The sequence below is a fragment of the Juglans regia genome, chromosome 5 (genome assembly GCF_001411555.2).
Source record: "Juglans regia cultivar Chandler chromosome 5, Walnut 2.0, whole genome shotgun sequence".
NCBI lineage: Eukaryota > Viridiplantae > Streptophyta > Magnoliopsida > Fagales > Juglandaceae > Juglans > Juglans regia.
Window position 1 is genome coordinate 6951337 of NC_049905.1, and position 71521 is coordinate 7022857.

The window sequence follows — 71521 nt, forward strand, 5'->3', positions numbered from 1 at the left end:
ATCTAGACTTTCGTTGGACTGCGCCTAGCAAATTAGGCCCATTATCTTGAGAATGGTAAATAATGACTGCAAGGAGTTTGAATTGTGACACATTTTATTTGGAATTATTAAGATTGCATATGGACGTTAAGTTGAGTTGAATTGAATTTTTTATAAATAGTAAGTTGAGATGGTAAAGTGAGTTTTATTGAATCCATTTAAAATGAGTTTAAATATATTTAAATGTTAAGATAAATTTATATGTATTTATAGAAAGTTGAAAAAAATTATAGATCTCACATGTAAAGAAGTATTAAATTAAAAAAAATTATAAATTCCATGTGTAAAGATCTAGACTTTCATTGTACTGTGCCTAGCAACTTAGGCCCCTTAACTTAAGAATGGTAAATAATGAGTGAAGGAGTTTCAATTGTGACACATTTTGTTTGGAATTATTAAGGTTGTGATTGGACGTTGAACTGAATTGAGTTAAATTCTTTATGAATAGTAGTGAATTGAGATTATAGAGTGAGTTTTGTAGAATCCACCTAAGATAAGTTTAAATATATTTAGATGTTAAAATAAGTTTAGATGTATTTATGGAAAGTTGAAAAATGTTGTGGGTCTCACGTGTAAAGAAATATTAAATTGAAAAAGATTATAAATCTCACGTATAAAGAGATTTTGAGTTGAGATGAATTTAATAATTTGAAAGTTAAGTGTTTGGATTTAACTTAAAATTTAACTGAACTAAATTAAACTCATATGAATTTAACAACCAAATGGAGCCTAAGAGGTATCTGGTTATATTTGAAGACAAACAGAAGTGAAGGCTTGAATCCATGAATCACATAGACCATATAAGAATAACAGCTTGATAAGCATGGAAAACAAAAGAACCAAAAGATCAGAGGAAGAAAGAATAGGATTGTAATATATCTGTACGTGGTAATAGCAGACATTAGATCGATGGAAAAACTCGACCAATACAGTTTTACAGAAGCAGAAAACCATTTTCTTACACAAACTCAAACCGCATAAGAAGCCTTACTGAGTTGTATTTCTCTCCTCTACGGTTAAAAAGGGGGACTGCACGGATCCCTGGCCTTAATTCCCACACTGGCAAACAAGTTTGGCCGCCGAAATCACCCTTTCCTGACATGTCATACTCATGCACTACAACTCTAAGCAAGGCCAGTTCAGGAACAGTCAATGGAAATGTAAACTCTTGATCCCAAACTGGAGTCCAGTCGTCCTCTATTTTCTTTGTTTCCTTCATTATGGTATCAGCTGGGACTCCTGCTATGCCAACCTGCGGTAGAAATCGAGGGATAAATCTACACAAGAACTTAGAAAAACAAAATCCTCAGGACGCTCATATATTATTGTGCAATGTGCATGCTTGGCTGTTAACTGCAAGTTGCAGAGTAAGGGGGGACCAGGCTTTGCTGGCATAATGTTTGTCATGGTCAGAAACACTGATATACATCCCACAAAATATGAGAGGTTGTCCCTTGGGTGATAAAGCAGTAGGTTGTTTGAAGACAACAGGAACTAGGAAGCATGAGATGAATATCTTATGATGCAGCTAATGCACACAAACTTACCTTGGTGTAAAAATCTGGGGGTGAAAACTGATCGAAGTGTGTTTGCTTAAAATCCAAATGCCATCCATCTCCCATATATACTTTCACCTGTGGGGGATGATGAGTCTTGAGAAAAAAGGAAGAAGTTATCAAGAAAGTGCAGAACTGACTTTAGTCTAACAGGAGCCCACCTTCAAAGTCGTCTTCACTTGCAAATTTGCTTTAGGATCAAACACTTCATTGTTGGGGCCTACTTTCATTAGAAGATCAGGCTTTCTCACATAACCACAACCCCCATTGGATCTAAACATCCCATGCATCAACCATAGATATTTGCCATATCCCTGCAATTGTAGTTGATTAATGACATGACAACTAGTCTACACTGATACTCAGGTAACAAGAATACTGAAGAAGAATTTTGTCCCCCTTACACTAATCTTACTTGTTTGCTCTAATGCAACTCTGCTGACCAGAAAACATTTGACAACAGGGGAATTGAGGAAAACCTTTACCAAAGCACTAGATGTCTCAATGACCTTAAAATTTTAGATTTGAATACAACGACATCAAAAGGAACAGAAAATCTCAAAAAGGAATACCAGTTCAAGAAAATACTCAAATGTCTAGATCTCAATCTAATCACAGGCAATCTTTTGATATTTCTAATATGCTCATTATAGGATAGCACAGATTAGCAAGCAAAGAAGTGAGGAATGAAACAAAAATTGAACACCTCGAGACATTGAAAGAAAAGTAAACAAGTAATGTGATGTGTGCAATTAGAGAAAGATGAACAATAAACCAAACCTGCATATTAAATGCTACCATTTGAGCCCCATGCGTCCAACCAATTAATGGGTTGTAGTTGGAGGAGTTAAATCGAGTACCCTTGGGGTACACTCTCAGGAAATTGCTCTGGGTAAATCTAAATATCCAGGGCAATTACTAGCATCAATTTATAAAAACTTCGTAGAAACAACCAAAAAAAGAAAATATGAGAGAATTGTTTTGACAGCTTATCCTAGAAATTTGTTTAGTACCTAACAACATCTGTTCCATTAGATGAAACAGCCTTTTCAAGTGCTTGTTCACTCAAACTAAGGCGTCTAACTTTGTTGAGTTCAACTTTTAACGCCTCCTTTAGACCACCCTTTGGTTTTCCAGCGTGAATAGCAATTAGACACTTGTAAGGACATGGACCTGGTGGACGTGAATCATGATCAGAGTCATCATGATCCTCATCATCCTGATTGTGCTGACTTGAATCACTATCACTCTGCAATTGAATTGAGCAAGATTTATATAACAAAAAACCTCGAAGGCAGGAAACCAGATAGGAATGAAGTTCTTATGTGGTGAATTTTCTTTCTCAGCGCACCGTATCATCATCTTGTTCATCAGAATCCTTTCCCTTGAGTGACTTCTCCTTCTTTTCCTTGCTACTCTTAGCTTGAAGAAACTCCTTTGGAGGTTTGGTTGAGATAATAAACCGATACTTCAATTCTTCTGGTGAATGGAGCTCTTTTAAACATTCAGATTCGGGATAAAACAACATATCTTCAAATGTTTGAGTGATCAACTAAAAAATAAACAATGCAACTGTTAGACTAAACTCCAAAAAAGAAAGGTGGGTCCTAACTAATAGAAGGAACTGAAAATACCTGGGCTACTTTAGCCTGAAGATCTGCTGTAAGGTGGTCCTCAAGAGTTATTATGACAGGGTATGGTGACGAAGAAAAGGCATGCTCTTTAATGGATTTCAGGCATTCAATAAGTTCCACCGGAGTTGTCAGGGTCCTACATTTATGGGCGCACACTTTTAAACAAATTAGAAGTGTTATTTGAAAGCATTATAGAAAAGAAAAACAAAGATCCATGAAAAGGAATGATAAATGCAGTTCGCTCAAATTTCCAATAACTACAGTTTACTAATTGATTCTCTTCAAGGTAACAAGTATTTACAACCCATTTCCAAAAAACATAGAAGATTCCCATTAATGCACATGGGCTCCTGAGTCCACTCAAACCCCTTTCAATGAAAATAAGGCAGTCACCTTCCATTTGAAGGTTGACAAGTTACGCCTTTCTGAATCTTTGATCACAAGAAAAAGTATCCCTACATCTACTTTCAAGGCTTCCCCCAAGCTGAAATGCCAGGGGATTATAACCTTCAACCACCACAGAGGCTTTAAAAGACTTAAGGCAGTCACTTTCCATTTGAACGTTGACAAGTTACCCCTTTCTGAATCCTTTAATCACAAGAAAAGTATCCCTACATCTACTTTCAAGGCTTCCCCCAAGCTGAAATGCCAGGGGATTATAATCTTCAACCACCACAGAGGCTTTAAAAGACTGTCTGCACTTTAATTGGCTTAGACTGCTGAAAGAGCAAGCCGTGAAAATTGAAATTGGAAAAAACCATGTCAAATTGAATCTCCAATGATAATGGACATCCAAAGATACAAAAAGAACCTTAAATTTTCAAACACACCAATGATATAGAGCAACTGTGGGAGAATTACAGTGACTTTAAGGAAACTCTCAAACTGCAAGAGAGATAATCAACTCCCACTATCTAATATATTCAGAGTTAGATGTGATTTTCATACCATCCATGATAAACATGAACACCATCTTCTGCATCATTATTCGGCCAAAGATCAAGCTCTACTACTCGTACACCTCTCTTCAGTGCCTTTATAATTGGAAGAACACTGCAGTCACTATTGAGTTGGTTACCAGTCAGATATGAATTATGACCAGTATAGATGAAATAATTAGACACTGGAGCTGTCATATCCTGGTGAACCTGAAACGAAAAATGAATATATATTTGGTGTCGAACAGCAATGGACTCGATAATAAATTGAACTTGCTCTTGGTCTCCTAGTAAATAACAAGACTAAAATCTTAAATGAATGAAGCTTCTTTAGATGTCAAATTTGCAACTAACTTCATCAAGAGAAGTAAATCTTAAAAATATCAAATCTGCTTTTCTAATTATTAACTGGCTCTAGTCGATGTCTTATTACACATTCAACGACGAAAATTGACTACACACTAAACAACTAATTTAGACCCAATTTCGAAATTGGCCTAACTGAACTCTTCTAATGTCTCTCGAGCTCTTACACCAACAGTTCCCTCCTATTTCGTTGCTGAGAAAACACAGAAACTGCTGCACTTTCGTTCAAAATAATAAAAAATAAAAAGGTTAGATTTCTGTTTTACCAAAATGGAAAACTCCACTAACCCACATGATCACATGATTACACTGATCTCATTTGGAGCAAACAAACTAAACGTCAAAATCCATGTCCTTGTTCCTCGACATCTCCGACCAAAGCTCCCAATCAAACCCCACAGGAAACAAAAGCAGACAAAATAAGAAGTACCTCATCTCCAATAGGCGGATTAAGCTCCATTGAGAACAAGTAATGGTGAAAATCATCAAGGCTGAGAGTGTGTTTCCTGGTGTACTTGGAAATATGGTGCCGCTTCTGCAAGACCTGCTCCACAACCCGTACCGCGTCTGAGATCGACGCGCCGGTCTCGCCCTGAACCTCCACCAAGAATCGGTGCAGCTGCTCCTCCGTCATGTAGTTCCCACCCTCCGCGTACTTATTGAAAGCTTCCTTCACGTCCGGTGGTGGCTCCGACTCCTTGATCTTAAACTTCCTTGTAAAGCACACGCACATCCTATACGTCCCCATATTTCAGGAAATGAAATCTCTGCCGCGTCCCTCTCAGAAACTCAAAGGCTTTGGATACTTTGCTGGGTGGATCAAAGTCAAAGCTTGAGATACGCAGACAAAGAGGGAGAATGTAAAGGGTCAGGGTGTGAGATAGTGGGAGAAAGTTCTCTTATCTGGGTGGTGTGTATATATAAAGAAAGAAAGACCTTTAGGGTCAAATGAAGTTGGTTCAGCTCCCTCTGCGTTGCTGGTACTTTGGGTTTTTCAGTTTAATCCTTCGACGTTTCATCTCATTGATCTTTCACACTTCAAGCTTTTTCTTCAACGCTTTAGTTTGGAAGTGCCTTACGGCTTACACAAACCCATACACAGACACAGTCCACTCTGTCACTCGCGCTAGATAACGAGGACGATCTATGTTGCAGCTCAGCGACATTGAAGGAGTCAATCTTCGGGCGATCTCAAACTCATCTTTATCTCATTTTATGATAATTACAAAATTCATAAATTTTAATATAAAATATAATTCTCAAATTTTAACATAAAATATAATAAATAATTTAATTTTTTTAAATTTTAAAATAATAATAATATTAAAAATTTATATTTTAATTATATTTAATTTAACTTTCATCTCAACTCAATTCAATTTAATATTCAAATATAATCTTAATTAACTTATTTTGACGTGAATAGAAAAATTAAACATAAAAAAATATTAAAAAATATAAATTTATAAATTAATATAATTTAATACAATACGTTAAATTATAAAATTATTTTTAATATAAAATAAATTAACAGATCACGTAAAATCACTTTTATATAAACTGCCTGTAAAAATTCTCATGTGAATATGTTATTGTCGGCTTCCTCGCAAAGATTTAAAAAGAAATACAAATATTTTTAAGAAACTAGTCAAGTAATTTGGAGAGAGGGAAATATATTTGCAGTGTTATGGTTTTATGCATTTTTTAAAATATAATTAGATAAATTTAGACTTTACATTAAAAAAATTATTTTTTAATAATAAACTATATTTTTTTAAATAGAATACACAAAATTTACAGATGTTAAAATTATATCTAGTATTATTTTTTTAAAAGCACCATTAATATTTCCTATATTTACGAATTAAAAATAGAGATAAACACATAAAATTAGTGTTTAATGATATTTAAAAATTCATTTAAACAATTATAAATTATGTTAGATTTATTTTATATATATATATCCATTTCTATTTCATTTAAGTCTTAAAATTTGATAAAAACTTTAATTCTGATAAAAGAAAAATCAGAGAAAGCTCTAGAGGATGTGGATTAGCATAAAGAAGTCCAACTTTAAGGCTAATTTTGCATCAGAACTATATATGGAAGTGACACTATTTTAACGGTTGATTTTTTTTCTTTTTCTTTTTTATGAAGAAACCCCTGACAAAGTTGAAAATGACATGTCACTACAGCTCCCATCCAATTAATAATTTGCTATTGCTTATGTGGCCTCTCTTGCATCTATATTTGACTACAATTCTTGTGCTTGTCTTTTTTTTTGCTTTTGGAGAATACGTGGGGGTATGGTATCTAAATCATTCATGTTGCTTTCGAAGCGTAACATAATGTGTAAAACCAATAATACCCTTACAATATCAAATAATTTGCTAAGATCTCTTATCTCAACACGAATATCGCACGAAAAAAACAGATGTAAACAATACTTGTATTCATATACTATGTAATGTTGGTATTGACATTTGGTAATTTGATGAATATTATTGACCACAAAAACAAAGGAGTAAGAAAGATCGTTTGTCCCTACAATGCAATTAATGCAACACTTAATTGCTTGGCAGATACTAGTGGCAGAGTAAGAGAAATTATATTTACAGTCTTAAGCCTAGTTTAGGTATTTAGTTATTCTCATAGAAGAAAATTTTTATTTGCAGTCTTCAAGTGGGAACTGCATATGCAGGCGCATTATTAAATGAGAGAAAACATCATTTTAGAATGGATAATTTTATAATTTTAAAAAATTTTAAAGTTAAAATAGCCTAGACTTACATTGCAATCCCCAAATGGGAATTGTACCTAACATTGCTCTTTTGAGAATATTTTACTATTATTTATTATTTTATTATTCATTATTCATATACTTTTTATTACTATTTAATATTCAATTATTACTTTTTTACTAATATTCATAAAATATCTAAGATTATCTCACTATCCAAACACAATCTTAGATTATATAAATTTTGTATACTTTTAAAAAAAATAGATAAATATGAATTCACATTAAAAAAAATTATATTCTAATAATAAACCTTACTTTTAAAAAAATATATACGAAATGTATATAGTATAAAACTGTATCAAATATTAAACAAGAAATTGCATTGCATCGGGCTTGTAGATGGCAGATGCAGCACGAGATTCACGTGGAGTACTTTACCAAACAAAACAAAAAATGCATTAAAAGGATACCACCGTCACCACGCAAGTCTTTTATTACACTATTTAAAGCTCCACATGGGATCTTCCCTCCTTGAATGTTTTTTTTTTTTTTAATGAGTAATATTATATATAAGAGTATGTAAAGATTGTATAATAATTTTAAAAACAAATGAAGTATATTATTAAAAAATTATTATTATTTTATGTAAGTCCAGTATTTATTCACTTTTTTAAAATAATTATATAATTTTTTTTTTTTTAAAGAAAAGTTAGGGTCACTTGTACATTAGTGACCCCTCTCTTATTAATAACACTCACTTGTGGCGGAGGAAAACCGTGGTTACAAAGACAAGCATCTGGGGTACAAACAAAAAACCCAGCATGCAGGAAAAACCTAACCGGAAAAAACTAACAAAAACAACAAAATAAACGACAAACAACAAAAACTCGAAACTAACTAAAACGCAAAGACGGTAAACCTGAGTAATCCATACGGATAAGACCCCGCAATGCACGGGGAGTCTCCGTTAATTGCGAAACTGCTAAGTCGTTTCCAGAAGCTCCCTTTTTGGCTAACCAATCAGCGACTTTATTTCCCTCTCTAAAAACATGGTTTATCGAGTAGGTCATGGAGTCTATAATGTCGATTATTTCCTCCCAGAAATCCTCCAGATACCACACCCCACATCTCTTGCTCTTCCACCAGGATATAACTTTCATATAATCAAGCTCAATATGCACAAAATTAAGAGATAAAGATTTACAAACCTGGAGCCCATGAAGAAGAGATAGAAGTTCTGCCCGATTATTAGAACCTATGCCAATGAATGAGGAAAAAGCATGAATAAGTTTTCCATGATTATTTCTAATGATCCCACCTATCCTTGAGGCACCAGGGTTACCCAAACTGCTGCCATCTGTTTTAAGCTTGACCCATCCCGTCGAAGGACGATTCCAGGTGATAGTTTTGCAACGCCGAATTGGGATAAGAACAGCCTGGACATTCAAACTTTTCAATACCTGCAAATCAAAACTGGAAATGTGAGAACTAGCATGCATATCACGGCATATAAGACTAATCCACCGACGAACAGAATGAATAATTTCTGAGACAGGTTCAAAGCGACCCTCCATACGCGCCAAACAGCGCCTCCGCCATAGTCTCCAAGTTATAATCACCGGAAGAATTCCCAAAATAATACCAACTTGAGACGAATTATTAGCTCGACGAAACCACATTTTCACTGTATCTTTCCAATTTTGACCTATCGGGATCCCAAGATAAGCCCCAAAATAACGCCAAGTATAACTAGCAATATCACCTGCAAAAAGAACATGATTTTGGTCCTCAAAGTGACCATTAGCACAACAATCACAACGAGAGGTAATAGGGATGCCAATACGACGAAGATGATGATCGACACTAAGGGCCATATACCAAGCTTTCCACATGTGAGACAACATTTTAAGGGGGAGACTCTTATGCCAAATCCAGGAATGACCCTCAATAATATCACTTCTAATGCAGATACAATCCCAAGCCGACTTAGTAGAAAACATACCATTATCATTTTTAGTCCAAATCAGAACATCCATACCAGGCTTCGCTTTGCAAAGATCCTCTAAAATTTCATCAATTTGATCCGGCCCCACTAACTGACGAATAAAATCGACATCCCAAACATTATTTAATTGACAATCCTTCACGAGAAGATTGGGATGTCCCACAATATTCATATCATTGCTTAAAGGACCTCTGTCTCTCCATTTATCATACCAGAAAAAAATCTTACCATCTTTAAGACGCCATTTAGAATTCTCCAAGATCAAAGGAAGAGATTTAGCAATCATTTTCCAAAACCTAGTACCCTTAGTAGGATCAACCAGGGTCCAAAGTTTTAGACCCACATATTTACTCTTAAAAAAATTAGCCCATAAAGAATTACTTTGAATAAGATTCCAAGCAAATCTGGCATGAAGGGCTTTCTGCATATCATCGAGGTTTCTAAGCGCCAAACCTCCTTCCTCCACAGGACGGCAGATAGAATTCCAGGCCACCCATTTTTTCTTACCTTTGCCATTATGCTCCCCCCAACAGAAAGTACTCATCATCCGGTGAATATTTTTAATAGTAGCTTGAGGGACATGAAGGACATCAAAGAGATGAAGAGCCATACTAGAAATAACGTGACAAAGTAAGGTAAGACGGCCACCCGTTGACAGAAATCTCATCTTCCACCCCGAAATTTTCTTTTGGATATTAGCCAGCATATCTTCCAAATGAACCTGTTTGAGACGACCCGAAATAATAGGCACTCCAAGATATTTGAAAGGAAAAGATCCTTCTGAAAATCCAGTCTTCCGTAATAATAAGTTTTTGCGACCAGCAGAGATTTTTTGGGAGCAGAAAATGGCAGATTTAGAGTGATTGATACACTGACCCGACCAGCTCTCATATTTATGGAGCACAGATAAGATCTCCCTAATAGCTTGGGAGCTACCATTAGAAAAAATAACAACATCATCAGTATACATAAGATGAGAGATTCTGGGCGTACCTCGGGCCTGGGAGAATTGACCAAATTTTTTGACCTCCACACTTTGCTTGATCAATCTAGAGAGAATCTCTTGAAGTATAATAAATAGATAAGGAGAAAGAGGGTCACCCTGACGTAAACCTCGGCCAGCTTTGAAAAATCCTTTAATAGTGCCATTCATCATAATAGAATACCAAGGAGTCGAGATGCATGTTCTGATAAGATCACAAAAATTAGAAGAAAAACCAAAACAACGAAGTACCTCCAGAAGAAACAACCAATCCACTCGATCATAAGCTTTAGCCATATCTAATTTAATCATGATATTACCACCATGGGCCTTTTTATTAATGGAGTGAATCATTTCCTGAGTAATGGTAATATTATCAAAGATACTTCTCCCTGGAATGAAAGCTCCTTGTTCCCACGAAATCATTCTTGAGAGGAGACCTGTCAGCCGATTAACAATAATTTTGGAACATATTTTATAGAACACCGAGCAAAGGCTGATTGGCCTAAATTTATCAAACCCAGAGGGAGTATCAACCTTTGGAATTAAGACCAGAAAAGAAGCAGTGAAAAATCTTGGAAGATATTTAGAATTAAAAAATTCAGAAATGGCTTCCAAGACATCTTCTTTCACAATATCCCAACAACTTTTGAAAAAGCCCGAGCTAAAACCATCAGGTCCCGGAGAACTGTTAGAAGGAATAGAAGAAAGAGCAGAAGACACTTCCTTCATAGAAGGCATCCCACACAACATCAAATTGTCAGAATCAGAAATAATAGGAGAAATAAGAGTTGATAAATCAGGTAACAAACTAATCTGGGATCCCTCCAAAAAAGAAGAAAAATAATCCACAGCACCCTGATGAATACTCTCCGGCGAGTTAAAGACCATACCATTCGATGATCTCATGTACATCACTTTTTTACGCCGTTTATTAGCAAGGCAAGCATGAAAAATTTTAGTATTCCGGTCTCCTTCCATATGCCATTTTAACTTGGCCATTTGAGCCAATCTAGTATCTTCACGACGGAGCCAATTATCCAAATCCGCAGAGGCAACAATAAGATCCCGCTCTGTAGAATCATCCCAATTTTGCTAAAGTTTCTTTTCCAACTCCTCAATTTGCTTCTCAAGGGATATAATATGCATTTTAGTATGACCGAAATTCTGTTTATTCCATTCACGCAAGGCGACCTTAGTAATCTTCAATTTAAAAGCCAATTTAGAGAGCCCATGGCCATCAAAAGTAGCAGACCAAGCCTGCTTGACGCACGACAAGAATTGAGGATGATCCACCCACATTTGTTGAAAGCGAAAAGGCGAAGGGCCATAAGAAGAAGGATCCAACTTGAACTCAATAACCGTGGGGGCGTGATCAGAAGTTGTTCTAGGCAAGTAAGAGCAAACCACATTCGGGAAATACGAAAGCAAGGAAAAATCCATAAGAACACGATCCAGCTTAGCCCAAGACCTAGCAAGACCAGACTGCCCATTACACCAAGAAAAAATACTGCCTTTAGAATTCATCTCAACCAATCCACCTTGGTGGATCCAATCATTGAAGTCCGCCATCGCCGCATTAGATCTAGGAGATCCACCCCTTCTCTCCGAATTATTCTGAATAATATTAAAAGTCCCCAGCAAACAGACAATGAGCCGGTCCCATAGCTTGGGAGCTAAGGTCCTCCCACATAATTTTTCTCTCTTACATACTACACTTAGCATAGATGATAGTTAATAAAAACTGAAAAGACCCAGTGTTGACCCGAAGTGAAACAAACTGCAAGTTGGATCTCACCACTTGAATATCAAGAGAATTAGCCCAAAAAATCCAGATTTTACCACCAACATCCACATTAGAAGAAAAGGAATCAAATTGAAGATAATGCTGCAACCTTATGGCTTTGTCCACATTTTGAAACGGTTCAAGAACCGCAACCAGTTGAGGTTTGAACTTGGAAACTAAATTCTTTAATCTTCGACGAGAGGTACCAATGCCACGGACGTTCCAAACAATTATAGAATTATTCATAAAGATAAAGTAGAGGGGCGGGTGATGACCCGAGTGGGGCTTCTAACTTTCTCAAATTTTTTTTTCTTATATTTTTTCTTTACCTGTTTATCTTCAGACTCCGAATGGTACTCCTTATAAAGAGGTAACACATCTGGAGGGATATCAGGGTCCGGCTCAGAGACAATATCTTCAGGATAATTGTCAATATTTTCCTTGCTACTTTTAGTAGGTAAATTCAGTTCATTATCCTCAATCGTAATGAAGGCAGGTTCCTCTAGTATCAGAGTAGGAAGCGATTCAACATTAAAGGAGAAAATATCATTTTGGTTCAGAAGGTTACCTGCAGCCTCCGAAAGCACTATCACTTCTCTAATACAATGAGTATTGAGTTCCATATTCTTCCCCAGATCAGAGTGAATTTCCAAGCTGTTCCCAGGCTATTCCAGACTGACATTCGGTAGCGCACCAGCGGACTCAGTTTCAGGAGAACTAGGAACTGGAATCTCACCGTCCCGTTTATTATCAGTACTTGACCACCAGAAACATATTCACCAGTCATACGTTCCTTATCGTGAATCTCATGTTGAGTTTTAAATGCATCCTCACACGGCGCCACAGGTTCATCAGCCTCTGTTTCGGGAAGGAAAAACAGAGGATTATTTATTTCACCATCCTCTTTCTGAGATGAAGTGTTTCCACCCGATCCATCCTTTTCTTTGTTCCGTCCCCGGTTTCGATCCTTCTGCTTGGGTTTACCTGCTCGACAGGTCTTAAAGTTATGTCCCTGCACTCTGCACTTACCACAATACGCCGGCAACGTCTCAAAAATAATCTCTTGTTTTCTGCTCGTAGCCAGACCAGGAGTGCCAATCCAGAAGTACGAAATCGGCTCCTTAGCAGCATCCATCTCCAAGCAAAGCCGAGCTCCATCAGTTCGGGTCGCACAACGCGTGGAATTATCCCTGCGTATGAATCTACCAAGCGGAGCGGTGAAGATCCGAAGGAACTATTCTTGATAAAAGTTGGGGGGTAATCCGGGAAGGAGGATCCACATCGGAACATTAGAAGGTTCATGTTCCTCATTAAAATCAGGAGACCAGTGGAACGCACGATAAGCCACTCCATTCACTTCACACGATTCACGGGACAGGGCTTTCACAAAGTCTGCTTCCGTAGCCAATCTGATGAAGACGTTTCGGGGCAATTTCATAGAGGAAACCACCGGGATAGAAGACAGACCCCATCGACTGGCAATGAACGCATGAATCGCATCCAGAGAGGGACGTTGGCGGAGGAACTTGATCACAATCGAGAAGCGGAAAGGTTCCGCGGATCTGTTGATTTCTTCCTTTGAGAATTGAAAAAATATTTCTCCGTCCATTACTTTTGGAACACGATGGGCAACTGAGATTTCAGGGAGTGGTTGCGGCGCCGCAACAGCCATTTCGGCGAAGGATGGACGGCCAGAAGAATGGCCATCCACGGCTGCCATGCAGCCACAACAAACCAGAAGACGGAACCCTAGCAGAGCACGTAAAGGGCAATAGCGTCAATAGCGTCGAATTTTTTGTTATATAATGTTTGAACACTCACGATTATAATTACCATTTCTCTTATTTTATTCATTGATTTCAAGATCAAATGCACTTTGGACAACCACAGCAAAAATTACTCAATCATAAGTAATCATGGATTAAAAACTTGGAAAATGCTTGGCGCCAGACCTTTTTTCGATTTTTTTATATTTTTTATTTAATGATTAAAGAATAATTTTTTAATGATATTATAAATTTTAAAAAAATATATATTTGAGAATATAAAAAAATTAAAAAAAAAAAAAAACCAAATGAACTTATCGAGAGACTCTCTCGAACTACGCCCTCTGTGGGTGTAACACTGTCCTTAAAACTTATACAATTTTGTTACACCAAAGCTAATCAGCACACTATTTAAATTTAAAGTGGAACTATTATAATTTAAAAAAATAAATAATAAATAATTTTTTAATATTATTGATGTGGAAAATTTTTACATCAACGATGTATTGAAGATAAATTATATTTGTAATCATAGAGTGCGCGAGTGCGCAAGCGTCATCCATTCTTTTTGGAAAAACTAGGAAAATATGGGATCTATATGAAAAAACTAATTTTTTAATAATGGACTCCACTCTTTTTCAAAAAGAGTGCGTAGCGCTTACATAACACATGACTGTATCTAGCATTACTCTATACTGAATATGTTAAAAACAATGTTTCTAAATAGATTTTACCTTCTAAATAGCATGAATGTTTAAATTATTATTTTGTGGAGTTAATGAATATATATTGATGTTGTGATACTACTTTAGAGGAAAATGTTATCTATATTTACAATTTTACTATCATATCCACTTGTACTAATGTGTCAACTACTGAAAATGGTGAAAACTTTAAAATTCAAGATTGAAAATTCAAACTAAAAAAGAAAATACTAATAAAATAGAACTACCACTCAATAAATATAATATTGTGCGTAAAATTATATGTACATGTAGCACATTAGGGCTTTAATCAAGCCGAGTCGAGCCGGTCTTTGGATTGCTAAACTTGACACGACTTAAAAAACTCGAGCTCGAGATTTTTATCCAATATTTGTTCGAGTTCGGCTCGGTAAGCTAAGTTTTCAACTCGAGCTCAATCTCAATCCAGCAATGAGTTCGAGTCGAGCCGAGCTAGAGTTATTTATTTTTTAATTTTTGATAAAATTTAATAATTAAGAAATTACATACAAAAAATCTAAATTTAATGAACTTTTCACGACTAACAAGTAACAAGTAGACTCTTTTTTGAATTAGAGAATTGTAAAAACTAATAAATAATTAATATGTAACTAGTTTGTATTTATCCATAATAACCATATATTATATGCCTACATACATTACCAATACATATAGATAATATGATAATATATATCAACATTTCATATATGATTTCTATATACTAATATTAAATCTTATGCATTCGTAATGTCATTCCGTATGTATAATATGCATAGCTGCGTAAAACATTACTCTTTTATCTTGGGGCATTCTCATATAGTTCCCAATACTCCCCAAATCTCTAAATTTGAGGGAATCAAAGTTCCTTGTTTTAAGGTATAAGTTTAGGATGTGAATAGTGACTCCCTATATTTGGAGAGTCACTATTAATCCCCTAAATTAGTTTTTATATATATTTTATAGGGAATAGTTAAAGATGTAGAAATAAAGTAGTAGAAATAATAATAAAGAAATAATAGAAAAATATTATTTTAATGGAATAGAGAAAGAATAGGGAATGTGATGTATGAGGTTTTTTAAAGATGAGTAAAATTTAGAAGAAAATTATAGGAAGTATGATTTTTAGCTAAAATTTAGGAAAAATTATAGGAAATCGGATGTGAATGCTCTTAGATTATTATTGCATTGAATTTTACCCTATCTTTCATGAGAGTAGAGGCTCTGTTTGTTTTCAGAGATGAGTTAAGATGGTCTGTGAATAGTAGAATAAAATATTATTAGAATATTATTTTTTAATATTATTATTGTTTTAGGATTGAAATATTTAAATTTTTTATTATATTTTGTGTGAAATTTTAGAAAAATTATAATGATGAAATGAGATTAAATGAGTTGATGTGAATTTTAAATTCAAACGAGGCCTCAATCGGGCCAACCACACGTTCGGTTCAATTTATAACCAATGATAATAAGGGCCCAAGAGATAAAAGCCCATAAAGTAGTCAGTCCTAGAAAGATGTTGAGGGTGTAAATTGCGTCTCCTTTCAGTTCATGGAGTTTAGTTTTCTGCGAAGTTGGATGTGTATCTCTGTATTCGGCCATTTTCCTTTCTTTTGGGCCGAATGAAACTTGGATGGAGGCGGAGGAGCAAGGCAGTTTGGGAACAAAGGGGCAGGGCTTTGTGAAGCACAAGTCTGCAATTTTGCTAGCATCTTCGCTTCGGATGTTAAAAAAACAAAAATGGCTGGCTCCGGATTCGGACATAATTGAAAATTGAAAACCATTTTTCCGACGGTGATTCTGAACAATTTTTAATGGTCGATACATTTTTTTATGTCGGGGAATCCTGAATGGTAAATCTCGATCTCATGTACTGCACTTTCAAAAATTTTTCTACACGAAACTGATTAAATCGCTAACTTTTCACCGGAAGGCTCCCATAAACCTCGATCCTTATAGCCCAGATCAAGGCATTCACGACTTGGGCGGGCCTATTTTTAATGGTTGATACATAATCGAATGCTATTGCTTACATAATTTTTATGATAGTATCCCATTTTTTCGATGGCTATTTTACATAATTTAGGTAATATGGCTGGTCTGGCCAAAGCATTTCTCTTTTTTATTTAAAGAAAGAGGAAGATATCTCATTTTTTATGGACACGTAATTTCTATCAGTAGATGGTATGTTGAATAACATAGCATCATCCTCTAATTAGACAAGACTTCCAATACACCAAGCCATCTATACCATGAGGAAGGGCAGGGCGAGGCAGATTAGTCATGACATCTAATTAGCTTTGGATTAATCATGACATTGATGACACAGACCAACTCTATGCATATTAAAAACTTGGTCATTGTCGTCAAAAGCCAAGAAAAAAAGAAAAACAAAGATCTCATCCGAGCCTACCATGCCAGTCCCCCCCACCCCCATGACGATTTTCATCATCATGACTCTTTCACTTCCTAGCGTCATGAGTTTTCCTCAAAAAAGTATTCAAAAGCAATCCCCACCAAAATGAAAAGATGACCAAATTCCACAACATGGTATTTCCAACCAGAATTACATGAAAATAAAACAACATCAGAGCAAAAACTAGTACAAATGGGCATTGAAATTGTGAGACTTTTCCAGAGAAACCTTTATACTTCTCGTCCTTATTACCTATTGTTTTTTGTTTTTTGTTTTCTTTTCTACTCGGACCTGTTTGCGTACCTCTCCACCTTTGCATCATTGAGATTAATCCCCACCATAGCCTCGCCCAAGCCGCAGCTCACATCAGCCAGCACATCTGGGTCGCTGTAATGAGTCACCGCCTGCACGATGGCCCGGGCTCGCCTCGCCGGGTCCCCGCTCTTGAACACCCCGGAGCCCACGAACACGCCGTCGCAGCCCAGCTGCATCATCAGTGCGGCGTCGGCTGGGGTCGCCACCCCGCCCGCTGCGAATTGAACAACGGGCAGCCTCCCGAGTTGCTTGGTCTGCATCACCAGGTCGTACGGCGCGGCGATCTTCTTGGCGAATGTAAAGACCTCGTCGTCGTCCATGTTCCTCAGCACCCTGATGTCGCCCATTACCGAGCGCACGTGCCTGACTGCCTCGATAATGTTTCCGGTTCCGGCCTCACCCTTCGTGCGAATCATCGCCGCGCCCTCTCGGATCCTCCGTAAGGCCTCGCCGAGGTTCCGGCAGCCACACACGAAGGGGATGCGGAAGTTGTGCTTGTTGATGTGGTTTTCCTCGTCCGCCAGTGTCAACACCTCGGACTCGTCCACATAGTCAATCCCAATAGCCTCCAGGATCTGGGCCTCCACGAAATGCCCGATGCGAGCCTTGGCCATAACCGGGATAGTCACAGCCTGCTTAATCTCCTTGATCAACTGTGGGTCGCTCATGCGAGCCACCCCACCCTGGGCTCTGATATCCGCCGGAACACGCTCCAGTGCCATGACTGCGCAAGCGCCGGCCTCCTCGGCAATCCGAGCCTGCTCAGCGTTCACAACGTCCATGATGACCCCGCCGCGGAGCATTTGGGCCAGACCCACCTTGACAGAGAAGGGAGATGATTTCTTCGCCGTCTCGTATATTGCTCCATTACCGTAAACGGTGACAACTCCGGTGTCAGCCATGCGGATGAATAGAAAGAAAGAAATTAGTATGTGGAGGGAAAGAGGATTGAAAGAATGAGGCGGTGAGAAGAGAGAAGGTGGGTTTTGTAGAGGAAGGGCTCAGAGGAGGAGGAGGAGGGAGGCTAGGGATTTTTTGAGCTTTTATTTAACTTTTATTTATGTATGGTTAAGGAATAATAGTGCTTTTATGGTATGGAAGGAAAGACGTGTCTGACACTTACTCCTTTGCTTTCTTTTTTTGTCTTTTATTTTCAGCAGATGTGGAAAATGTTTTGACTGAACGGAGAAGGTCTGGATCATTCCCGTCATTTTCTGTTTAGATTTAATTCGAACTAAACTTTATCAAATATACATAATTTAGGTTGCAATCAGATTTTTTATAAGATATTAAGTGAATAATAGTTAAGAATTAATAAAAAAATATTTAATAATAATAATAATTATTAATAAATAATTATTAATAAAATAATAAATAATAATAAACTATTTTCAGAATACTCGAATATCCAAACTAAGCTAATTGATTCTTTATTGGATAAGTTAAGTGCTCCTTTGGATATTTGTATTTTAAAATTTTATAAATAATAGAGAAATAATTTGAATTAAAATATTTTATTAAATTTTTGAAAAATAAAAAATAAAATGTTGAATAAAAATATTATAAAATTAAAATTTTATTTAAATATAATTTTTTAATATTACTTTTTTTTATAAAGTTTGAAAAATTGTATTGATTTTTGTGTTTAGATAATAATTATGTAATGATTAAATAAAAAATTTTAATATTTAAAATTGAAAAATATTTTATATTTAAATAATATTTGAAAAAATAAAATTATAACAAATATTAATAATTCTATGTCTCATCTCTACATCCTAACATCCCATAAATTTCACTAAAAAAATCCAAGTATATTATAATATAAGGAGGGATGGTTTGAATATAGCCGAACAAATGCAATACAAAAAGTCTTAACAAAAGCTAAACTAATAACATTACCACCATCTCAGAGTCAGAGTGAGTCTAGCAAACTAATTGACACAAGAAGTTATCCGAGAGTTCCCATGTCTTTGCCATGTTAGTGTCTACAAGATACTTTGAGTTAGCATCTGTATACCTTTGGTTTAATTGATTATGAAGACCACAACCACAGAAACTTGGTACGAATTGGAGTACGTAAAATAAGGGATATAGGTTGGATTAATGTTATACACTACACTCTCATCTCATTACGTGAGATGATAAAGAATAATCCAATAATGATAAAGATGTCATATCTTATGTAGTGAGATAAAAGAAAGATGATAGTGTCGTGTGTAAAATTTTTCTCTAAGTCGTGTTATCCATTCTTTAGAGTTTAGTGCAAGGCGGAGCACCAAAAAGAAAGGAAGAAAAGAACAGAACAGAAGGAGAAAGACAATTTGCCATGTGAACAAGAAAAGCTTAGAAAATTCTATGTGCGAAGGAAGTCGGAAGCAGAGAGGAAAGCCGCTCGTTTCAGATTTCCCGATTGGCTTGTGCAACTTTCAACCCAATAGGTGCTCAGCAAGAAATGAAAAAGAAAAATCAACCCACTAGGCTGAGACTTATTTTCTGTTTGACCACTGAGAATCGTTCCTTGTGTGTATTTTCCACTTCCATCGTCTCCTAAACCATTTTGTTCTCTTTTTCTTTTCCTTCTAACTAATAATTGTTTATTGATGAACAAGTAGATGCATTAAATATCAAGTAGTATACATTATATAATATACAAAAAGAGGAATGAGGCCCAACAGTCATGAATCATTCCATAGTGAAAATGGAATTGAATTGGGACCACAAGAGTGGTCTTGATCCCATAACTTTTTGGCTTTGAATTATCATGCATTATCAAGAAATTAGAAGGTCGTTTCTACAAAGAATCTTCACTCCATCTTTGCTAACAAAAGTATATCTGAACTTCATTTTATTTACCAAAAAACAGGGAAGATGGCCTTGATTCTATGAAATTTGGACCTGGAGAGGTTGGATTTGGACCTACAACTATAAGAGACTACAAAATTTAATTTTCCTTCATGATCAGAATGCCAGCCTTCCTAGTTTGAACGTCTCTGTGCTTTCACCTTCTCCACGTCTTCCACATCCTTGATAATTTTCTTTTTCTGTTGTATCAAGCTCTTGATGAGATTACTATTGGCAGGCTGAAGGGTGCATGGTGGTTCTTTTGAAGGCAAGACAGTTGATTGTTCCAGGGATTCCCTCTGCTTGGCATCCGCAATGCAAATCAGGGACTCCGGACACAGTTCTTGAGCAGAAGATGGTGGGACTGGCCTGAACTGCTGCAGCTTTGAGTACTCCGTAATTAGGTGAAACATGTAATCATAGACCCTATCCATACTTATGGTTTCCATCAATTTCTGCCCTTCTTTTCCTATTGCCTTAGCCTGATCAGCCATGTTTATATACATATACCAAACAATTATGAAGCATTAGAAACCTCTGTGTCATTAACCTTCAAATCTCAAGTTATTAGCAGAAATAATAGGAATAGAACATAAATACGTACGCCAAGCTAAACTAACTAATGAAAAAATATTAATAATATGCAATTTGAGTTCAGACAGCACTTGAGTTGCTATAGGATCGTTACTTTTTCATTCAATAAACCTAACAGGAGTTGCATTTTCTACCTACAAAAATATAGAAGTTTTTTCTTAAGATACAAGCAGCACTAACAACTTCTACTATACAATAACTACTACTACTAGTATTGCTATTAATACCGTCAACCTACTGGGAAATATGAGCTGGAATCCAAATAAAATCAGAAATATACATAAGCAACCTCCCAGAACACTCAGATATGGCGAAACCATCTGTTATGGAAGCAAATAAGAACATAATAGAATATTTTGCAAAAACATACCTCAGATGGGTGTTTATTACCCCAATCAACAGCATGCTTTAATGAGGGGCATAAATCATTTAGAGAGACAGGCCAATAGTTTTTCTTGGGAATGAGACCACGACTGAAGAAATCTTCATAATCAGGTGATATTATTAGTGCAAGAGAACCACATGATAGAATGTACTTCAAGCTCACGGACCAAGCGTAGCCTTCCGCATAAATTTTATACCTGCAGAAGAAGGGAAAGGGAAAAGGGGAACATAAATGATCGGCTGCAAGATGATACACATCCTATCGGAGTAAAATTTGACAACAGAACAGATTATCCTAAGCGAGCACCCCCAAGGACAATCCTAGCCTAACCCTTAACACCCCAAATGAGGAATTTCTTTAATGGAAAAAACTCCATGGAGCTTAGGATGAAGCTAGTCAAGTTCCAAGCATCACTAAGCCGTTCTGTGATAAACATAATCCATCCAACATAGGGATGGTTAGTGTTCTTTGCGAGTTTATAGTGGCTTTCAAAATGTATAAGGCTTGGTGGCTCATCATCAAGATGTCAATCTTGGTCATGTACGATGTTCATAGAGAAAAACAAGTATTTTGAAAGCCATCCTTCATAATTCACCAGACCATTGTGTCTGGCTTTGTTATTTCCTGTTAGAATAAGTTATACAAAGAGCTCTATTTTCTTCAACCACCTAGATCAGTCTATGCACGTGTGACTTTACTACGAGAAGTACTTACTGGTAATTACACTGATTTGATAGTTTGGATTGCTCGTAACCAATTCGTGCTTCTTCTTCCCAATCCTGAAATGCATAGCAACAAGACAACATCAAGAAAATAAAATAAAATAAAACTTCTAGGTACTTAGTCCATCACATCTCCAAGTTTTAACACGAAAAGATCAGCATGGTAACTCCAACTCCACCTGACGCATGATTTGCACTCCCCACATCGTAGAGTGATTACAATTCTGTAATTCTACACGGACAGGAGACCCGACATCAGGATTTCCTTTCCAATATGCTAGGGGCGACTTCTTCGACCAACTTGTACGTTGAGAACCTTGTTTAATGTCTCGGAACTCCTCATCCCAGGGCCTTAAATTTGTCTCTGGCCTGTACAAGAACTATTCCCATGTAACACATTCATAGCAAATCCAATCACGCCCACATATTAAGGCCGTAATTTTAAAATGGATAAGGCAACGATAGTAAGAGGATTCATAGGCTCGGGGCGTAACAAGAAAATTAAACTAGTGGGCATACATGTTTCATATTTTGACGTTGAAGAATAAATAAAAACAGCAGGAATAATGTAAATGAGTTAAACCAAAATAATAAAAGAAGCAAAAATTAATCCTTTTCCATTTTCTTTCAAATACTTACCAACCCCAGAAAGACCAATCAGGAAACGGGATGTCGTAGTGATCCTCATTGGTGCAATAACGAAACAGCGGCAGCGGCATGGATTTGTGCTCAGTCATGTTGATACGAGGCTTATCCATGCAATCAAACATCATATCGACATCAGGTACCATCCCAGGATACCTCTTGAGTAGCTGCAACAACCCCCATATCGTAAACATCATTCGGCTCTGCACGCAAGTATAATACAAATCCACGTACAGCTTCCCCGAAACGATCACGATTCGGAAAGCCGCAAATTTCTGGGACTCCGCCAAATGGGCCGAAGAAATCCCCGTCCGAGCCCATGGTTCGAGATCGTGGTGGATCCACCGAAAGAAAGCCGGGCATTTCTTGCTCGGTTGAGAGGGATGAGTCCGGTTTCGTCGTTCGGGGATGGTGTTGGTGTTGGTGTTGGTGTCGGTGTCGGTGCCCGAGTGGCAAGCAAGGTAAGAGCAGTGGATGATTTTGTAAGCTCGGGCTTGCCGAGATTGTTCGCTGAAGGTCTTGGGTGGGAAGAGGTGCCACGGCGTGGGCTCTAAATTGTGGCCCGCGACGGTTTTCGTTTGGGAAGCGAAGTCGTCCACCTATTTGATCAAGTCACAGGACCATGAATCGGAATAAGCAAATATAAAACAAAAAGTACAGAACGTGTTTAATGAAATGCCGCGAAGATAAAAAAGAAAAGAAAAGAAAGTGACCTTATAGAGGAGAAGTGCGGTGATGGAGAAGGCGGCCAAGGCAATGACGCAAGGGAGGAGATGGGAGGGCTTGCGAGCTTTGTTCTTCGGAGACAATCCCATGGCTACGGCTGAGATACCATCTGCATTTGCGTCTCCTCATCTCTTTCTATAATGTTTCCATCATTCAAACTTGCATACCTCGATCTCCTCCGGAAATGCGGGGTGGTTTGGATTCACAACTGAATTCACAACTGAATTCAGCTTATCTAACTCATCTCTTTTTATTATTATAAACTTTTAAATTCTTACATAAAATATAATAAATAATTTATTTTTAAAATTTAAAATAATAATCATATTAAAAAATAATATTATAATAATATTTTATAAATTTTAAAACATTCTCCAATCCAATCGAGTCAAGTTTGACTAAATACTCAACTCAATTATAACTCTAGTTTCAAGCCAAGTTCTAGCTGAATTTTCTATAAATCAAGTTGAGCTCGAGCTGAACATTAGAGCTCCACTCTCATATTAGCCGAGCTCGAGTTGAAACTATTTAATATTTGAGCCGAGTTTGAACAATTTCAACTCAAATCAACCCAATTCGACTCAAATACAATCTTACTTAGAGATTTGGGATTGGAAATTATAGATCCTTACTATCTAATGCCGTAAAGTTGTAACAAGAAGATTTGTTTCATATGTGTTTAGGCGCCTCATTCAGATGATATTATGAAATGTAGGTTGGAAAAGGATAAATGTGTCTTTTTGGTTCAATCTGTTTAGAAGAACATTTCAGGTGGGACCACATCATCATTATAAAACCACATCGATCTAATGATCTCTCATCTAATACCAGATAATTGCAACTGCAAGAGCTACTTATGGAAAAAAAATCCTGGTCAAATGATGACAGGTAGACAGAAAACAAGGAGATAATAGTCAATAAACCAATAGAGGAAAGGGTACATGAAGCTTCTCAATCACTTGAAACAGCTTCTGTTTATGAACACTTGTCATGCAAATGGTCACATATCTTGAATCAAAGCAAAGGTACAATGCTGCATATAGAAAGCCATAACTGAAAAGTGTATGAGAATATTTGCAGCTTGACAAAAGAGGTCGCAAGGAGATGACAAACAATGCAAAGTTGTTCATTCAACCTGTTCTGAAACCTAAGAGACTCGTTTTCTAAAAGAGAGAAAATTACAAGCCTGATTTAACTGTTACTTTGTACAAGTATATATCAAATCCATCCACATTAAGAGTGAAAAAGATTCTACAGTAGGCCATTAAGCTTCATTTGGAACATGGAAGCAACTGAGCTCATCTGAGTCGAGTTCAAATTTAAGTCTAGCCCAACATCTAAACATACAACTCACAAATTACTAAACATCACTCAATTCAAAACTTCTTTACACGTGAGATCCACAATTTTTTTCAACTCAATACCTCTTTACACGCAAGACCCACAACCTTTTTCAACTTCCCATAAATAGATCTAAACTTATCGTAACATCCAAACACATAAACTCATCTTACGTGGACCCCACCAAATTCACTCCACCATCTCAACTCACTATCATTCATAAAGAACTCAACTCATCTCTGGTCAGCTCAACATCCAAACATAGCAGTTGAGAGTTGCACTAAGAGAGTCCCTCCATAATATTTACTCATGCATGTATATCAAACTGAAAAAATCTTCCTCACTTTCTTCATCTTCCTTTGGCATATGGGACAAGTACCAGCCTCTTCTGCAATCCTGCAGAGTACACAGATTTGAACGTCTAAATTTCGACTTGATTTTAACAAGTTGGAAATGGTTGGAAATAATATCAACAATGATCATAGAAAGCATGCACACAGCAGTTTACATATATAGTCTTGAAGGACACGATAATTTACCTAGTACTGATTTGTAGATTCATTGAATATTGTTGGCCATTGTGATATGAAAGTTTAAGCACTAGATGAACTCAAGTACTTTTCACTTAATTAAGGCTTGTGGCTGCAACTCAAATCAATCCTAATCCCAGCGTTTTGGGGTTGGCTTTATGATTTTTTTTCCTCTACTAACTGGGTTAGCATTGTGCTGTTTCTAAGAGCATCATAATCCAAAGCCACAAGTTTTTCCATCAAGATTTCTTCAAATAGTGTGAGGTATATTTACCTTGTTCCGCATGTAAAACAGGCAGCACAGTGCCCACATGGAAGAAAGAAGCAGTCCCTGGGGGCATCGGCGCAAATGACACAAAGATGCCGGGGCTTGTTGGTGTTATCCTTTTCTGTTATTTGCTGTCCTTCAACACCACTCACTGTGGGCTGGTCCTCCGGATCTTCCTCATCTCGTGAAATAGAATCACAAGATGAACCCCAACATGAAATATCATCGTCTATGTGCAAAAGTAATGGGGCTCGTTCAGGTCTCAACTCCCCCGCTTGAAATCCCATTATATTTTCATCTGTTGTTTGGAATATTTTGAAGAATCTGAAGGCGAGTAAGATTAGGAAGGTCATTATACCTACATGAAGGAAAGCAGTGAATATGCATATGAACATTCCCGTTTTGCTCTCATGAGAAGGATATTAATGCAGGCAAAATAACCTGATCCAACAAAATATGTGATCCACCTAGGTCCATAAGACAGTTTGACCTCCCAGCCATTATCAGCATCCTGAAAGAATGAGAATGTCACCAAATTCAAGTGCATGGAAGTTTTATGGTTCTCATATAAACTGAAAGAGGAAGTCTTTTACCTTTTTAAGATGTGGAGAAGTTAAGACAACAACATTTACTCCTAGAAGAACAAGCTTCAGACTACATGAATTGCTACCCAGGTAGCACTTATAATATGCTTGAGTTGTGTTATAGAGGAAAGCGCTTATGGTCAACTTCAATTCTACCTGTACAATGCAGCATTCATAGCTGATAAATTTATTATCTAACAGTCTAATGGTGTACGCATGTGCATATAAAGGATTATATCATAATCATTACTGAGGTGCTAATGAAAAAGAGAGAATCCACTGATTTTCTGTATTAAACTTCAGAAGGATTACCAGCAGCAGGTGGTGAGTTTCATTGGTGCAGGTTGCAGCATTCTAACCTGTCCTATATATGTCTTTTAAACAAAGATGCAAAGACTGCATGGGGAATGTATTTGTTGTTTGGGAGTATATGCATGGGAAATCCCTCCAGGGAGTTTCAGATTTATGGTTGAGGCCAAATATATACTCTCCAAGTCATTGTGCAATATGCAAACTCCTTTTGGATGGATTATTTGCACAGCCCAAATTCTTAGAGAGGCTCTTACCATTTTAGCTATATAAATCACGATGTTCAACATGCTGAACACGGTTGCTAGAATTTCTTATGACAAACCTGAAGCCTCCGATAAATGTACATGATGAAATAAATCACAAAGCTTCCCTGTTCTTTGATTTCTTATGGCTGTATTTCCTTGTAATGCAGAAGTTGTTCGACAGCAGGGTCGGCCAAATCAAGCTAGTCTTCAGGAAATATCAGGTCAAGAAAGGGTTTTAATTTTCCACACTGTTATCAGTTGGCACAGATGGAAATGAGCAAATCAGCTGAGGCAACTCAATGGGATGATACTAACTGAAGCAGCAGTTAGTCCATTTTACCAGAGGAGAGACTTGGGGGTGGGGGGACGAGGACTGAGGATCAACCTTCTCTCGGTACCCATCTTATCCATGACATTAGTTTCTTCTGGTTATCAACTGGATGGGAGATTTTGTAATAAAGTTTCATAGAAATCTTTTTAGTACACTACATTCTTGTTTGGTCTCATCTTTCAATGAACTACCATTACAACTCATGTGCCCTGGACTACAATACAATCTTGATAAATAAAAGAAATCATAGGCGCATACCTCAACCTTCTCAGAGTGCAAGTTCCCCACTGCAATGTAGTAGTTGGAGGACTCCGGAATTTTCAGTTGGATCTTACCACTACCTGTGACGTAGATGGGTTTTAAACATCTCACTTATACAAAGTGGGGAATAAAAAGTTGTATTAATAGAATTTACCATAAATGATATTCCAAGACAAAGTTGTGTCATGATATGATGGGTCCTCTATCCACTCAACAAGGCTTTCTCTACCTGCAGATTTAGACAAGAATCAAGACGAGATACATGAGCTAAATAACATCTTATTAACAAAGTTTCTGTTTAGCTCTGCATTCAATTAAGAGTCAGAAATAAAGCCAAAGCTTGATTGGTCATCTCACTACAGGCTATTTCTAGCTTATTGTGTACTTATCAAAGTACACTTAGTTGATGTTCCACTTATGAACTACTTGGATCCCATCCCCTGTGTAACTATCAATATAAAGTTACCTGATATTCCACTTACAAACCAATGCTATTATCTTCAACACTTGCTATATAGCACAGAAATGTACTAGCTGCAATGATAGGTCCAGACTGACTGTGGCTCTTCAAACTGAATCAAATTCTAAGCTGTCCCTGAACTAATTTTCCCATTATTCTAGCTATTTGATTTTACACAAGCATAGATTCTTGATGCCATTAAGAGTCTACTGACTTTAAACTGGTATCTAAATCTAAGTTAATATTTCATTCTAAACAGACAAAGCTAAACAATACCATCGACTTTAATGATGAAGAAGTTGGAATTTGGAAAATACCTTGTGCAATCACAAGGGATAAAGGTGAGGGAGTTGGAGATTTTACATTGTATAAGATATCCACTCTAGATCCTTTGTTTAGGAAGTATATCCACTCCTACAACATGAGAAGTCCAAATTTACCCGATAAATCCAAAAACTAGAATGCTCTAGGTGGTGCACAGCTCATTCATATCTATTACTTTCAAGTAGAAAAAAGGAATGTGAGCAAATCCCTGAGATTCAAAGAACATAAATGCAGAGAAAAAAGATCAACAATAGCAGGAAATATGCCTTGTGGAAATTGGCAGGTACAAGTGCATTATGTGTTTCATTCCAGGTGATCTCAATATCCAGGGGTGGAGGTTTAGAAAACCCATATAAAGTTGGCCCTGGCTTTTGCTCATTGACTTCCTCTGCCTGTTTGTAAACAGAATGAGATTAGTGCATAGAGACAAACACAGCAGAAGCAAGAAAAAAAAATAGGAATGCAGTAGAGATGCAACAAATTATCTTAATCTCTTCCAAAAAGTGAAAGCCAACTACCTTAATAGACTGCACAAAGAATGAGTTAGCTTGTATTAAGCGTGAGCAATTTGGTCCCAATTGTGTATTCACAGATCCATAAAAACAAAGAATCATAGTCATGGATGCTGCTGATGAGGAATACGGAAACCAAAATCAAACCAGATCATTAAGATTAAAGTCATGAGCAAATGAACTGATCAAGTAATATGCGATAGAAATATTCAAAAGTTAATGTTCTGCATGGTTTCCTTGAAATGTAGATAAAACAATAATATAATCGAATCTTATATATAAGGCCTTTTTTACTCATACAAGCAAATTACAACATCCGCTCTTGTACACCCAATACAACTACGAATTCATACACTTTGTATTCATACACTTTGTATTCATACACTTCGAATATTTTTGCAGGCAAAAACCCTTTTCTCAACCCTTCATATTCATATAGACTTGCCTCATTTTCTCTCTGGGCAACCAGCTTGAGGTCCATTTTACTCTTGGAACAGTATAGGAAAGCGAGAAAGAAAAAGAAAAAGAAATAGAAAATTCCAACCACTGAAGCATTCATAATTTGCTTAGCTAGCTAGCATACCTAATTAAGCATTTTACTTTCACTTTTCCGTTCTTCTAGTGTAAAAAAAAAAAAAAAAAAAAAAAACAAAAAAAAGAAATTTTCTTTTCTAAAAACAGGAAAGCGTGAATGAGGATGAAACTGACCGAGGAACCAAAACGTGACGAGCAGAACAAGGTAAGACCACAAAGTCTCTCATCTCCGTAGACGCCACATCAGATATCAATATGTTCAGGCGGTAGGGAAAATTAGAAGGCTGTTGTTGTCGCCATTGTTGGTGACGGTTGAGAAGGATACGGTGGTGGTGGTGGTGATGGAGATTGTCTCCATTCTGGAGCCGTTCATTTGCTACTGCTACTTCTTGTTCTTGAACTTGGGAAGTAGACGGCGAAGAAGAAGATGGACCATCGGTGGATGTTGTAGCATAAGAGGAAGAAGGCGCAAGCCCACGTTGGCCACCATGCTTTGGTTCTTCCATTCCGAAAATACTCAGGTTTCGTAAATGTTGGCTAAGAACCAGTCTGAAAAGCAGAGAAGTAATAATAGACAGAGGAATACAACTCTGATCAATGAAACAAGAAAAGCTTAAACTTTTGGAATGAACGAGCAATTGGAAACTCTCTCCCGTATTCTTCGTCTTTTCTCAAAATGGTAATTGGGTGACCGTTAGATGAATGCCTCTCAAATTGAGAAATTCTTCTATACACAGTCGTCCCATGTAGACGCCGAGGCTAGTTTGTATTTAAAAAAAAAAAACAAAATTAAAAAAAAGAAAACCAAAAAACAAAAACGAATACGAAAATGGAAAGAAAAGCAGGTTGAAACCCATTTCACTGGTTTCCCGCTTCTCAGGGTGCGAGACCTAAATCTTCTGAGGGTGCGCGAGAACTGAAACTTGACGATCCAACTCCCACGACTTCTTCCTCGTGTGGGTGCAGAAGATTGGGGTGGGCATCTGCGTTGGGTGGGCCAATGCAAGGCCGGTCTGCGTTGGTGTGGGTCAAGCCTGAGCGTCGTTTGGGTCAGCTTCGTGGGCTTGGTTTGGGTTAGCTTCGTGAGCTAGCATTTCAGGTCAGAGACGTGGGTCAGCTTCATGGGTCAACTTTTCGTGGGTCATCTTCGTCCCATACCGTCGCCACCAATACGTACTATCATTTGTGCTTCAATCTGTAATTTTAACATTTGTTTAAATGTTTTGGTTACTAATAAACAATCAAGCATGTTTTGATTTAGTTTTTTTTTTCTTTCACATCATGTTGTGATTTAGTTATTGTTAATACAAGATTTTTACATTGCATAAAGTTAGATATGTAGAAATTTCTTGGTTGAAAATATTAATTTTCTAGTTAAATATTATGATTTAGTTGTTATTAAATATATGTTTCTAGTTGGATGAACTGAGGATGGAATGTGGAAAGTTGGTTTAGTCATCGCTATTGATGGGTTTGGTACATGTCTAGCAGGAGCACACTAAAAATTTGAAACCTAAGAACCTAAAGATTTATAGAAAGATGAAATCAAATTCAAATTCAAATAGAAGTACAGAAAAACACATCTAATTCGAGTATGTATTTCTGTAATATATCTATCATGTTTATTCACTCTTTGTCAAGAACAAGAATTTTTTTAAAAACAATTTATCGATGTATAGATAAATATATATATATATATATATATGTTTCTCTACTTTGTATTATAATAAGAATCAGATCTTAATCCAATCAAATATCCAAGTTTATCTTCAATCTAATAACAACCAAATCTTAAGAAGTACCATATTTGAACTTGAATTGTTATTGTAAATCTTATTTGATGATAATCAAATTTTAATCAGTTTTTTTTTTCTTGGAAGAAATATGTACAAGATTAGTCTTCACTCTCTCTCTTGGTCGACATAATTACTTTTCTTGAAAACTTATCAAATGCTGACATTGGATATTGAACAACTTGTACAGGACATGGGAAAAGGGGAAGAACACTCATCTCCGCTAACACCATCTATCTCAAATCCCACAAACACAGTATGTTATTTCATAATTAAAAAACTTATTGCAACTCAATATTTAGCATCCTAATTATTATTATTATTTTTATGTTAAGACATCCCTTAAAATGGTCTACTAAACTTTTCAAATTACATGCACGGTTACTTTGGACCATTGCCTGCATGGTCACCAGCTTTCCTACCATATCCAGATGGCAACAAAAATCCAAACAACATTCAAGTAGTTTTTCAACTTCATTCTTGTCTTTTAGTTATAAGTTAATTATTTTTTAAGCAGTTTAAATGTTTTCATTTTTTTGTTTTATACAAATCGTTGGTTATCTATTTCAATATGGGATGGGACCTTTGAGGCCATTTATCGCTACAAGCTCTGCAACAAGCGCAAGAGTTGGTCAAGAAGATAGACCTAATTGTCTGGAAATGAAGTGCCATGTATTTCCGCTAGAGTTGATGAAGAAATTATGTTGGATAGACCAAATGAACGGGAAACTGACGATGGCACTACCGGTACACCACAAGTGGTGCCATCGTCGGATGGTGATGATATCATTGAGGAGCCAAAGTCGGGGATAGAATTCAATTCGTTTGAAGATTTGTTGAACTATTATAAGCATTATGCTAAAAAATGTGGGTTTGAAGTAATGGCACAAAGAAGTGAGAGGTCAGAGGATTAAAGTGTCAGATATGACACCCTTAGTTGTGCACAGGGAGGGAAAGTCTGGAATAGGAGTTCCAATGTCGCCAACCCACGTCCGATGGGGAAGATGAACTGTAAGGCAAGGATTAACGCCTTAAGAGTCGAGGAAAAGATGCGATTGGCAACAGCCCATAATACACATAATCACGACCTCAGCTCACAGAAATCCCACTCTTTCAATGTAACAAAAAAGTGAGTGAGACAGTTAAAAGAGTCCTAGACACAAACGACTTAGCTGACATCCGACTGAATAAGAGTTATGGATCTCTTGTCGTTGGCATAGTTGGTTTCGAGAACCTCACATTTTTGGAAAATGATTGTCGCAATTATATCGACAAAGTATGACATCTACGACTTGGTGCAAGTGGTGCTGGAATACTTCGAGATTATTTTATGAGGATGCAGTACAAGAATAATGTTTTTTTTTTTTTTTACATTGATGGATTTAGACGATGACGAGAGATTAAAGAATGTTTTTTGGGCAGATCCACGTAGTCGGGCAGTCTACCAGTATTTTGGTGATGTGGTCACATTCGACACCACATACCTGACGAATAGGTATGTGATGCCCTTTGCACCATTTGTCGGTATAAACCACCACGGGCAGTCAATTCTTTTGGGAGCTGAGTTGATTTCCAGTGAGGACACAGAGACATTTACATGGTTATTCCAAACCTAGTTGTAGTGTATGGACGGTATAGCTCCAAAAACTATTATTACCGATCAAGACAAAGTAATGAAAAATGAAATTGCTATTGTCTTTCCCGAAACTCGATATAGATTTTATATGTGGCATAAACTGAAGAAAGACCCTGAGAAGCTTGGGTCATATGCTTCCTACAGAAGTATGCTAAAAACTCAACTGCTGAAATGTGTATACGACACACAAACTATTGAGGAGTTTGAGAAATGTTGGGACAGGTTTATTAACACATACGGCTTACATGAAAATGCGTGGTTAAAAAGTTTATATGCGGAGCGTGAGCATTGGGTACCGGTGATCCTAATAGAGCACTTTTAGACTGAAATGAGTACAACCCAGAGCAGCGAGAGTATGAATGCTTTTTTTCCAATTATGTTCATTCAAAGACAAACTTGAAGGAATTTGTCGACCAGTTTGACAGTGCACTAGGGAAGAAAATTGAGAATGAAAATCATGCGAAATTCTAGTCATTTAGCAGCACCATTCCCTGCGTATCTAGATCTCCAATTGAAAAGAAATTCTAAAGTTTGTACACTAACGCTAAATTTAGGAAAGTTCAGCAGCAAATAATAGGTGTGCTTGATTTGGATCTATCTCTACTTACATCGAATGGTGTAATGAAAAGTTATTTAGTAGAAGATGAAGTTCGTATTGAGAAGTTCACTAAATTGGTTACATATTCAGTGGACTTTAATGTGGAAGACTGCAATGCTAAGGGCAGGTTTGGGGCATAAAACAAAACACAAAATTCTCATCTCTTCTCATCTCATCATTACACCTTTTTTAAATCCTCATACAAAATATAATAAACAATTCAACTTTTTCAAATCTTAATACACATTTTTCAAATCCCAAAACAATAATAATATTAAAACTTAATATTTTAAACTTCAAAACAAAACACAAAATTCTCATCTCACCCCCCAAACCTACCATAAGTGTTCATGTGGGTTATTTAAGATGAATGGGATACTGTGTAGGCATATTTTGGCCGTATTCAAATCTAACAGTATAAAATCATTACCAAACCGGTACATTCTAGATCGATGGAGGAAGAACATCAAAAAGAGATATACGTTAATCCACAGTAACTATGACGCGTGGGATCAGAGGTCAAATGGTAATATATATTCAATTCTGTTGAATATGTGTTATGGGATGATAACTTATGCGGCATATTCTAATAAGCAATTTGAAGATGCAAATAAGAAGATACATGAGATGACTAAATGTTATCGCGAGCACACACGCAACTTATCTTTGACCCAAACAGGTTTGAAGGCAACGAATTTTAAAGTCTATTAATCTTAAATAGTACTTTATAACTACTTAATTTCTATAATTATATGATGTCCTATTTAACAGTTATTTGCCCATAGCAGGTTCGAATGCTGGTTTTATGACACTGGACACAACTGTAGTTGGTAGTTCATAACAAGTCAAGAATCCACTTGTTGTCAAAGGGAAAGGAAGACCTCCATCTTTGAGGAGAGCATCCAGGATGGAGACAGACATACAAAAGGTTAAAGCCAAACAGAAGAAAGCACAAGTCAGAGGGAAACTCAAACATGTGCATGTTTTAACATTGGGAGAATTAAAAATAAACATGTGAATGTGTGTTAGATTTATAATGTAAACTTAGAAGAAATAGTATTTTTACTTGTTACTTTATTATTAGCGAGATGAAGGAGATACACCAGCCATGGGCACGCGCAGGAATTTATTTGAGCCATCAAAAGTAGATATCACCAATCCTGAACAAGTGCAGGTATTAGAAATAAATATATTTATCAATCAAACAATAATTTCGTCCCCATCATGATTGGTCAAGTTGAATTTAATGGTTAACCCAAGAGATTTTTTGGTATTTGATGTAATTTCTAAAACTGTGGGATGATATTTTTTTGTAAATCATTGTAAATTTTTGTTGCATTTTAGAGGAAATATTTGTGTATTTCATGTAATTCCCGGAAATGGGAAAAGGGGAATTTTTTGTGTAATATTTATAAACTATATGATATTTTAAAAGTCATATTGATGTCACATTAATATTTCCTATTTATTATTTACATATGCAACTTGGGCTGGATGGATCACAACATGTGCAACTTCGGTTGGATGGATCACAACCGATGCAATGATATGATTGAAATTTAATTTTTGCAAATATTTGTTGAAACTTTATAACTTATGATTCAATTTTGTGGTATGTGCATGAAAATTGTCTATTAAATATGACTTCTCATTAAATATTCTTAATTTAGTGAGATGCAGGAGTATTGCCAAGAGCTTGTGCTACTTATTTTTGTTGAGTGCTTGGAAGAAGAAAGCTTGGCAACGCCCAGTTTTTGCTATTATTTTTGAAAGAAATCTTGGCAAGTGATAGGTTTTGTAATTATTTTATATTCCTAGTGATGCAATTATGCAGGAGTATTGAGGAAATGGTTTGAGTAGGATGATTATGCATTGCCATGAGTATAACAGGTTCATTTACATGCCCTTCAAATCGCTCCAATACGACCATCTTTGAGAAGGGATCCAAAAGTTTTTGACTTTTTCCTGATTCCCATAGGTGACATTAATCTACATTGGTAGTCTAAGTAAAATAACATGTGCAACCATTGTGAGGACCCAATGGTCTTTTCATAGTGTATTCTCCTTTTGTCACCATTAAAGATCAAACCACAAAACTAGGTTGGAAATTCTTGTCATAGTTTGATTAGTTCTCATGGAAGTTGGTTCTACAAACATTTTAATTATACAAATATGTCTAAGATGTAACATAAACCACTATCTATTCAGACTAAACTACAAATCAATTCTCTAAATAACTTATAACACTTAATTATGCAAATCTAATAACTAAATAACTTATAACACTTAGACTACAAATTCAGACTAAGATGTAACATAAACCACTACCAATACAATAAATAACAACAAACAACTATAAAACCCCAATACATACGGGATAGTGTGTGTGAACGCCTTAGGACAGCTTATCTCTCAAGAAGCACCAACTCCTTTTTCCGAACCTCCTCATTTCTACTGGATAACATCATCTCTATCTTCTTGATGTCATCCACTATCTTACGGAGCTTAGTCTCCCTATTTTTGACATCACTGAGTCACTTCTCAAGCTCTTCCTCATTCTTTAACAGTTCATTTTTTCTTTCTTGTAGCTCTATATATTGATTACTATCTGTCCACTTGAAACACTTACAATATGGTAATCCCTGATATTTGCACACATATATAAAAAATGTTAGCTTTACGTAAATTAAGTTACAAATTCACTTTTTAAACAAGAGCATGTTTTAAGGTTGAAGAATAATAAATACACAATTATTAAGCTACTATTTTGGTCTCATCTCTCATAACTTATTTGGTCATACAGATTATGTGAAGCCTAGTAATTCCCATTTTTTTAAATTAACTATATACTCCTTCATTACAGAAGATGTTTCATAAGAATACACCTAAATTTTTGTTACTATTAAAAACATTAAAACAAACACAAAAAAGAAGGTAAAAAAAAGATTTGTGGAAGCTTTTCAACAACAACTAAGTAGTCTTTCGACTTAAAAATGCACGACACATTCACTAGTCCAAGTATGATCCAAGCATTCAAAAGGAACACAATGCACGTATACCATAGGCACAACCCATTCACTAGTCCAAGCATTATCACTAGAAAAAACTCCAAACTAAAAGAGTTGAAAAGAAAACAAGAGCAAATAACAGACTAAGAAAATAATGCATAATACAAAAGGAATACAAAAGGATATGTACTTGTCTTCCACCTAGACCGGACAGGGGCGAGTGTCTTCTTGGTTCCGTGATCACCTTCTTCTAGGATTATGGTTTCAGGATGAAGGGAAAGAAGTTGGGTTAGGGTTAGGGTTAGGGTTTCGGGATGAGGGAAAGGGGCTGGTTAGGGTTAGAGTTAGGGTTAGGGTTGGGTTTTGGGATGAAGGGAAATAGGCTGGTTTAGGATTAGGAGGGAGGGAGGTCTACTGGGTCATTTTCGAGGGATGTGAGAATTCGGGATGAAGAGAAATAGAGGGGTTTCGAGTGAGAGAAATTGCATTTTGGAAATGTAAGAACTCGGGAGAGAAACACAGAAGGTCTTTGAAGCACAGAGAGGAAGGAAGGAAAGGGCTTTGAGGGAGAGAAACAAAGAGAGGGTCTTCGAAACACAGAGAGGAAGGATGGAAGGGGCAACTGGGGAGAGAAACACATAGAGGGGTCGAAACACAGAGAGAAGGAGGGAGAGCTACGAAAATGGGGGCAAACTGGAAAGAACTAAAACATCATAATTTTATTTTTTCCACGTCAGCACTGTTTGCCCCGTGCTTGCACCAGCCAACTGCCTCCAATGTTTTTCACACAACATACTTACCGAATAAAAGAAGTCTTACTTCTTTTTTCAATAGGTGTGTGGTATGAAACTGAGTATAATTTTTCAAAACTTAAATATGTTCTCAAAAGTGACTCTTAAGTCTCGTTTGTTTTTGCAGATGAGATGATATGAGATTAAGTTAAAAGTTGAATAAAATATTGTTAGAATATATTTTCTTAATATTATTTTTGTTTCGGGATTTGAAAAAATTGAATTGTTTATTTTATTTTGTGTGAGAATTTAGAAAAGTTGTAATGATTAGATGAGACGAGTTGAAATGAGTTGTGAAAAAAACGAGTTAGTGTATTTTATTTTTTTTAATAAAAAAACACACATAAATTCACTAGTGATAACTTTTAAAAAACAAATTTTAAAAATATATTGGGAGCACTTTTGGAGGACCCAAGCATTTTCTAAAACTTTCCATCTCTATTATTTTTCTTTCTTCTTTTTCAAAATCCAACAAGACATATTAATTCAAACCATTTCGTTACGATTTACAAATCATTTCATTATTATTCATAGAAGATAAATGATATTTGCAATCCTACAATATACAGTCCTCGCATACTCTTTTTTAAAAAAAGTGGATAAATCTAAAATCCACATGAACAAATTATTTTTTTAAATATGTTTTTAAATAGAGTGTGCAATTCCAATATATATATATAGAGCATGACCCTTTATTAAGGATATTTATCCAAATTGATAGATTATAATTTGATAATTTAGATAGAAGAAGTCCATGAACAAATCAAGAAAAATGATAGGGATAGAACTTTTAAAGTTGTTTTCATATGCTTACTTTCATTTTTCTTTCCATTCATTTGGAAAGTAAGATGAGGTGAGAATTATGTGAAGAGTAAAATAATTTGTAAATAATTTTACAATTTAAAAAAGTAAAAAACAATAGTATTTACATAATTTATTTTATAATTGAAATAATTTTATAATTTATTTTATAATAAAAATAATTTTATAATTTAACCATCAATTTAAGAATGAGAAATTCTATTTACAGTCCTGAGTGGAAGATTGCATGTGCAATTTCATTGATGAATGGAGGTAAAATGAGAAAATCATCATTTTAAAAAGAATATTACTGTGATTTTAATTTTTTTTTAAATATAACTATATAGATTTGCATGAGAAGTCTTCAAGAATAGTCTCCAAGTAGGGACGGCAAAAGTAGACTAACTACATTTGGGTAGCAAAGTCTTCTCAACACTTTCCAAATATTCTCGTACTTATGAAAATACTTCACATGTCAGACACAATGAACCATCTTCTCCCCAAAGTCTCTCCAAAAATCACTATAATATTTATCACTATAAATATAAATAAAAAATAAAATCACTATAATATCTATCACTATTATATATAAATAAAAAATAAAATCACTATAATATCTATCACTATTAAATATAAATAAAAAATAAAATAACTATAATATCTATCATTATTATATATAAATAAAAAATAAAATCACTATAATATCTATCACTATTAAATATAAATAAAAAATAAAATCACTATAATATTTATCACTATTATATATAAATAAATAAAATCACTATAATATTTATCACTATTATATATAAAAAAAAAAAAATCATTATAATATTTATCACTATTAAATATAAATAAAAAATTAAATCACTATAATATCAATCACTATTAAATATAAATAAAAAATAAAATCACTATAATATTTATCACTATTATATATAAATAAAAATAAAATCACTATAATATTTATCACTATTAAATAAAAATAAAAAAAATCACTATAATATTTATCACTATTATATATATATATAAATAAAAAAATCACTATAATATTTATCCCTATTAAATATAAATAAATAATAAAATCAATCACTATTATATATAAATAAAAAATAAAATCACTATAATATTTATCACTATTAAATATAAATAAAAAAAATCACTATAATATTTATCACTATTATATATAAATAAATAAAATCACTATAATATTTATCACTATTAAATATAAATAAAAAAATAAAATCAATCGCTATTAGATATAAATAAAAAATAAAATCACTATAATATTCATCACTATTAAATATAAATAAAAAATAAAATCACTATAATATTAATCACTATTAAATATAAATAAAAAATAAAATCAATCGCTATTAGATATAAATAAAAAATAAAATCACTATAATATTTATCACTATTAAATATAAATAAAAAATAAAATCACTATAATATTAATCACTATTAAATATAAATAAAAAATAAAATCACTATAATATTTATCACAATTATATATAAATAAATAAAATCACTATAATATTTATCACTATTAAATATAAATAAAAAATAAAATTACTATAATATCTATCACTATTATATATAAATAAAAAATAAAATCACTATAATATCACTATAATATCTATCACTATTAAATATAAATAAAAAATAAAATCACTATAATATTAATCACTATTAAATATAAATAAAAAATAAAATCACTATAATATTAATCACTATTATATATAAATAAAAAATAAAATCAATATAATATTTGTCACTATTAAATATAAATAAAAAATAAAATCACTATAATATTTATCACTATTATATATAAATAAAATCATCATTAAAAAAATCAATTATTGATGGGACCTACATCTTTTTCAATTATCTATCTAAAAGTTAACAATTCAATATATTTCATACATCTAAACAATTCAAAATATTTTTAATGGGACCTACAAATTCACTTTAATCTCTACTCATAACTATTCATAAATATTCTCAATATTTTTCAAGTATTTTCATTATCTAAACGTAGCCTTCACATGTTGTGTAGGGTTACCAAGTAAAATAATACTTAAGTTTTATCCCTCTGCTTACGTGGCACTTTCATTTTTCGTAGTTGGAAAATGTCTCACGAGTCTAGGGTGAATTCACCTCCAGCCAATGGCGTCGAGCTAAAACACAAAAAGGTTTACGTGTAAGACAGGGATTGGGTAGTCACATTCTATATAAAAAACTTCTACACACCACTTCCACTCCATCGATCCTTTATTGATTTCTCCATTTAGCCGGCGAAACTGGGAGTGAGATTTTGCAGTAGAAGCTAAGAGATGGCGAGGACGACGTCGTTTCTCCTCTGGACTTTCGTCTTCTTCGGAACCCTAGCTCTCATCCAGGTAAGTTAAATCAAACCGAAGAAAAGTACCCATTGTTCCCTCACTTCTCTAAGTTTCCCTTCTGATCTGATAAGATTTAGGGTTTCTCTTACAACGCGAGGAGAATTCTCCGCCATCTTTTTCTCTATGATCTTCATTATATAGCCTCGATCTATGAAACGAACCTATACTTATTGACATTTACGATCGATATCGATCTAATAATATGAGTGTACGCTTATTGTTTTATGAAATTCATACACGATCAATGTTTCAGGCAAAGAAGTCGAAGGAAGAATTGAAGGAAGTGACCCACAAAGTTTTCTTTGATGTTGAGATTGATGGAAAGCCAGCCGGTATGCTCTTTGTACCATATAAGATACTTTCTCAAAGAATTTCATCAATGCTTTTTTTTTTTTTTTTTTTATGAAATTAAAATAAAAATCATCAATGCTTTTTTATGTAGAATGAGTAGGGCGAGATGCATTTCATAACTGCGTGTCCGTGATGATTTAAATTCTCTTAGGATTTTTTTGATAATCTAAAAATTTATTGATAAAACAAAAGGCATAGGCGCATAGCCAATCACACACTACGAATTTGAGAGAAACACCTAATTATAAATCGAAAAAGGATCTAATCCTCTAGGTTTTTATCAGGTGGATTCGTGTATGTTAGAATTTTAAATGTGGTATTGTTTTTAGATTGATTTGTTGTCGCACTAAATATGGGAAATCTTACATCACTACTTTGATATTCAGTTGTTTTGCTGAGGCCATGTCACTGTTTTTACTTAATTACGCTACAGAGCAATGAGTGTCAAGGGCTTTTATCCTACTCCATGATAATAAAAATTTGCAGTCAACAAATCACATTGGTCATGGTATTGATACCCTTTTATTTGTGATCTGCAATATTTCAGGTCGAATTGTGATGGGTCTATATGGAAAGACGGTTCCTAAAACCGTAGGTATGATTTTGTATATCTGTTCGAAAGCCAATGGAGTGGGTATAGTACATTCTTTTCAAAATTAGATCGTGATAAGATTATTCACTTACACCTTTTGCTTTTATTTGCAGAAAACTTTCGAGCGTTGTGCACAGGTGAGCCAGTGACATCAGCTCTTTCCCTGTTTGTTTGTTGTTATTTTTAATGGAGCACATGTGCACATCAAATTACTAACTCTTGCACATTCTGCTTCTACTTGAATATGTTATTTGGTATATTTTTTTTGGGTTCATCATCACCTGTATATTTAAACTAGGTAGAACACTATCTTCAAGTTCATTTTCAACTGAGTGTGTGCAGTTGAAGAATGTAAACTATTTTTTTAATTGGTAAAAGTATAGTAATATCGAAGTAAAAAAGTAACTAGGGAAATAGTAACAGAAGCCAATTAGAAATGAGGCTCATTTTGTCAAAAGATCTGTAATCCAATGAGAAAACAGTAAACTATTTGGGACATTTCTATATAAAAATATTAACGGCCCGTTGGCTCCCCTAAATGGAAAAGGAAACGAGGATTTATGAGGGAAGTAGTTAGGGTTCAGGAAATGTTCTTAGAAATCAGTTTTATTCGTACCACTTCTTTCAATCATTTCAGGGGAGAACTCTAGTTAGGTACTTCTCATGTATATTCCCTGTGTACTTGGGCTTTGCCTATTCTTATGAATAAAATTCCTGGATTACCAATAAAAAAAAAAATCATTTCAGGTGAGAAAGGCACTGGGAGGAGTGGAAAACCTCTCCATTACAAGGGTAGCACATTCCACCGGATTATTCCAAGCTTCATGCTTCAGGGAGGTGATTTTACACTTGGCGATGGAAGGGGTGGAGAATCAATCTATGGAGAGAAGTTTAACGATGAGAACTTCAAGCTGAAGCATACTGGACCAGGTAGGATTAGCATCCTTCTTCCTCCCCCTTCCCCCCACCTCCCCCTTGATTGAAGTAATCATGGTAGTAATTTTTGGTCTGGATTTTTTTTTCTAACAGGGCTTCTGTCAATGGCAAATGCTGGTCCTGACACAAACGGTTCACAATTCTTCATAACAACTGTGACAACTAACTGGTAATTGTTTTACACCGAGAATCTAAAGGAGAAAGAAAAGAAATAATCTGCACATGTTCTTCTGTTTTTTATACTGACAGTGTTGACAAAATTCTCCTTTATTTATTTGTTTACCATGTATTTTGGGTAAAAGCTGTTTCGGGTTCATAGTAGTATGTTGGACATGAATGAGATAAGTAGCATTATCAATTTACACTTATAGCACCCAAGAGAAACCTTCTCCTTGATCCGCACAACTGCGCCCCTCATCTTATAGAGAGAGTAACCGGGACTCAACCGAACTGTGTCTATGTATGGATTTATCAATCGAATCGATATTGTCTATTTTGTATTAATTTTCAGATCAATTTGCAGGTTGGATGGTAGGCATGTTGTATTTGGAAAAGTGCTATCTGGAATGGACGTAGTTTACAAGGTTGAAGCCGAAGGAAGGCAGAACGGGACGCCCAAGAGTAAAGTCGTTATTGCGGACAGCGGCGAACTTCCTCTATAATTATCCTCTTCAATTTCCAACCTACAAGTCTAGCAACTTCATAGTTAATTTCCTCGCCCCTTTCAGTTCCCTGTATGAGACGGTTTAATAAAATATAAAGTTGTTCTCTGTGTTCATGGATATTCATTTTGATGTTGCCCTTTCTTTTCCTTTTCTCCCCCAAATAATTTCCTCTTTTGTTTTTCTTTCATTTGGGGTTGTTGAAAGCTCTTTTAAACAAAGATGCAACTCAACATGAGTGATCTGGTAGGATGGCTTTTTGTTTCTTGTTCCTAGGAAGTGGTATCCGAGTTCAACCCCCAAAGAAATTTATGTCGATATATTTTTTTATGCATCCAGTAACGTGGGATTTGAGGTGCAGAAATAAATAGCGACTTGGAGTTACCAGCAAGTCCCTTTAGGCCCGGTTTGGTTAATCAATTAAGATGAAAACATTTCATTTGGAGTTGTACCGTAAAGTAATTTAGACGACACAATATTTCATCTTTTAATTTTTGAAAATATTCATTTAAATGAAAAGTAAATAAATAGTATAAAATAGTGAATACTGACATGAATAACATTACATCGACGTAAACAGTGCATAAACAGTATGAGAACAGCAACAACTGATGTAAACAGTAATAGTGGAATTCACACCTTTTTCAAATCTCAAAATTAAAAATGATCTTATTTTATCTTACTATTATGTAAAATATATTAAATAATTTAACTTTTTCAAATCACAAAATAAAAATAATATTTTAAAAATATTTTATTCAACTTTTAACTTTTATCTCAATTTATCGATATCATAATATCTTAAAAAGCTTCTAAATCGTGGTATTTTGAAATCCGATGGGGGGCAGGTCTAAAGATTAGTTTAAATTCCAAAAGCTTTTTACCATCGCAACTGAGCCAACTTCAACGAGTACAAAAAATCAACAGGGGAGAACTAAACCACAAGAAGAGGTAAAATCCCAACATGTGGAATTTAAGTTAGTATATAGTTACAAAAGGGAAATATAATACAGAGACTGGAAGTCCCACAAGAAACTGACATTAAAGAGCAAGCATGTAAGACTTGAAGCGAACAGAGTCATGTATCATGTCATTATTAACTTTCTAGGTCAATGCTAATTGTACAACAGATAGAAACAGCACCACAATTATCAATTAACTTATCTAAATTTTATCTTTCAGCTACCTACAGAATGAAAAGGCTTCCACATTAATATCATAACTGGGGGCCTAAGCAAGAACACTGCATGGCATGACTCTCTATTGTTATACAACAACTCAGACAAGAAAAAGTTAAAAACTAGCGGTGAGTATTTCTGAACTAAGTTGGGTAAATTTACTCAGTGTCACTTTCAGAATCCATAAAGCTGAACTCTCTGGATCCACCGAGCTTGATTAGCAACGTTCCCTGGTTTTCCTCGCTCCATTCTATACCTTCCTTTTGCATAAGTTTGATAACCTGCATGCAGCCAGCGATTAGATAGTCATGGAGAGTATAATACAAATGCAACAAGTTCGTCTTTTTCAAAAGATGAAGCAAGGTCCAAGGGACTAGTTGTGGAAAAGATTTAACAAAGGAGTTGACAATTCAGTCACCTCAGAAGGCCAACATGGTAAACTTAGGACTTCGGCTCATATCCGGTATAATTAAAAAAAAAAAAAAAAAACAAGCAAGCAAACAAACAAACGTTCAAAAATATAATATAGGGAAAATGGGAAGCATCAAGAAAATTTTTGATTGATTGATTTATTTTTAAGTAAACATCAAGACAAAGATGGCAAGGGTAATGCAATGAATGTTTAATTCATCCAATATCAATGGGGATAAAATAAGATAAATTCTTAATTCAATCTAATCTGAATAATGAAAAAAGAAATTTCGATCACTTATATATTGCCAGATGTCGTTATTTTAAGCTCTCAATGTGTATATGTATAACCCAGATTGCATGAGTGCTTATACTCTCTGGGTTTGGCAGTACAATCGTATTCAAATAGTAGGTCATATCATGTTAGCAATAACACCAAAAGTTCCTATAAAAATAAATAAATAAATAACACCAAAAGTTACGCTAATAATAGAACAATGCTGCTGTCTAATATACATTTTCAAGCCATAGGATTCTCCAATTCAGTGGTTTGGCTACAACTCAAGTTTACTACAAGACCAGTATGCAACAACCATACAAAAGATCTAAACCCTTGAACCATTGTTGCCACTAGTTTCTAGAATGGGACAGAAAAAAATAGATGGAAGCTGGACTATTTGGAAACCCATACCGATTGTTTCACTTTTGACTTCCCTACACCATGTGACCCACATCCTGTGATAACCCTGAGGGTTTGAAAAGCTGGAGCAGACCAACAAACATGATCAAATAAATAAGAAAGTCTAAGCATTTTTTGTGTGAAATATAGAATAGAACAATGAATATTGGAAGACCAGCAGACACTTACAGGGCACATATGTTCCAAAAAGGAGGTGGGCTTTTACATACTGCATAGCTTGTTTTACATGCTGGCCATGTAAATCAATTGTTACCACATTTTCTATGCCCTTGTTTCTGCAGATTAGAAGCAATGGCTTAATTAAATAAAGAAGACTAAAGGTAGAGGTATATGGACAGAAATATTTTATGTAGATCTTTTGAGCAATAAGCAATTCACCAACCTAGCTTTAAATATATCACGGCTTGCCTTTCCATCTGCCTCCCGTGCCAATTTTGTATGTGCCTTACCCTAGGCAAATGGAACACATCTGGTTAATATTTCATTCTGGAACCTCATCAAGCAAACACAATATATAATTATGCCCGTGACAAACCAAATATGTGATAAGCAACCGTTGGACAGGTCAAGAGCAGTAGACTTGTGAATCGCCCAACAAGTAAAATTACAGAAGCATATGAGAATCAAGACTTTAGATCAATTGGCATCAAGAGAGTATTAAGAAGACCCAAATCTAAAAAGTTAAGAAATCAATGCAGTTTGGATAGATTGGCAAAGGTTAGGTGCTAAATGTTATTAACTATTTTGTTTATAGTCTTTTTTTTTTTTATAACATTTAGGTGCTAAATGTTATTAACAATAAGAATAATTGATTCCAGTAACCTCCATTAATTTCAATGGGATCCTACATACATCCCAGCAACCTGTGAGACAATAAATCATAGAAGGAAAGCCAAAAAAAAAAGAGCTCTTCATTCTTGCCAAAATTTTTTGCAATGCTTTGTTGCAGGTAACTAGCTACAATACAATGTTAACCGCTCCTCCATCTGTTGGCTGACACATCTTATGCATGGCAGACAACCTGTAGAGGCTCCCCTCTTTTGAAATTGTGCCAGATAATCTCTCCTACAAAAGAAGCCTTGAAAAAATGGAACAAGGAGCACTCATATGCAGGCTTGGAGTACATCAAAGAAAAATAAGCAGGTACAGAACAGCAAACACCAACATAGATATATTAGATAAAAAAATTAACAATGTTCTTTGCTGAAGCAGAACAAACCTGCTCAGAAAGGCAAGCTGCATACTGTTTTTCTCCCTTGGAAAATGCCACTGCAGCCTGCAGAAGAATGTCATCGTGAGATTATTTTGAGTATATAATAAACTAGATTCAGCATCATCAAGTATTCTCAAGCACAGAGAAGTAAAAAAGAACATCTTACTTTCTGATAGCAAGATCTCATTGAATCCCATTGTTGCTTCGAAGGCTGCCTGAACACGTGATATTCCTCTCCTTTAGCTGCAATTCCAGGAAAAATACCAAAAGTAAAGAGATTGACATGGTTGGCAAGACCTTATTTTGCGTTACAAGGCGGATATATTCAAAAAAAGACTTTTTGAACATCTCGCAGTAGATGTTAAAAGTTTTGACTAAAAAGAAGCGAGTTACCCTCCCAAACAACTATCAAGCATTTCCATTCATATGAAAACAAAAGCACTTTTTGAATATGAGTGACTTTGTGCATCCATTGTGTGCATGAATGCCCTGTGGAACAAACAGAGTAGCTAATCACCCTAAAAAAAGAGGAAAGATTCATTAAACAAGCTTTATGCGCCGCCCCGCCCCGCGTAAGATAAGATGTAGACACGACCTAGGAAATGAAAATTGATCAAGTTACATGCTAGGGTCTGCTGCAATCATAATTAAGCCTATACAAGTAACCGATTCTAGGCCAATTTCTGAAAACAAGGGCCCCCCCACTTACAAGTTCCTGATTCTGGAGGGTCAATTGCATTGGTAAATTTTTAATTTTGATTTTTAAAAGAGGGGTGGGTTCCTCCAGAAAAGTAGCAGGGTATCAGACAGTTCCCAAAGGATAATGACATGAAAAAAAAATATTCCAAAAACCTTAGCCAAGATATATAAATATAATTTTTTTTTAAATAATGAAGAGAAAAAAAAACTGTACAATTGATGAGGAGTAAATCATGATCAAATATCTCCAACATTACCTCTGCAAAAGATGCTAAATAGTGAGATGGCTACAAAAACACGAGTAAGAAGTTTCTGAAAACTACTAATATGGGCAGAGATAGTAAGTGCAACAAAGAATGACGAGACTAATAATGAATACCTCCAGTATATTGCTGAGGTCCTGCAACACTAGAAGGACAAACATTAAACCCAGGACCCACTGACTGCATTTTCTTTACCAAATTCCTCCAATTCATTTTCTTTGGTTCATGTTCAAGACTCTTGGAGATGTTAAACAGAGATTCTAACACCTTTTGAGGAAGATCTGGCTCGGTAGTTCTTGCTCTAGAAGGAGAATCAGCTTCAGGATTGGTAAGAACCTTAGAATAATTCCTAAAATGAAGAAAACAAGCAAAGGTTAGAGTTCAGTTACAAATAAAAATATCCTCGATGCAGAGAAAATTGGTATTGCAATTTGATCCATATTAATGACTAACAAATCTAGGGGGCCTTGCAGAGATGTAATCATTTCACAAAGACAAAGCATTTGATATCACAAGCAGCAGCATAAGCTAGTAGGTTTTCCATAAAAATAAAGTAATAAACTAGTTAAATAACATTTAAACATAACATTTTATATAATTCTCTTGTGCTTTACTAAATATACACATCTATGATATTTGATAGCCATGATCAAATTGAAGTCCATGGTTCCATCAAAATATATAAAAAAGGCCATGACTAAAAGAGTTCAAGCAGTGTAGGTATTGACTTCTATGCTAACATAAGTAATCAAATATCAATACATCTAGAAAGCCAACTTGGACCACTACAAGCATATACATCACTTATGACAACATGTGACTCCAGGTAAACGATATTCAATACCAACTAAATACTTGACTTTAGAATAGTTGATTACATCATTCTCTTGGTCTTGAACTGATTTTTATAATTTTTGCTAAAAATTTTACAAAAGGGCACTTAAAGTGCACTTATGTAAATGCACTTTGCTTTTGATATGTGAAGCAATTCGGCCTTCGCACTTTGCCTTGAGCGCGCTTTTACCAACACTTCATCACAGGTATTTTCATGGGGCTATTAATGAAATCTATTCAATCACCACTCATATTTCCCCGATTGACCTGTATTTTTAATGTTTCAAAAGGTTAGCATTGAAGCTTCCAGCTTCTTGCCTCTCAACCTATACATGCATGCATGATATATAGCTTTCTTACAAACTAAATTTGGTTGAAAAAACTTGATCGAGCCATATCATATGTGGTTACACCCTCCTCAAATTTCTTTTGCATTTCAACCTTCTCAGGAAAAAAAAAAATAGAAATTTAATAACAACATCCACAATAATGCTAAAGCCATGAAAATAAAAACCAGAATAGATTACCTACAACCATAGCCCATAGACCATATATTGTCCTGGAATTCACTTTCAGATGAATGGGAAGTACAATCAGAAGCCTTATCTGTAAACTGTTACAAAAATTTACATGATCACTAACATAAAGCACATATTCAAATGGTAAATTCAAAATCAAAATATTTCCAACATCATTGGGGGCCCAAGTTTAAATAAATTACATTATGAAGGAATACGTGAATAAAACATGCTACAACATCAGTGATTAATCCTTCACGTGCCAGGATAGGTTATCATGTGGCTTTAATTGCAGGAATAAAGAAACACAAATCACCAGATGAAAATTCTCCCCGGAAATTGACCCAGCACTGGATAGAGAATCTGAGCCAGCATTCAATTGCGAAAGCATAAAAAACCTAACCCATTAGACCCTAGCATCTTTAAGAAATCAGTTATTCGACCACACTCCATCAAAACCCTGGAAGTAATCTCCTTTTAGCAGAACACGAGAGGAAAAAACAGAAGGGGTGGTGTTTGGAGGGGAGAGGGAGTGGGTTTTTTATGACAGAAAAATATTTAAGCAGCAGCAACTCTCCTAGTGGAAAAAAAGTCTAATAACCTTGTTAATAGTTGTATAAACTAAAAATCATTCATGTCACACCAGCCTCCATAAACTAAACCCAGCAATCCTAATGAAGACCAAGAGAACAAAACAGCTAAAGGAATCCTCAGCCTCTCATGTGGGACACTGGAGGATTTGCTTGCGCGTAAAAAATACAAGCCCCTAACTCAATCTATCCCGAATAACAATGATAAAAAGCAAACACGAGTGATGGTGAAAATACAGTCCAAAAGGCATAACCCACAAACTCAAACCATAACTTAACAATAAATTTAGCACTTTCAAAATTCAAACTAGAAGGACCATATGAATTGTTTTTAAGCGACCAACAAAATACATTGAATGATATAGTAAATAAATTGAAATAGGAGCCTTTAAGCAATAACTCCAACACAAAATCGAGCAATAACGTAAATATTACTTACACCATCTTTGCGTTCAATGAGAAATCTTATATCTTCTTTATAGTTAACACTATCATTAGGGTATCTACCATTGCTGGACTGCTCAGAGGTGGAAGCGGATAATTCGAGTAATGTGTCAAAGGCCTAGGAAGCAAATAAACAGAAAATTGTTTCCATTACTCACCTTATTTATCATCAAATTAGGAGAAGTGTTCCAACATCAATGTAAAAAAAAAAAAATTAATCAAAATCCAAGTCACAATACTTAAAATACCTTTTCTACGTCATATCCACATTGACCTGAAAAAAAAAAAAAGAAAAATTCCTGATCATGCAATAAACAACTAAAAATAAGCTCCATAGTCCAGTGCCCAATCACTTACAATTTACGCCATACAATCACTGACTAGAATGCCTCTTTTGCACAAGCATGATCCAAACGATTGTGAAAAATATTAAATAAATGCGTTAAAAAAAAAATAGAAAGACTCGAGAAAACACTCACATAGCACAACGTACAGTTTTTATTTTATTTTTTATTTTTTTACAAAAATTTTATTTTACTTATTAAAAACTATTGATCTAAATTATACAAAAAAATAAATAAATAGTTACTGAATACGCATAGATGCACACGTACATAAGTATATGCGACATGCGTTCGTGCATGACTGCTGTTGAAAGTTGAAACGGAAAAGATTTGCGATGATAAAACCTAAAGTACTCCTTTTCTATGATAGCATCGAAGGCTCAAAATGTGATTTCGTCAAAGAACAACAAAAAGAAAACAATTTTCATAAGATGGTATTTGCAATCTAATTCATTAACAATATCCCAGTTTATGTCATGTCTTGTTCTCTTTCATAGAGCATTCCAAGCTCTATTATTCGTATTCTATTTTGAACTTCACCACCACCAACTTGATCCAAACAAAGTTGGCTTTATTAGTTGGTTATCAATTACCAACTTTCATTGCATCTTAAATCTCTAAGCAATCGAAAATTCACAACGGATTTCAGTGCCACCAAAACTCGCAAGTTATTTGGAACAACCCCTACAAAAGGCTACGTTTTCTTTAAAAAACACTAAAAAAATAATCCAAAAAAATCGTAGCGGGTACTCACAGAAAACATCTCTAACAACATCCATGCTGAGCTCACACTCATCCCCGAGCATCGAACGCAGAAATTGCTCAGCCTCTTCTATCTCAATGCAAGCATTGCTAAGCCCTTTGAACCTGGTCGAGGCATCCAAGACGTCCCTCCTTGGAGGCCTCGGATTCACGTACTCTTTTCCCAACCCCGTCGAAACAGTCCCAGTAGCCGCAACCACTCTCTTCTGCTTAGTCCCTCTGAAATCCTTTCCTTTCACCACGTTCTGAACACAGCCAGTCTCGACAAAACCCACGGACGAACCCGACGAGCTCGCACCCGAAGTCGAACGCGTCGACGGGTCTTCGGCGCTGTCCGCTGAGATCGCGCCTAATATCTCCGCGGCTTTGTCCCGATCGCCAATCGCTTTACGGAAGGCCGAAACGGCGTCGTCTACAGAAACCAAAGAGAATGCCTCCACTAACGCCTCCGGTACTTTTTCCCCCACTTCTTCGTTCACCACAACGCCTTTCTCGGCCGGATTGGATGCTCGGGGCCTCCTTCTCCGCTTCTTCTGCTTAGTGTTCTTCATATTCGAACCCAATGTAAGAAAAGCGAAAGCGATTCAATGATCAGAGCTTCCCGAAACACCAAGGTGAGGATGAGAACAGACGATTTTCTTTCTATCTCCTTTGTTTTAGGGATTGTCGGAGATCGGGGTGGCCAGAAACCACAGATCGGAGAGCCGAGGAGGGTGAAACGGAAAGAGAAATTGAGTAGCAAGGGGGAATTTTATGATTCCAGAAAACAACGGGTGGTTGGTGGCGGATGGATTGCGGAGGTTGAAACTTGAGATAGAGAGAGATAGATTCATTGTTCGACAGAATGCAGGACCGATTCTCTCACCTTCGCGTCTTTACATTAACCAAAAGGTGTTTTTATCCACGCGCTTTCAACGAATCTGTGGGGCACTGCTCAATTCATTCTGATTTCTGAGATCCAATTATTATTTTTTTATTCTTTTATATTTTTTCCTAAACAATGCGATTGAAATTGATTTGTGTTAATTTCGGCCATTTTAATATTAAGTAATACTTGATATAAATTAGATATATAAGTCTCAAGGCAAATTTTTTTTTTAAATTTAATTTTATAATAAAATTTATTTATTTTTTTACAAATTTTTGTATATATAAAACTTGCATGTAGCATTAGGCCACAAGTTCATAGAAAAATTAAGGAAATGAAAACATGAATATTACAATAATAAAATAAAAGCTGAGTTAAGTATGAAGATGAATTATATTTTTATCATTTAAGGATATGAAGATTTTTCTGAGGTTTTTTTTTTTTTTTTTTTCCTTTTCATTGAATTACATGCAAACCATGCATGCACAATTTTAAATATTTAAAGTGAGAATTTATCATATCATTTTGTAAGAATTTTTCTTCAAATAAATATATAGTTTTAGTATTACTTTATAGGAATATAAATTTAGAATTATTATATTTTTAAATCAGTATTTAAAATATATAATTTATATTATTTAAATAATAATATTTAATTTATAAAATTTAAAATTTATTTTTAAATTAAATTATATCACGTGATTTAAAACTCTTAGATTTACCGTGCTCCTAAATCTGTTTCGACATTTTCGGAAATGTCTTTTCCTTGTTTTTTGGTAAGTAAAAGTTGAGTTTGATTGGAGAGTGGACTCGGCCACAAGTCTCATTTCCTCCTTTTTTTTTTTTTTTTTTTTTTTTTTTTTTTTTTTTTTTTTTAAGTTATTCACCTTTCAGCAATCAGCATGACTCCGAAAAAAGGGGCAATGTTCATCTTTAAAGATTAATATACATATATATATATATATATATTTCTTGTCTTTTTGTATCATTTAAATATTTTTCAATAGTATCAAGTAATTGATATAGAACATAAAAAATAATTATCAATAATTAAATATCATATTATAAAATGGTAAGAAGATGATAATAAAAATGATGGTAAATAGTATTATTATTAAAAAGCATTTCCAATGATTTGTCTATGTTTTTATATAAAATAATTAATCAAATTTTATTTTTTCTTGACCATTTTTAAGAGTACATCCAACAACTTATCCAGATTTCTTATTTATTTACTTAGAAAATAAATAAATAAATAAATAATAGAGAGAGAAAAAAAAAAGAGAGATGAAGTAGGAAGAAAAAGATATAATAAATAAGAAAAAATGTATTCATCATCTCAACTTCCATCATCCTCTCATTATCCTATGATGTGGCATTAAATGATAGGTTCACAAGTAAAATATAATAAATAATCTCCAATCATTTAATGTCATATTATAGAACGATGGAAGTTGGGATGATGAGTAGCATTACTCTTTCTCAATTCTCCAGAAACCTTCCTTCAGTCTTGTATCTCTCCCTCTTTCGCGCACTCTTTCTTTCTATCCAAACAAATCCAATTTACAATATTTCTTAGCACTCTCTTTGTCTAGACAGATCCAATTTACAATATTTCTCCAGAAAAACCCTTTCAATCTTGGTCTTAAGAAGCCCTTTCTCCAAGTGAGGTTGCAAGTTCAACGAAAGCAGTAGTATTTCTCATTCTTAGAGATAGGTATATGGCAACACAAACCATCTATTAAGCTCTGAGATTTTTCAAAAAAGTGAGCAAGAAAATGAGCGGAATGGATAAGAAAGTCACCAATGTCGCACTAAAGGCGTCAAGGGCCATATACTGGGACAGGATGGCGGAGCTTCTGGTCATCGATGAGGCTCGCAAAGAGTTTGCCACTCTCCGCCAGGCATTTGACGAGGTCAACTCCACCCTCCAGATCAAATTCAGTCAGGAACCTGAACCCATAGATTGGGAGTACTATAGAAAAGAAAAGGAATTGGGTCTCGCTTGGTGGATATGTACAAAGAGGCCTACGACAATATAGAGATACCCAAGTATGTAGACACAGTAACTCCTTAGTACAAGCCTAAATTCGATGCACTGTTGGTGGAATTAAAAGAAGCAGAAGAGAAATCCTTAAAGGAGTTTGAGCGTTTGGAAAATGAAGTTATTGACGTACAAGAGATGAAGAAAAAGATTAATACCATGACTGCAAATGAATACTTTTAGAAGTATCCTGAGCTGAAGAAAAAGTTCGATGATGAAATCCATAATGATTACTGGAGTTATTGATTCTTCCACCAACTTGTTCAATTCAGCATAATTTCTCATCAAAATTCTCTCATCTCATTTTTATTGTATAATAAATATATCTTTTATACTATGTAACCTGGTTGGTTGTGGTTTGAGGATTTGAGCTTTAGCAAAATCGGGATCCAATTTATCATCAGATGCTTTGAAGGAGAGAGAAATTGGTGAAAAGTAAAAAATGAAAACATTGAAGAGGAGAAAAAGATATCAAGCCTACCTAAAGTTCAACAAATTCATAACAATCAATTCTATTCCACTTTTAAAAAGAATTTTTATGTGTCATCTTGTAATTGAATAGTATAAAAGGTGTAAATACACCAAGTCCTACTGCCAGCCACTCCCTTGGCAAAAATGTATTTACATTTCATTTAAATCCAACTCTCAGATATGCTTTCTATTGTTTTCACTAACGACAAATGGCCTCTACTTTATTTTTTTATCGGATTGTGCTTTCTGCAAGAGTGCTTAGACTTACTTTTGCAGAGGAAATGACAATGGGAGAGACCAGAAGTTCTCCAATGGCTGGAAATTTATTTCCCCTTCCCCTCACAATCTCTTCTACGCAAATTTCTTGGGCGTGAGTATTGCTCGAAACGTAATTTTTATAATAATAATAAAAGTTAATAAAATAAAATTATAAATATTTCATAATTATTTAAAAATGTTGTAAATAAAATATATTTTTATTTGATATTTTTTATAGAATTTGATTTTATAAAAATATTGTCATCAATGATATTAATATGAATTATATCATAAAAACAAATTGGCCACTTCTCATTATAAAATTATTATTACTTATTTATAAATATATTTATAAATAAAATAAAATCATTATAAATACTATATAATCATTTGTGAGACTCGCATCTATCTCCTCTCCAACAACTTAAAACCATCTCATCTCATTTCCAATCCAAATACACAAAATTTTTAAAAACTATTTCAACTCATAAATCTCATTACTATTTACAATTATTCGATACCACGAAAGATGCCTGGTAAAATAATAATTTTCTATTGACAACTGCTTTAGTTACAAAAAAACTTCACAAATATAAATTTATAAATTGACGTGATTTGATGTAAGACGTTAGATTATAAAATCGTATCATATAAAATTAGATCAATTTTTTAATTTATTTTGTGGAATACCATCGTGGTTGGATCTTCTCTTTTCTATTATTATTTCTATTGAATAAACAGCTTAAAAATCTACCCAAACCAGAATCAAGACCATTGAATTTTGAGGGAAACTGGGGACGATATGTTGGAGCCCACCCCACTGACAGGCACAAAACTAAGCGGCTAGGAAATTAATATTTAACAATTAGCTCTACTGTTCATAATTTTCATACACCATATATCATATTTATTTTTATTTTTATTTTTATTTTCATTTATTTATTTTAATCTTCCTAGAATATTCACATTGGTCTATGTATATATATGCAAAGTTATATTTACATAATATGACTTTAAAATCCTCTATATTAACTCATACATATCTAAATATTTAACTAGTTATAAACAGTACTTATCTAAATTTGGATAACTACTATTCACTCCACAAAATATATTTTAATCATTATTTCTCTCATCTTTCACTGTCTCTCTCACAATCCTTTCATTTTCTCTATCTTTTAACAACACAAAAAATTTTCACATGCACATTCATTTTATTATTATAATATATTATATATATTTTTCATTTTATTATATTTTTAATAGAATATATAAAAAAATTATATTTTTATTATTGTATTTATATTATTAATGTCAAATGTATATAGTGGATGCTAATTGTAAAATATATATATAAAAATTGATTTTAGCAAAAACTTAATAACAATATTTTATTATTATTTTGTTTTAAATATGCATAAATCAATGTGAAAATTTTACTTGAATGATAAAGTGATTATGTAAAAGAGGTAATTTTACATATGCATATGTATAAACCAATGCTAATGCTTACTAATTGAATTCTTCTATTCATCATCTATATACTATAGATTTGGTAAGAGAAAAAAAAAAAAAGAAAAAAAAATTAAATATGATATATGGTGCGAAGATGACGAATATAATTTTTTATTAATAATTATGCTTGTCATCGATTGATTTCCCCATCTTCTAAGAAACTAAAAAATACTCTGTGCAAACAGAGCTATAGCTTGCTCTCAAGTATCTAATGTGCCCTTTGGCTCTCAAATCTCCATGTCATGGTTTTTATCCTCAACATACCGCGGGAGGATAGCCTGTTCCGCTGCTCTGGGAGGAGAGCTTGGAATATCCCATTGACATTCCTGAACCACACATGACGAGGGTATTAGCTTGGCTGCACCAAGTGATGCATGAAACTCTTCATGGCCTGCCGGCTTCCAGAACCTCGTCTCGGCATCCCGGCTGATGCACTGCATCTTCCTCCTCTGCACCTCATCCTTCACTCTCTGTATGGAGAAAGGAAAGCCATGGTTGTATTAACCATACCTATGAAGTTAATCGTACTGAATGAAAGAATTTTGTAATTAAATTCCTGTGATACATTATCCCAATAGCCTAATCCAAGTGTTAGTGATTTCCACACCAAAGCCCCAATCTCAATAACACCAACCAAAAACAAGAGAACGAAGAAGAGTTCATTTATTCCATGTTCTATCACGTAGAAAGAATACTAGTTGCCACGTCATAGTGAAAATGTTTCATTTCATCTTATCTCATCATTACAATTTTTTCAAATTCTCACATAAAATATAATAAATCAATTCAACTTTTTTAAATTCAAAAACAATAATAATATTAAAAAATAATATTCTAATAATATTTTATTCAACTTTCAATTTTTATCTAAAACCATCTCATTTCATCTCACTATCTAAACCGCAACTAATTCTCATTTGTACTTTTTTGAGAAGGTCGATATCTCTACAAGTTACTTCTATGCATGCAACTAGAATCTAAGCAATAAGGAACATGAAAGCTCTTAAAATCTTCACTCTCAAAAGATAAAAAGAGAATTACTTCATCTACACATAAATCTTACAAAACTGATTGTACGCGTTGACGAATCAATTAGTTTTGTTTTAAAGTTGGATTTTTTAGTTAATTTTTTTTTGTTGAATCTAAGGTTTGTCAATTCAGTGCGTAGCTTATTCAAAAGTTTGCGTAGACATAGTAATTCTCGTAGTAAACACATGACAGAGCAGCAAAATGATTGAAAACTGAGAAGAAGGAAACTGTTTCTTATGAACAAACCTGCAACAACCTCGAATCAAACGTGGGCAACCCAATTTGCCCAACAGCGAGCGATCCAAACAAATTCCCCACCAACGCAGCATCAGGCACAGCCAACCCATGAACCAGCCCCGCCACAAACCCTCCAAGAAAACTATCACCAGCACCCGTTGGGTCGACCTGGTTCGCCGCAAACGGCGAAATTTCCAATTCCCCGTCCTTCCAATACACCGTGCACCCTTCCTTTCCATGCGTTACCAACACACAGCACCATTTCCTCGCCTCCTCCACGTCCAGGAACACCGCCTCCTCCTCCGATGCCTTCAGGAACGCAATACGTGGTAACAGGGGAAAGAACCCGCTTTCCTTCAGCTCCACGAGCCTTACGGTCCCATCGACGTCGTCAAATTCCCGAATCAGGGCCTGGATATCCACGAACACTACATTGCAAATCTCAAGCATTTTCTCCAGAGTCTCGGGCGATATCTCGCCGCCGACACCGACCGCCATACCGAAATCGAACCTCGTTTGCGGGAGATCCGACGGCCAAATGGGGTCACATGCGGAGACCCGTTTCAGGACCCGATCCTGGTGTCCGTTCCCGCCGACCCCCGAGTCGAAATGCGCGTGGAAGAGAGTGGTTCTCGAGGTGGGTATCACAATCGGGCTACGATCGGTCACATAGGCAAAGTCCGGCCCAACCTTGGAGACCAGATTGTACGGAACCGAAAGACCGTCGAGCACGGTGGAAATGAAAGAGGAGGCCCCACCTAGCGTCTCGCCCACAACGACGCCGTCCCTGATCAGAACGTCGTGGCAGTAGTTGCCCGCAATCAGACCACGGAGAGAGAGAACACTTGGCTGCGTGATTTCTGGACCTCTTTGGTCTCTCCCCATAACTGATTGGGATCGTAATTCGATTGTGAGATCTGAGGGAGGTTAGGGGTCATGGGTGAGAGAAACCATTAAAACTCAACAGAAAAAACAGGAAAGATAGAAGCAGAGAGAGACAAAAATGGAATTGGTGTGTTGGTGGTCGTGTCTGTATGGAGCAGTGACTAATGGGAAGTGCCGGAGAGAGACATTTATATGGAGAGCCACGGGGGTGTGGAGATGGGCAAGGAATGAGACCTGAGACTGAAGTCTGACGATCTCTGTTGTTTGCTTTGGTGTGAGAACCTTAGGAAAGTCAAAAGTGTACGACGCGAGTGTTGGTTTTTGTTTCTGTTCCTTTAAAAAGAACGAACCAAGTAAGCGCGTGAATGTGATGCTTTCGTGAACGGAGCAGACAGCAGAGTGAAGAGACCAGCATTTTTTTTTTTAAATAACTTTTTATTTTATTACTATTGTTTATCAATTTTGAGTCTATATTGATGAATTTATTAAAAAAAATATTTAATTATATATATTTATTTAAATAAAATAAATTACAACGACGGTCGAGAAGTAACTTTTGAAAGATATAGAATGTGAAAGTATTATTCAAATTCATTTTGAAGATCTTTAGAAAAGAATCTTTAAAAAATTGAAAAGGCAAAAGTTCTCTTTCAAGCTAGCATTCGTTCTGTTGCTAGTTCCATCTCGTTATGTCCACTCTCTTGATCCTAAAAACAATCACAAAGCCTTCTCAAAATTTTGGTGGGAATTTCCAATTAAAAAATAAAAAATTTCACACCCAAATTTTGAAAATTAATATGCAAATCCAAATCCAAATCCATTGAACATCTTGGTCTTAGACTGACCTCGGATTTAAATAAAGCCCTCCTAGGTTGGAACATGTTTAATGAGAGCAACGCCACTTGGAGTGTCTCACATTTAATATCAATTATTGGAAGAGCTATTAGGAGAAGCATTCAATGCATCAGTCCAAGTGTCTTACATTTAATAAGACCCAAACACAATACTGTGCGAGTTTGGCGATTCTGACTCGTGAGGAAGTCTAGTTTAAGTGGTCCATAACAAAGGCAAAGGGAACCCTCCAACTATAAATACTAAATAGCCCAAATGATAAGGTAAGACGCTTGGATCCACCTCTTTCATCTTACCAACTTCACTATCCTTTTAGACTAATGCCGGACACACTCCATAATATTTTATGAGAATGTTTGAGGAGTATTTTTATGGGTTAGATTTATTTAGTTGAACAAAGAAAAAATAAATAAATATTTTTCTACGCACTTGAAGATTGGGTTTGTTGCCATGTACATAAAAGGAAAAATAAATAACAAATTTGTTTAGATCTGTTTAACTGCAAAATGCTAGAGTCGTGGGTATCGAATCCAAGAAGTTTTAAGGCCATTGAGAGGTGGGTTGGCTTCAGAAATATGTTGAGTATGTTTTAGAAGTGTGGCTTCTGTCCAGTATTAAACATATATAGTTTTGAATAAAGATGACCATTGAATATGGTTGTTTGAAAGTTTCTAAACTTGTCTGTTTTTCAATGGGTTTCATAAGGTCTAACATGAGAATTCAAGATAATGGTAAACCTCCAAAATAGAGATATAAAAAATTTCTATTCAAGGTGGCTCTCATGACAACTTACTTTATTATATAATGATCGAACCTGATCTATTGTGGTGGATCTAAACTCTGTTTTAGGTTCTTGTTTATTAATTTTGCTAAGAGAAGTGGCTGTCTAGGGATATCTATTTGAATGAAAACTCTACAAAACAATCCAAAATAATATTTTATGGAGTTTAATTAAAGCAATATATGACTTTTCAATGCTTGATTTTGCAATTGGAAGATTCTCCAAGAACCTAAATGTGATTTGAATGAATGATTCTAGTGGTTCTCAATCATATTCCTATATATTTAGTTAACTTTCAGTTTATATATTTTCATGGAGACCTCTTAAATTCAATCCCAACAGTATAGACCTTATATATCTACGATGGTCATGTTTTGAATTAATCTCAGATATTATAAGGTGCATGAAAAGAGAATATATATCAGTTTTATGATGTGTCAACATGACTGAAATCTCATACATTGGGAAAGAAGGTTTGATGTGTGTGTACTCTTCTTATTTGTGTGTTGTATCCATCCATCTATCTATTTGTTTAACTGTATATTTTTATGCACTTCTTTGTTATTGCAAAGTCTAACTTCAACACTGAAATCAGATCAACATGAAAGGCTTAGATGGTTTACAAGGACCCATATATGTTGGGACTAGATGTGTTTTCAGAAGGCAAGCACTTTATGGATTTGATGCACCTGCCAAGAAGAAGCCCCCTAGCAAAACCTGCAACTGTTTGCCAAAATGGTGTTGTGGCACTGCAAAGTAATGCTGGAAAAATTTCTGATTTTTTGCAAACAATTTGTTGTGTATTAGAGTTTAATTAAAGTAATGTATGTGTTTTGTAATATTCTTAGCAAATTAGTTCAAACAATGTAATATGTAGTTGATTGTATCTTGTATGTTGGATGCATACATTTTACATGATGAATATTAATTTTTTTTTACTTTTACATGCATTTAGTTAAAAAGTTTAATTAATTGTTTATAGGCGCATGTTATATTATAGGCTTATGTTGTATATGATTTGAAATTTTAAATGAAGACAAAATATTTAAAGTCCAATTAATAATAAAAAAGCTTTTGTGTTAAAAAAAAATAAAAATCCGAGTTCAACCCGGAACCTGAAATCCGGATTCCGGCCCAAGTTTGACCCGGATCAACTCAGTCCGGGTTTGAAACCCGGGTCCCGGTCCAAGTATACCTGAATTTCCGGATTGAAACTCATATGAACACCCCCATAAGTTCTCTTTCTCTCTCTTTCAAACAACATTACTCATTTTCAGAGTCCGAGCCATGTGTAGTGATGTTAAACATCGGCACCGTCTTGGTTTGAGTGGGCTTATTTGAAAATAAAAGTAAAATAATGATAGCCTTACGACTCTTTTACTATTATTTTTATTTTTTTTTAATTTTTTTAATTTAATGATTAAGAAAGTAACTATTAATAAAATTATATATTTTTTAATTTTTTTCTTAATAATTAAAGATATTAAAAAAATACCTAAAAGAAAAAAAAGACAAATACACTAAGAGTAGTAAAGTTGTGGTAAAATGATTGTAAGTCTAATAAAAGTATTCTTATATGTTATATTTTGTTCCTAAACATCACCATCATAAAATACTTTTTAATTTCAAATCTTCAATTCTTTTATCTAATCATTATTTAATCATTACAATTTTATCAAACTTACAAAAAAACACAATAAACAATACAATATTTCCAAATCTCAAATAAAAAATTATATTCAAATAATTTTTTAACTTTATATTATTTTTATTCAAATTTTTTTTTTCTTTTCGAAAACTTTAAAAAAATGTCAACTTAAACAATTTCACAACCACTCAAAAATTAGAACTGCATAGATAGTGAGAACACGGCATCCACGGCTGATTCTTCCATCTAACACGGTTCGTACAAAGAATCCATTGCTGGCATATAAAATACCATAGAGTAATGTCAAAAGAAAAATACTCTAATTACAAAAAAATTATACAAATATAATCTTACAAACTAATATAACTTGATGTGATTTATCAGATTATAAAAATTTTATTGTAAAGTAGATCCAACAGATCAGATAAAATCACGTTAATTTGTAAGATTGTTTTATATAATTCCTTTGTGGATGTAAGAGTACTCATGTCTAATGGTTTGTTTGGATACAAAAACTACCTCATCTTCTCATCTTATCATTACAAAATTTTCAAATTTATATACAAAATATAACAAACTATTCAACTTTTTCAAATTCTAAAATAATAATAATATTCTAACAATATTTTATTTATCTCATCTAAAATAATCTCATCTCAATATCCAAATGAGCCTTTAAATATATGCTGTCAGAACACAACACGACACTCATGGAACATGATTCTAGTTTGTTTACCGATGCTTCACGAAGGAATATGATTCTTCCCTTTGGTTTTTTTAAGCTACATTTGTGGTTCACGATGTTTTGCTATATTAGATGGGTATAATAGAAAATAATTACTTTGAAAAGCATTTGCTTAATTTTCTTGTGTTTCAGGGCACAGGCAAAAACAAAAAAAGTACGCTGCTGCTTCTTAACTTGCCTAACCTGAAGTCTTAGACCCAGGATCCAGTTTATAACTTCTAATACACAAGCTTTTAACTCATATTGTCAGGAACACAGGGTTGAAACATGGGATCCTTTACGTTACATTTGTAATGAGGAACAGGCAATTAGAATAAATAAGCCACAACATATGCCATTTAAATGTTAATTAAGTTCTTACAGCGCTTTGCATGAGGACTTTGGAGATAAACTAATCACATTATCACAGTTAAACCTAAGTTGGGAATAAGATAAAGATAATTTTATTTACTATAATCTCACATATACAAATTTAAGTAGCAATGCATCATACCAAGATTGTCAACCAGTCCGCACCCCACCCATAAAAGTCCTTGGATCTGGACAGGCCCCCGAAAATTGTGCTTGTGAGAAGTCGAAACCTGGGTTCTGCAGAAAGAAACAGAATTGATGAAACGGGAAAAGAGTACTCATGTTACCAAGCATGTCAAGAATTTAATGGAGTCGGTTGACACACGTGGAAGCCTTAGCCACCAAATGAATAATTATCAAAGATCTAAGGTGGAATTGAAAGAAATAGTCAATATTTATTAAAAACATAACCATTCACCCAACTGCATATGGATGTTTCTAATGTCCCTTCATATTTTAACACCGGGAAATGGCTCGAGCAAAAGTCAGCAACTTACTTGAAAAAGTAGAACATTTTGCTCTCCTGAGATCAGAACCGATGTTTTAGCTCTATGTGAAGACTAGCATCCTTATATTTTACACATTACACGCAGCCTGAACCTACTTATGACGCTACAGTCAACTTCTGAGTAGTTAGATTCAAATTATATTAATGATAATCATCCTTCCCTGAAGCTTGCCTCATTGGGTTAATCACTCTCTAACAGCCCACCGAAAGATAGTTTGGACCCAGGAAGACAGGTGAAACTAGTACTGACTAAAGACACAGGGTAAGGCATAAATACACAAGCTTTGGCTACTCAATTTGATTCCAGGGGCAAAACTATGAATAAGACTGTTCATCCGGATCGGGTTTTTTCCCTGGACCGGTCCGGGTACGGGTTTGAAACCGGGTACCCAGGTCTTTTTGACTTGGAATTCAACTTTTTGTTTCTTTGATAGCAGACCGTGTCTAAGAGATAACCAATGCCTTCCCAATAATTGTTATAGTTTTTGAAGCTGTCAAGTCACATCAAGCAAAGCGTACAAAGGACAAGAAGGCAGTTTTCTCTAAGCAATCGAAGTCTCTAAGAAACCACATCCTTTCCTCGATTCAAGAACCCACTTTTCTAGCAATGTCTTTAGCCTCTCATCGTCTGCCTCCTTTTTCTCTAACTCCTCTGAGACCATCTCTTCACTACTTGCTGCCATTACTAATCGTACATCTGCGGAGAGCACCACACCTTTATTCATGCTCTTTTCGTTTTCTTCGAGCCAATGTGACTCTCTCTCTCTCTCTCTGTGTTTTTTTTTAAAGACTTTTTAATTTTGCTCGTCTGATTTTTATATTATATAATACTATTAATATGAAGAAATTAGGTGAGGATTTGAATAGGCAGGTTGCTTTTGTTGGTATGAAGTATAGATCTAAACAATGTAGGCTTTTATGTGTAAATAAAAAATAAAAATAAAAACCTGGTTTCCGAACCAGGTTTTTTTCCGACATGGGTCTGACCCGTGTTAACCTAGTCTGGGTTCCAGCCCGGATTTGAAACCTGAGTTCCGGCCCGAGTTTGAAACCCAGGTTCCCGAGCTGGAGGCTAACCCGGTCCAGGTTCTGGCCCGGATTTGAAACCCGAGTTCCGGCCTGGGTTTGAAACCCAGGTTCCTGGGCTGGAACCCAAATGAACAATCCTAACTGTGAAAGTGGCCTGGAGACTATGCAGACCATGCAAGGCCAAAACCAACAGAAGGAGTCTGACTATGGCAATATGGCTGAAAGAGAGATGCTTAGTACATTAAAGGAGATGAAAAACTAACTTGTAGAATTTGAGGCAACAATTGCTTTTTTATCTACAAAAATTGACTTGCTTTCAGCTGGAGGTAACAAGGTAGTAAGGCCCAATAAGAGGGAATCCATCATAGGCTGGAATTCGTTAAAATCAAATAAAAGAAAATAGAAAGTCGGGTTCAGCCCAGTCCCTATAACCAGATCTAGAAGAGTGTGGAGGATCAAAAGGAAAATAGGGTCATTCAAAGTAGGTTCTATGCCGGGTATCGGCGAAATGGAATGCCCTTTGCCACGTGTCAGCGTTCTCCCTGAAGAAATGATGGCACCCTCACCAGAGCTAAGTGTAACGCCGAGGCTTGAGGGAAATGTAGGGTCTACCGAAGTGGCACAGAATGGATCGTTGAGGGGTGACGCATCTCTAGCTCTCACCGAAGAAATGACAACACCCACATCGGAGGAGGAAATTTGTGGGTTTGTCGTCAACCCAAAACCTCCAATGGTGACCATGGCCTCACCACTCATGACAGAGAACCAATTTGTCAGTATCTCTTCAGGCATCTTGTGATAGTAATAAGGGTGCTGTTGTGGACCTATGGCATTTGAATGTAGGGGATGGTGTGGAGGAAATTTTGGGCTTGTCGTTGGTGCCTTGGGAGGAGGAATTTTAGGGCCTAGTGTACAGTTGGGAGCCGAGTCTGGGGAAGATGTTGTCCCCTTGATATCTCTTCCTCCGTTAGCTGGTTCATCATCGGATTGGGTTCTGCAAAATGTTAACGAAATACAGCAGTGTGTGGGAATTACATGTGGAGGATTTGACGACCAATTCATAGCACTACTCACTGCTATTGAGGTAGGCCACCTACTTGAAACAAAATCAAGATTTAAGAAGAGCAAGGAGTTAAAGCGTCTTACTTGGGCAATCAACTACGACACTAAGGGAGGTAGTTCAAGTCGAGGAAGGACTAGAGGGAGGGCATGAAGTCTTCCTCCGTCCTTATAGGAAGGGGTGCAGTATTAATTTTTTTTTGATCGGTAATCAAAGATAATATATTCATAAAAATAGGCATAGCCCAGGTACACAGGAAGTATACATGAAAACACAACTAGCTAGAAGAAACAATAGAAAGAAGGAGATCATAGACACTACGTCCGTTACAAACTATAGCCCCCGCCCATAGGAACAATGTCTTAAAAAAGAAAACTTTAAGCTCGTCCCTAGTTCTCTCTTGATCATCAAAACATCTAGCATTTCTCTCCCTCCAAATGCACCAACACAGGCATATTGGTACCAATCTCCAAATTGCCGCTACCTGAAAATCTCCGTGTAGTCCTGTCCAGCTAGCGAGGAAATCCACCAATCTCCAAGGCATAACTCAAGACAGTCCGACTCTTAAGAAAACATCATCCCATACAGCCTTAGCCACCTCACAGTGTAAAAGCAAATGATCGACAGACTCCCCCTGCTTCTTACACATACAACACCAATCTAGAATAATGACCCGTCGTTTCCTCAAATTATCAATGGTAAGAATCTTGTCCAAAGACGCTGTCCAGACAAAGAAGGCTGCTTTTGAAGGAGCTTTCGTCTTCCATATACTCTTCCACGGAAATATAGACAAACCGGGGTTCGTAAGCTTTTGATAAAAGGAACTGACCGAGAAGATACCTTTCTTAGAAAGATTCCAATACAACTTATCACCGGAGCCTCCTGGAATACTTACAGAATATAAAGCCGCAAAAAACTCCGTAAAAGACTCCAATTCCCAGTCATGGGCTGCCCTAATGAAGTCAATATTCCATTGAGGGGTGCCATTTGCTGAAGAATAAAGAAAGGCAATCGATGCCTCCTTATCTCTTGCAAGCGCAAAGATGGTAGGAAAAGTATCTCGTAGACAATGGTTACCACACCATATATCAAACCAAAAACGGATACGCGAACCATCGCCTACAACAAAATGTTCCTGATCACGGAATGTCCCCCAAAAACTCCTAATGTTTTTCCATAAACCCACTCCATAAGTGCCTCGAACCTCATTCGAACACCATCCTCCCCAAGCTTCCCCAAACTGAGAAACTATGACCTCCCTCCAAAAAGCCTCCCTTTCATTTTGGTACCTCCACAACCACTTACCCAAGAGGGCTTGATTGAATTTCAGCAAGTGGCGAATCCCCAAACCTCCCCCAGAAATTGGGGTACAAACTGTAGACCAATTAACCAGGTAGAATTTGAACTCTTCCCCCAAACCGCTCCATAAAAAATCCCTTTGTAACTTCTCAATTCTATTAGCCATCTTTGTAGGAAGCGGGAACAGAGACAAGAAATAGGTGGGTAAGTTAGAGAGAGTGCTTTTAATCAAAGTCAACCGCAGTATTAATTTAGGGTGTAACATGTAGAATGTAGCTTCTAAGGGAGTTTTGGGTGGTGTCTTAGTTTTGTAGAAACAAGGGGTTGGGGTAGTTACAATTGCTTTGCTGCGGGGAGGAGCGTTTGATCCCAATCGGGCTTGGTGTATATTGGATGGACTTACTGGTCATTAGGGGTACTCTATTATGGGCTAGGTGTTCTCTCTTGTATACACCCAGTGTACTTGGTTACGCCTATTGATATTAATAACTTTTTGCTTATATTATAAAAAATAAATAAATTTTTGCTTATAAAAAGGATTTGAGATAAAATTCACATTCAGATATGAATGAGCTGGTTAGGTGGCCTGAACAATATATTCATCAAGCATAATAGAGTGAACTTGACAAGTATTATAAGTCCAGATTGCACGATCTATTGTGGATAAGTATCATTTCACCTCTTCTTGAAATCTCTGAAGCATGAGACGCTTTTGCTCAAGATCGGTTGCGTAAGGATCCAGCTGACCCTGACCCACAATGGGTGAAGACCAGGTCTGACCTTTGTCCCTCTTCTGCAGCGTTAGGTGCATTATATCATCCTCTGCCAATCGAAACCCAGATTAATGCAAAATATGTTAGAAACACTAAATATACAAAAACTTTCCAAGTACTTGCTGAGATTTGCAGGGAAAAAAAAAAACAAACACATGCTCTAAAAACATTGTTCCCTGATTCTGCTCTTAGTTTTCATTTCAGGAATGGCCAAAAAAAAAAGCCCATAAAAAACTGCGTGTATTTTTTAATATAGAAAAGATATCCTAAATGTCTCTAAAATTCTTTATTCTTTATTTACTTCACCTAAAGTTTCTCGCGAACCAAACGTTCCCTTATATGCTACAAAGAAGCATAATTTGAAGAAGACAAAATATTACCTATGGTCCAGAAAGAAGAGTCCGTCTTCACTGGACTTGTAAGCTCGTGCTGAGACACAAAACCCAATAATTCAAACAGATAAGCGACCAATATAAGCCAATTTAATCAAAAGCAAAATCACAATCAAAAGAAACAAACAGTTTTCACGGAAACGGAAACGGACATTAAGGTACGGAGGGTTGCCCTTGATGCCGACTTCGACGTGTTTCGACTGAATCTTGCAGTAGAATTGCTTCGAAAGGACGTTAGGTGGAAGGTTTATGTACATATTTACCTCGTCCAGAGTCTGGTCCCACTCGAACACCTCCTGACCTGAAAATCAAATGGAAATTTTAGAAAAGAAAAATCTGAACGCAGCTTCAATCGACGAAACCAAAATCAAACAGAACCAAGAGATTCAGGAAGCAGAGAGAGAGAGAGACCGTTGTGTACGAAGCTGTGGCGCTTCTCCGGTGCCAATTTCTCCGCCATTTCTTCTAGGGTTTGCTTCTTCGACTTCTCTCTTATCTTCCCCCTTCCCTCTCCGTGCGGTTTCGATGACTACACTTCCCCCTTTTTTCTAAAACGAGCAAGAGAAATACTACTTTGGAAAATACTAGCATGTCCACTTTGTTTGCTCCCTCTATTTGACCGCCGGTCAAATTTTTTTTTTTTTTTTTCATATTTTAGTGATTAAAAAATTATTTTTAAATATATTAGTATATTTTTTTATTTTTTAAATATATTTAAATATATTAAAAAATTATGAAATTTTTTTTTTTTTTACGTTGAGCAGTATACCCAACTGTCAAGTTGGGACGGCAGAGTAACCGCACTCTTAAGATAGTTATTTTAAATGTATTGATATATTTTTTTATTTTTTAAAAATATTTAAATATATTAAAAAAATATGAAAAAAATTAAAAAAAAAAGTTCAAAACAAACTAACTATATAGATGAGTGGTGTTACTCAGGCGGAAGAGGAGCACCGCTCAACGAGCAATATGGCTCTAATTTGATGAATTTGAAAATTAATAATTTAAAATTTAAAATAAAATTTTAATTTATGAAATATTTAATATTATTTAAAAAATCATTCATAAAAAAATAAAGAAATGATATTATTTAAAAATTCATTAATAAAAGTATGCAAGCACAATGCACTACCTTTAAAAAAAATAGATAAATCTAATATTCATATGAAAAAATTATTTTTTAATGACAAACTCTATATTTTTTTTAAAAGTAATACGTGAGATTTGTACACTCTAAAACTATATCATTACTTTAAAAAAAAAAACTCATTATATATATATATATTTTAAATTCTTTTATAGAAGTTCACGGTCCTCAGGAAAACTTCTATAAAAAGATTTAGCATCAGTTGTGTTATTTATTAGTAATTATGCATGTTATGGCAGACTATCTTAGCTGAAAATACAAAATAATTTTTTTATTCTAATTGATATATGAAGCTTCCGCATGATGAATATTTTCAATGCGTTAACACATGGATATATACGAGGAAGTAAATAATGTGTAACTTTATATATATTCTCTTTGAAGAAGTATTATCTATAATAAAAAAGTTATTTTTTATATTAATTTTAATTTTTTTTATATGAAAAATGATAGTATGTTTTATGAGTTCGTTTTTTCATTTTAACCGTTGATGTATTTTTTATTATTTTTTTGCTTAATTAGTAAGAAAGTAATTTTTAATATATTAATATATTAATTTTTAAAAAATATTTTAAAAAATTAAAATGTGAAATTTATATCGGAACGCACACCAGCACTACTCTTTATATTAACGGAGTTTGGATTCTGGAAGGCAAAGATGCATATGTATATGGTGAAGCGGACAAGCCACGCATGGAATTTTGATCCAGATTTGCTTAAAGCACGTGGTGCTTCTATCCTCCTGGGCCTCGAGGAGGACTGAAACAAAACTTATAACGTCGACAAAATGTCGATATTATATTTACAGGCTCCACCCTTTTTATGACTATCATTTAGAGAACAAAATTAGAGAAATCCGTGTACGGTTTTTATAACATCGCATGCATATAGAGGCCAAATGACTAATTAAGAGTACTGATATTGGTTTAGTCAAATGTTAATACATCTTCAAATTTTGTCTAGCTATGATTGAAATAGTCTGAATTGGAGTAGGCAAAGCTCCTCAACTCCACTTTTGAGCCATGGTAACTCCAAGCTCTTCTTTAAGCTTAGATAGTTACTGTTCATAATCAAAAAGAATTTTTTATTTTAAATTTTTTTCCATTGTAACCATCTCTCTCTCTCTCTCATCCTCTCTCTCTCGTATTTGATTATATATATATTGACTAATTTCTAATTAATTTATGATGGTTTGGCTCTAGAAACTTAGGAATACATGGTTGAATTTTGCTGTATTATAGGCTTTATGCTTGCATTTCTCCCACAAGAGGAAATTGAAAAAAAATATTTTTCTATATTATTATGATACAGATTTTTCCAGATTATTATGATACAGATTTTTCATATTTGCACTAAGTTTATTGGATATGATGAATGTGTATGAATTGCTATTAGATGACAAAGACATTTCTCACAAGAATTGTAGATGGGGTATGTGTTGGTTAATTAGGTTGAAAAAAAATAGTTGGGAAACAATAAGTTATTTAAAAGTTAAATTATTAATTAACATATAGTTAGTATAATTGTAAAATATATAAAAAAAAAATTATATTATTATATGGGCTAATCCAATGTATGGTTATATCTTGAATATTTTTAATTTTATATAAAACATGTACTTTTAACTAAATTTTAGAGATGATTTTAGCTAGATCGATGCCAATACTCTAATACAAAATGATACTTGTTACGGTATCTTTGGACATCTCTCATGAGAGAGAGAGGGAGAGAGAGAGGGGGGGGGGGGTTGATATCAGATTATAGGACTATGAACAAAATCAAAATTGATTTCTTTTTCAGAGATTATCGTGTCATGTGGCATTTGAATGACAATGAGAATTAAATCAAAATCACAAACTGGTGAGTGGGGAGATTATGCAAAAAAAGCATTTCAATGACATCATGACATAATGGTCATAAGATTGAAAGCAATTAATATTAGAACATTGTTGAGGCCAGACCTTTTGACTAAAAACTTCAGATCAGGCCGGCATCGTCTAAATTGTAGCTCAACAAGTAAGTCTTTCTTTTGTAATATTAAAGTTAGTATGCAATAGTCATAATACTTTTGGATCAATAGTTAGATTTTTAATAATTGATATAAAAAAAGAGACTGCATCAAGAATTCAAATCACAGAAGAGACGACCGATATGCTAGATTAAAATAGCTTCATATTATGTAAGACATAGTATTAAGTCATAAGTCAGTATTGATAGAGTGAGCTACTGGTGTGGGGGAATCCGAATGTGATGATGCTGAGCTGGCAGATCCATGTGGATAGTGTTGGACTACCTCGAGAAGGTAGATTAGTGTAAATATGACAGGAAAATGTGAAAATTGCTCTAATTTGAATAATATTGCATACGTGTCAGTATTTTGGCCATAACTTTAGCTATAAATATTATCATCATGTATGATTCCAATTTGAAAATCTCTTCTGGGCACACACTATCTATGTCGGGCGATCCCCTTTCGATCCTGAAATCAACTGATCTAGTTTATTTTTACCTTTTCGGATAAAAAATCTCAAGATCTTGTATTTTCTTAGCTATATAAGCCTAGCTTGTGAGCTTCGGATCTAGTTTTCGATTTTTATGAAAAAACCTTATTCTTAGAGTTTTCTCTCTACATTGCATCTTTTTTCAATCTCAATCTCAATCTCTAATTTATGTTGATTAACTAGCCATCGGAACAACTCTTATTATGCCTAGTGTCAATTGCTGTGGACATCAAATTTGAAAGTGTGATGGAATGTTATACACAAAACAGAATGAGAAGTCACGTGTTCTAATCCACACAATTGGGTGGAATTCTTCCAATTTTGTGGTACAAAACATGAATATGGCTCAACCACACGACAGATTAAAATGAACCAAAATGGGTAAGTTTTTATCCTTTATAATGTGCATCATTTATCGAACATATTGAGTCAAAAAGCTTCTGTTTCGTAGCTAGTGTTGTAAAAATGGCAGTATTGAAATTCAGGGGTCACCGGCCAGTTTAGACGGCAGATCAGTGCATGCTAGGAAACTTCCTCCAATGCGTCTTTATTTTATTTTTTATTTTTTTGTACCAAAACCAGACTCCAGTCACATACAAATGACAGTTCATGCCCCTTTTTTTTCGTTGTCCATTTTTTGATGATTAATCTGAAATTAATACGATTGCCGTTTGATTCTCTTCGAGGATGCCCTGAAAATTCCTCGAAATTTC

The 71521-nt window shown here is 35.0% G+C and overlaps 7 protein-coding genes and 2 pseudogenes across 7 annotated transcripts; 2 read left to right on the forward strand and 7 right to left on the reverse strand.

The window, feature by feature from the left end:
* Nucleotides 1-886: 886 nt before the first annotated feature.
* Nucleotides 887-5724, reverse strand: LOC108983207 (phosphoinositide phospholipase C 4-like). Its single transcript, XM_035690287.1, has 9 exons — nt 4964-5724; nt 4178-4377; nt 3230-3365; nt 2947-3147; nt 2609-2844; nt 2376-2493; nt 1757-1909; nt 1587-1673; nt 887-1291 (listed from the first exon to the last, which is right to left on the reverse strand). Exons 1-9 carry the CDS (start codon nt 5279-5281, stop codon nt 998-1000), a joined length of 1743 nt encoding a protein of 580 aa, XP_035546180.1. The 5' UTR covers nt 5282-5724; the 3' UTR covers nt 887-997.
* Nucleotides 5725-17059: 11335 nt separating this feature from the next.
* On the reverse strand, nt 17060-18325 carry LOC108982999 (probable pyridoxal 5'-phosphate synthase subunit PDX1). The gene has a single exon (XM_018954504.2). The coding sequence runs from the start codon at nt 18168-18170 to the stop codon at nt 17235-17237; it is 936 nt and encodes a 311-aa protein (XP_018810049.1). The 5' UTR covers nt 18171-18325; the 3' UTR covers nt 17060-17234.
* A 1611-nt stretch (nt 18326-19936) lies between these two features.
* Nucleotides 19937-23406, reverse strand: LOC108982995 (protein O-glucosyltransferase 1-like). Its single transcript, XM_018954501.2, has 6 exons — nt 23172-23406; nt 22453-23057; nt 21993-22182; nt 21806-21870; nt 21077-21287; nt 19937-20594 (listed from the first exon to the last, which is right to left on the reverse strand). The coding sequence occupies exons 1-6, from the start codon at nt 23271-23273 to the stop codon at nt 20247-20249; spliced, it is 1521 nt and encodes a 506-aa protein (XP_018810046.1). The 5' UTR covers nt 23274-23406; the 3' UTR covers nt 19937-20246.
* Nucleotides 23407-24845: 1439 nt separating this feature from the next.
* On the reverse strand, nt 24846-29392 carry LOC108982994 (annotated as a pseudogene).
* A 10345-nt stretch (nt 29393-39737) lies between these two features.
* Nucleotides 39738-42600, forward strand: LOC108983000 (peptidyl-prolyl cis-trans isomerase CYP20-1). The gene is made up of 7 exons (XM_018954505.2): nt 39738-39912; nt 40169-40247; nt 40814-40861; nt 40972-40995; nt 41606-41788; nt 41888-41963; nt 42318-42600. The coding sequence occupies exons 1-7, from the start codon at nt 39847-39849 to the stop codon at nt 42454-42456; spliced, it is 615 nt and encodes a 204-aa protein (XP_018810050.1). The 5' UTR covers nt 39738-39846; the 3' UTR covers nt 42457-42600.
* A 919-nt stretch (nt 42601-43519) lies between these two features.
* On the reverse strand, nt 43520-51264 carry LOC108982998 (SMR domain-containing protein At5g58720-like). The gene is made up of 11 exons (XM_018954503.2): nt 50405-51264; nt 49555-49580; nt 49302-49424; nt 48282-48367; nt 47037-47269; nt 46125-46201; nt 45965-46021; nt 45128-45195; nt 44914-45020; nt 44737-44807; nt 43520-43915 (listed from the first exon to the last, which is right to left on the reverse strand). Exons 1-11 carry the CDS (start codon nt 50961-50963, stop codon nt 43793-43795), a joined length of 1530 nt encoding a protein of 509 aa, XP_018810048.2. The 5' UTR covers nt 50964-51264; the 3' UTR covers nt 43520-43792.
* Nucleotides 51265-53058: 1794 nt separating this feature from the next.
* On the forward strand, nt 53059-53570 carry LOC108982997 (annotated as a pseudogene).
* Nucleotides 53571-55663: 2093 nt separating this feature from the next.
* Nucleotides 55664-58028, reverse strand: LOC108983001 (inositol 3-kinase-like). Its single transcript, XM_018954507.2, has 2 exons — nt 56844-58028; nt 55664-56038 (listed from the first exon to the last, which is right to left on the reverse strand). The coding sequence occupies exons 1-2, from the start codon at nt 57717-57719 to the stop codon at nt 55796-55798; spliced, it is 1119 nt and encodes a 372-aa protein (XP_018810052.1). The 5' UTR covers nt 57720-58028; the 3' UTR covers nt 55664-55795.
* Nucleotides 58029-62005: 3977 nt separating this feature from the next.
* Nucleotides 62006-67723, reverse strand: LOC109015374 (nudC domain-containing protein 2-like). The gene is made up of 5 exons (XM_035690288.1): nt 67569-67723; nt 67310-67458; nt 67146-67194; nt 66672-66814; nt 62006-62333 (listed from the first exon to the last, which is right to left on the reverse strand). Exons 1-5 carry the CDS (start codon nt 67615-67617, stop codon nt 62247-62249), a joined length of 477 nt encoding a protein of 158 aa, XP_035546181.1. The 5' UTR covers nt 67618-67723; the 3' UTR covers nt 62006-62246.
* Nucleotides 67724-71521: the final 3798 nt, after the last annotated feature.

Excerpts from the sequence above, each read along its gene's own strand:
- LOC108982998 (XM_018954503.2), bottom strand. The coding sequence starts at position 50,963 with ATGAAGAACACTAAGCAGAAGAAGCGGAGAAGGAGGCCCCGAGCATCC. Across the intron at positions 46,202-47,036 it reads ACCTCAGCAATATACTGGAG|CTAAAGGAGAGGAATATCAC; the intron begins GTATTCATTATT and ends CTGGAATTGCAG. Across the intron at positions 45,021-45,127 it reads CGTGATATATTTAAAGCTAG|AAACAAGGGCATAGAAAATG; the intron begins GTTGGTGAATTG and ends TCTAATCTGCAG.
- LOC108983001 (XM_018954507.2), bottom strand. The coding sequence starts at position 57,719 with ATGGGGAGAGACCAAAGAGGTCCAGAAATCACGCAGCCAAGTGTTCTC. Across the intron at positions 56,039-56,843 it reads TTGATTCGAGGTTGTTGCAG|AGAGTGAAGGATGAGGTGCA; the intron begins GTTTGTTCATAA and ends TTCTCCATACAG.
- LOC109015374 (XM_035690288.1), bottom strand. The coding sequence starts at position 67,617 with ATGGCGGAGAAATTGGCACCGGAGAAGCGCCACAGCTTCGTACACAAC. Across the intron at positions 67,459-67,568 it reads CCACAGCTTCGTACACAACG|GTCAGGAGGTGTTCGAGTGG; the intron begins GTCTCTCTCTCT and ends TTTGATTTTCAG. Across the intron at positions 67,195-67,309 it reads GCAACCCTCCGTACCTTAAT|CACGAGCTTACAAGTCCAGT; the intron begins GTCCGTTTCCGT and ends TTTGTGTCTCAG.
- LOC108983207 (XM_035690287.1), bottom strand. The coding sequence starts at position 5,281 with ATGGGGACGTATAGGATGTGCGTGTGCTTTACAAGGAAGTTTAAGATC. Across the intron at positions 3,366-4,177 it reads GTTCATGTTTATCATGGATG|GACCCTGACAACTCCGGTGG; the intron begins GTATGAAAATCA and ends CCATAAATGTAG. Across the intron at positions 1,910-2,375 it reads TGGTAGCATTTAATATGCAG|GGATATGGCAAATATCTATG; the intron begins GTTTGGTTTATT and ends CTACAATTGCAG.
- LOC108983000 (XM_018954505.2), top strand. The coding sequence starts at position 39,847 with ATGGCGAGGACGACGTCGTTTCTCCTCTGGACTTTCGTCTTCTTCGGA. Across the intron at positions 40,996-41,605 it reads CTTTCGAGCGTTGTGCACAG|GTGAGAAAGGCACTGGGAGG; the intron begins GTGAGCCAGTGA and ends AAATCATTTCAG. Across the intron at positions 41,964-42,317 it reads ACAACTGTGACAACTAACTG|GTTGGATGGTAGGCATGTTG; the intron begins GTAATTGTTTTA and ends ATCAATTTGCAG.
- LOC108982999 (XM_018954504.2), bottom strand. The coding sequence starts at position 18,170 with ATGGCTGACACCGGAGTTGTCACCGTTTACGGTAATGGAGCAATATAC.
- LOC108982995 (XM_018954501.2), bottom strand. The coding sequence starts at position 23,273 with ATGGGATTGTCTCCGAAGAACAAAGCTCGCAAGCCCTCCCATCTCCTC. Across the intron at positions 21,871-21,992 it reads GAGTGCAAATCATGCGTCAG|GATTGGGAAGAAGAAGCACG; the intron begins GTGGAGTTGGAG and ends TATGCATTTCAG. Across the intron at positions 21,288-21,805 it reads TCAAATCAGTGTAATTACCA|GTATAAAATTTATGCGGAAG; the intron begins GTAAGTACTTCT and ends CTTCTTCTGCAG.